Source organism: Coloeus monedula, assembly GCF_965178545.1.
Source record: "Coloeus monedula genome assembly, chromosome: 4".
NCBI classification, from domain to species: Eukaryota; Metazoa; Chordata; class Aves; order Passeriformes; family Corvidae; genus Coloeus; species Coloeus monedula.
Genome location: NC_138784.1, coordinates 20,882,892 through 20,954,512, shown reverse-complemented (window position 1 = coordinate 20,954,512; position 71,621 = coordinate 20,882,892). Strand labels below are relative to the sequence as shown.

At 45.4% G+C, this 71,621-nt stretch overlaps 2 protein-coding genes across 2 annotated transcripts; one reads left to right on the top strand and one right to left on the bottom strand.

The window, feature by feature from the left end:
* Positions 1-23,032: 23,032 nt before the first annotated feature.
* Positions 23,033-23,689, bottom strand: ASCL1 (achaete-scute family bHLH transcription factor 1; the record flags this gene model as incomplete). The annotated part of the gene is made up of 1 exon (XM_082280900.1): positions 23,033-23,689. The coding sequence occupies one exon, from the start codon at positions 23,687-23,689 to the stop codon at positions 23,033-23,035; it is 657 nt and encodes a 218-aa protein (XP_082137026.1).
* A 9,065-nt stretch (positions 23,690-32,754) lies between these two features.
* Positions 32,755-67,076, top strand: PAH (phenylalanine hydroxylase; the record flags this gene model as incomplete). Its single annotated transcript, XM_082279575.1, has 13 exons — positions 32,755-32,811; positions 38,230-38,337; positions 48,625-48,808; positions 54,224-54,312; positions 56,477-56,544; positions 58,794-58,990; positions 59,363-59,498; positions 60,439-60,508; positions 62,573-62,629; positions 63,637-63,732; positions 64,053-64,186; positions 66,337-66,452; positions 67,033-67,076. The coding sequence occupies exons 1-13, from the start codon at positions 32,770-32,772 to the stop codon at positions 67,074-67,076; spliced, it is 1,341 nt and encodes a 446-aa protein (XP_082135701.1). The 5' UTR covers positions 32,755-32,769.
* Positions 67,077-71,621: the final 4,545 nt, after the last annotated feature.

Here is a 71,621-nt window from a genome sequence, read left to right as displayed (position 1 = left end):
AATATGGGCACAGACACCTCTGCCAGTTGTAGCCCAGGAATGGAAATTGATATTTAATATTTCTGGTAAGAGAGAAACCAGTAAAATTGATGGGCAAAAGCTGTCTTGCAAATGATGAGATATATCCCATTGCTTCATTTCTGGGCAGCATTTCTTTTGCTGCTCATCACCTAGAAAACCATTCTGGATCTATTCAAGAGGCATGACCTGCTCACTCTGTCATGGTCTGCTGGTGGCAGATACCTCTTGCTGCTCATGCTCTCTCAAAAGTAGGTAACCTGTGAAGAATAACATTTAGCCCAGCAGGCTTTTCATTGGCAGCTGAATAATGCTTCCCACAGGAAGAATATAAAAATGTGGGTCTGAAATTCCATCCCTCATTGGGGTGGTGGGAGGGTTCTTTGTGGAGACCTCATCATTCACAATGTTCCTTTGCAACTCACCCCAGGTATTGGAGTTACCCAAATCACAGCTAAGCCTCTGTGGAGAAGCCCAAAGCCTTTTTCTCTGTGTCTGTCCATGTGTTTTGATGGTGTCCTATGGGGTACCAAATCCTTCCCCAGGGTCTTAGCATAGGGAATGTGACAGAGCCACTGGGGGCTATTTTGGCTCACGGGATGCCCACGGCAGCTGCTCCAGCTCTGGCCAGCTCTGGAGCACCACAGAGGCAGCTGCTTTGCACTCACTGAGGATGTGGGGATGTTGTTTCCATTGCCTCGTGCTCTTGGTTTGAACCTTTCAGTGTCTGTACACTGACCTTTGCATACTTACCCTCCTCTTACTGGAGTGAAAGGGACGAGTAGTTCTTGCCCCTTTGTTTCAGAGAGCAGTTCATTGTCCACTCTGTTTTCTAACACAAAATAAATAAGGAAATAATTTCATCATTACTTGTTAGTTTGGCTGTTTTTTAATAGGGATGTAGGGCAGCTGCACGGAGCTTTGAGAGTTTCCTTAGAAAACCCCAGGCCTTAAATACAAGAAGCAAAGTCTTGGAGAGGGTAGAGAATGACAATGTACTTTGCTCTCTGTGTTTGGCAGGACTGGCAAATGGATATGTAATGTGTTGCCTAATCACAAGGAAATCTGCCATGTGATCAGTTGTTCTTTAATTTCATCATTTTAATAATATGTCATTTTGGATTTGTGATGCTGTTGGACAACACAAATGACCAATGAGGGGGATTTGGCCTGTGTCAGTGAACAGCATCTGCTTCAGCCCCATGCCTGCAGAAATGCCTGAGGGAAAGTGGGAGTTTAACTTTGCTCCCTGCCTCAGCAGATTCATGTTTCTAGGCTGAAAATAAGTATAGGATGTAAGAGAAATCATACACAACTGAAAAATCCATTCTGATTTACAGTTTAATTCAGTTGGGTTTTGGTTTTTGTTTTTGTTAGGAACCAGTAAAAGCAAACGACTAACAAAAAAATCCCAGCCCTTCTAGGATGCCTGAATACAGAAAAGGTATTAATTTAGCTACTTCTCTGGCCCATTGCCTGGAAACCTCACACTCCAGTGTTTTCTTCTCCACCACTACCAGAACACAAAATGGGTGATTACCCTTACTTTACCGATGGAATCCGAAATACAAGGAGGCAAGCTGTAAGGTCAAATTGTAGGCCAAGGCCCCATCTACTTGGCTTTTCCAGCTTGCCTTTCACTATAACACACCTCAGTTTATGCCAACAGGACTCTCGACTTCCCCCTTTTCCCCTTCCAGCTGCAACTTTTGTCAAAGGTTAGTAATCAGGGTATGAAAGGTAAATAACGCTTTCCACCAAAGATCTCTGTCGAGATAAATGCCTCTCCATGAATCAGATTGACATCAGGAAAACAGCTGAAGACACATTCTGAGGCCTCAGCCCCACAGAATCGTTAGGAATATTACTGTCCCGACCTAATGAGCTACCACTGATCCTAAACAATGTCTAGGACAAAAGACTAGAGGGGGATTGGCTCCCCTCACCCTGCTGCCTGCAGACTTCTGACAACCCATTAAGGTTATAGCTATTCAGCCCTGTTCAGACAGCCCTTTTTTCCTTCTTTTTTTTCCCCCTAACAACTCCCAGCTAATGAGCAGACAGCGTTACTTTTATTTTGTGCAGAGAATATATGGCTAAATAGGCGTCTGTGCAAGGCTCTGGAAATTGGAATGGAGTGAGGAAAGCAAAGGGAGAGAGAGTGGAGGTCTTTTAGAAATGTCCCCATCGCCTTCAACTGTCAGGCAGATTCCTTGGCTAAGGAATCCTCTTCTCAGGGATGCGTGAGGATTTGAGGCTGAGCCTGTGGCACATTGGGCTAGCAGGGAGACAGCAGCCCGGCCCTGCTGCTTCCCTGGTTTTGCAGAAATGGGCAGGGGAGGCAAAGCTAAAAGGCATCTTGGCATGTGCCTTCGGCTCTAGATGCTCCTTGGATGCTGCCCCTGCCGTGTGCCTCCATCTACATTTACTATAAAAATTCCCGAAGGCGCCAGTCTCTCTCTCTCTCTCTCTATGCCTGCCCCCCCTTTCCCTCGTACTTTACTAAGTGATTGGAGTTGCCCTCTTCCTTTTGCGCCTTCCCACCTCCTTCAAGCTCCCTCTTCAGCGACAAGCAGCATCACTAATTGCTTTTTAGGGTCTCTTTTCTGCTTTCTGTTCAAAATTCATGGGGCATTCCCTGGCCCCATTATGCTCCTTTCTGAACCTTTTCAGCTTCTTTTACAAACTTAGCACTTTCTGTGCTTCTCTTAGCCTTTGCAAAAAAAAAAAAAAAAAAAAAAAAAGTTTGGGTTTTTTTTTTGGCAAGCAGGCCCCCTCCCTCTGAAAGCCCCCTCCCTGCCAGAAAAGCACACGCACGGGCCCACCTCCCATTGAATGGCCGGCTTTGTGCAGGGAATTTCCGGAACACAGCCCAGGGCTGGAGGCGCAGTGTGAGTGGAGGGGCTTTGGGCAAGGAGCCTCCCTTAAGCCCACCCCATTACCACGGTCACTGTTTGCCCTGGGCTCTCTAAAAGGACTATTGTTGCCTGTTGCCAGGTATTCCCTAGCAACACTTAAGCCAAGCTGCCTCCTCTATTTATGGCAGAAACTTTTCAATGGTCTCCAAAACACGTGCTTGTCAACTTCAGAGAATACCTTCAAACAGACACAGAGGGGGAAAAAATAATCCCAAGCACTTGCTTTAGTTGAAATATGTGTGTTGGGGGTGTTTTTCGATTTCTTGTCATTTACCTTGGATCAGAAACCCAAACAATTGCAATTCGAAAAAAAAAAGATCCCTCCCTATCATCTTCTCTCAGCCTCTGTCCCCTGCACTGCTGAGCCTTTCCCCTGGCAGGTGGGTGGGGGCCATTTATTAGATGGATGAGCTTTTGCTCCACTTTGAATCTTTTTGCACAAAAGATTGCTTCATTATTTTAAGACAGATTTTGATTTCTTTGTGCGCGCCAGAGCCCTTACAGGAACCACCATACTTCTTGTGCTGTCCACCAGCAAATGACCAGTTACCAAGGGGGATGTAGGGTGGGAAGGGGGTCAGTTATATACCTGTGCAGTATAGACATGGCACCCCCAACATCACCAAAGGGTTGAGGTAATCACGTGTTGTGGGTGCACTGGATTTATTTCAGGAATTGCATATTCCTATGCTTGCATTTCTGCTGTCATTTTGTCAGCTATAGACAGTCAGTGGTTCAGTCAAGTTCAAAGAGGGAACTAAGCTGCTGCATCTCAAAAAAGTTGCATGTGTATTTTGGTGATCAAATGTAGTGATATGAGAGAAAAGCTTTTTACAGCAAGTCTTGCTTGATAGAAATAGTCTTTGTTCTTTGTGTGATGTCATAGAAAAGGTTCCAGCCTAAGCTGGTGTCTTTGCCTGCTATCGTATTACTTGCAGATTGTTACTGCTACAAAGCAGTAAAGTCATTGTCACTTTTCGGAAAACCTTATCAGATAACCAAAACATGTAAGTAGGGCCAAGATTTACAAAGACTGCTGAAGCCATGTGGTACCCAACTCACTGTGAATTTCAACTGACCATGAACATCTCTGAGCTGCCCACCCATGTATCCATGATAGCAGTGGGTGCATTCCCGGTGCCATGGAGGACAACACACTGATGCAGTGCCAGCACCATGTCTGGAGTAATAATCTGAAATTTTCCCATCTGCAGACTCACACTGTGTTTACTGACATGTCCTTTAGGCTTCAGTACCTTAACGTGACATCCTGGCCCTGGGACTTTTTTCTTAGCTGTACTTTCCACACTGCTGTGGTGGCTCCAAGAGCTGAGCTTCCCAGAGCCAAGCAGGAGGCCAGCCTGAGTCAGCTGCCTGTCATGGGAGCAGCATGGAGGCCTTCAGAGCTGAAGCAAAGCCCCAGGAGTGAAATGGGACTGGTGCTTTCAGATAGCCTCAGGTCTGACTGACAGGGAAATACTGTGCTGCCATTTGCTGCTCTCTCTCCCCAGTAGATGGCCAAGATCAGAGCTGACTTTCTCATTCTGAGCAAGAATCTGAAAATATTGCATAGATGCAACTCATCCTGTATATGATTTTGGGATGTGACTCTCTGATGAGCTGTGTCAGACTTTAAGAAAGATTAGAGCATATAACTACATGGTAGCTCTCTTTGATGACCTACAACTATGGAATCTACTCATTCAATGAGAAAGTGTTCTTACTCCAAAATTACATGTGGGTTTTTTGATAACACATCTTTTCCCAGACTTGTGTGCCAGTGTCTCCACAGAGAAGTGAAAAGTAGTATACCCATCTATCTGCCCTGGTGCTTTTGCATTCCTATCTGCCATGGAATAGTTCCTGCTTTCAGCTCAACCTTCAAATCTCAGTTTTGTTTCTGTTTCATAGAAGTACTGTAATTAGAAGGTGCTAAATTTTCTCTGTTAACGTATTCCCCTGTAGAGCTTGACATTACAGTGAATGTAAATGGTTTCATGAAGTGCAAGATTAGGGCTGTTTAAATAACTGTTGTGATTTGAAATATGTGTATTATTATCTCTCAAGATGTTTTAGATTAAATTAATGAAGTTCACATCTGGAAGAGCAGATATTAACCCTTTATGTGTTTCTGATCCCCTATCTAAGTAATCTGAAGCTCAGATTTCTGGCACAGTCCATATAACACAACTGTTCTTAGCTTTGAAAAATACTATGTTTCAGCCCTTGATATTTATTCTATTAATCTCTGGATTACACTGCTTGTCTTGGAGCAAATACATCAAAACCTACCAGCTTGGTCTGTGGAACGTCTGTCCCATAGTTCCTACTAAAACCAATGAAGTACACAAGACATAATCAGGATTTCTGCCTTGCCCTGTGTTTAGTTAGCAACTATAAAGCAAAATATTTCAGAAGGCCAAGATTTTTATTTCTGGAACATACACTGTTGTCCTTCTGCATGACTAGAGGCAGTGTAGGAAAGAGGTATTTATATTCCTTTTCCAAGTCTCTCTGAAGTTCTTAGCTATTTTAGCCCTATGACCCCATTTAACCTATCTTTAGCACATAAAGGTGCTCAACTAACTTTAAAAAAGGCATGGAGAAAGGGATTCTCTATAGAAGGACTGATCACTCAATACTTTCTATTTATTTAAAAGGGTTAACTTCTAGCTCCTGCCTTTGCAAGTGGCTGACATGCATCCTAAATGTGATTCTGTAAGCTGGGCAAAAATGATGGTTCCCAAGTGAACAGAGAGATACAACTCTGGGCAAGCTGTTCTTCTGTGGACAGGCTTACCTAGAAATGTCTGTAGTCATCCCTGCTTGCCTGTCTCAAATTATACAATTTTCACTTTAAAAACAACCCGTGAAAATGGTGTTTGCAGCTGTCAGCCACTGTTTGCTAACAGCCAGTGTGATTGTCTCTTACACCCATTTTGAATAAATGATCTATTAGCTGAGAGAGTCACTGTGTGTTAGTTTGGTGACTACTCATTGATAGATATGCCAGTGCTTGAAGTGATTTTGGGTGATTCTGGGGCAGATTTTCAGCTTCTGATGAAATTCAGTTTTCTCATCTCACTGCCATGTGTAAAATTACACATTTGTCCACATTCTCGGGGGTACAAAATTTACTTTCACCGAAGGAGAAGTATGACTTAAGTCATTCTCATATCCCAAACCACGTTAGTTTGTGCCTTGCAGGCACCTGTAAAAGTCTCTAACTTCCTTAAGACTTGAATCCCAGCACTTGAACTCTGGCCCTCCAGAAATGCTGAGCCATCACTGAAGACCACAGTCTTTCCTCCTGAAACACCTGGACTATGAAAAGTTGCCATGAGCAAAGCTGGAGTGATTCTTATTTCTCTTGTGTCCATATGCAAGTCATTCTTGGAATATAAACTGTCTCTTGCATACCCAGACACCATGGTCTTCAGCCACCCAAGATCTCTGGAAATCTCTCTCCAGTTCACCTTTAAGCAGCGGTTCAGACTAAGGTAGCTAAAGAGACAGAGGGTGAGAGGTGTGAAATAAGGCTGGGCTGATCACACTGCCCAGCAGGCAGCTGGCTGTCTCACAGGAAGCACGTCCCACCTGTAACAGCTGGTTCCAGTAGAAAAGCCAAGGACATGGCTGTGGTGGAGGCTCTGTGTCCCTCTTAGTGCCATCCTATACAGAGGGTGGTGGAGGTCTGATGCCAGTGGGGACCCTTGCCTTGCTCCCATCCAAGTTATTATCCATATGGATGTGAATGTGCCAAGGAACTTTCACACATAGGAAGCAACTAAAGATGCTTTTAAATTAGCATTAATTTTTTGTTGACTTTTTCATCTTTCTCAGAATCACCTGTGGGCTCCCAAACAAAATATTTCCTCTGTAAAGGTGTGCTCTGATTCTATTTTTATTGTGAGGAAATTGCATACTTTTGTTGCTTCCTGACTCCAGTGAAGTCAAAGGAGTCCCAAACAGACTTGGAGACACCATCTACCTGAGAAGACAGTCACTGATTTTCAGAGGCATAGGCAAGGCTGGGAGCCAGAGGCCATGGCATGCTGAGAGTGGAAGGGCTCCCTGCTGCTGCCTTTGCTTCACCCCCTGACTCAGGAAAGTGTTTGTCTCGCTCAGGCCAATGATCCCACTGCAGCAGCAGGTTTTTGCCTCTCTGAGGCAGTATCTTCCAGCTACCAATGGTCTCTCTATGTCCTGCCTAACCCCTACTTTGGTGCTGATAACCACAGGCTAGAAGAGCATCACTGAAAGGCTGTTGACCCTCGTCTAGTCCAATCCTTTGCCCTGAAGGCAGTGTCAGCTACACAACCATTCATAGATTAATAGACTTATATGCACAGCAACACTATCATGGCTGTACAGCAATCTGCTCACAGCTGATTTTATTTATTTATGTACATATTTGAGGCAAAGATTAGTTTAAAACCTATAAAACAGTAGGACATCCACAGTGCATAGCTGTGGGTTGACTCTTGGCATAAGGCTGAAAGCCTACAGGGTAAATGCTGCTTTGCTTGTTTGTGGTCCTAACTGGATTTTTCTTACTCCTGTCCCCTGCAAGTAGGAAAGGAGTAGGAAACTGTGACTGCTCTGAGTCTTCAAGTTGCATATTGTATTTTTCCTATTTGTGTTATAGCATAAAAAATGTTTCTTTAAACAGGTGCTCTCTAACGCAACGGGCTCTGAGGTTTGTTGTTGCCTACAGTGGAATCAGAAAGGCCTTCTTCCCAAAGGCTTGGAGACATCTGTGTCTTCACTCTGGACACAGGCTAAACTGTGATGTATTTGCTTAAGCCTGGATGCAGAGAATCACTTGTACTTAAATCTAGGACCATGAAGGCTTTTTACAATCAGGGTCTCAGGGCATTATGTACAGGACTAGGAGATATCTTTCTTCAAGAGAACTCAATGTTATTATGAGGATTCAGTATCAGCACAGTGTTTAAACCTCCCAAGCACTTTAATAATAATAATAATAATAACAACGATAACATAGACATGGATGTACATGGGTGCAGGGACATGCTATATGCGCTTCTAGTTCGCATCTCTTCTTGCCTACAAAAAAGGCAGAAACTAAAACTAGATGAATTATTAACCTAAATGTGACTGCAACCCAGCTAATATGAGAACTCTTTTTGGTCATGGTGGAGTTATTTGAGCTTCAGCTAATAATTAATAATGGAAACACGGACATATATATCATTCTAAAATTATTTTGCTTATGATAACTTTTGTCTGAAAGACAGACTCCATTGGTAGCTGTCTTCACTTTTCCTTTTCACATTTACTTTTATTGAAAACAACCTTATAAACAGAATCTGGATTTTCCAAGATCACCCTCATCAAGGCCTATGCTTTAAAAAAAAGTTTATGAACTAGTTTTCTACGGACAGTTTTTATCTGGATACAGGTCCAGTTGCATTCTACAAATAAATCCTACAACCTGTTTCTGTATAGAAACTGAAATGGAGACAAAGCTTTCATTTCAAAATCTGCTTGGATTTTCAGATTGCATTTATGGCATGGGTTTCCAAAGATTAACTTTTTTGCTTTCAAACTGCATTAATAGCATTAGGCCTCAATTAATCAGATTCAAAATTTGGAAACAAAGAAAGTATTTTGTCTGTATAATCACTGAGAGGCCATATACCAGGATCTTTTCTTACCAGCCTTTTTAATGATTATTTCAGTCCAGATTTTTTTTTTTTTAAGGAACCGCTAAAATCTAGGCTTTGAATTTTGTAAAGGAGCCTGCTGCCCAACGCACTTCTCAGCAAGATAAGAGCAGAATGGCATTTGCAGAAATGTTTAGCTATCTCTCTAACAATCCTGCTTGGTTGTGGGCCCCTTGGTAACAGCTTGGCAAATCTGCAAAAGGAATGCGACTATATAGTTTGTGTGTGGATTGTTGAGTCATTATAGCCTCCAAATTGCACAGCAGATCATTAATCATAGGCCAAGATAGGCAATCACTGCAGAAACCTGATGAAAAGGCTCCAGAATAATGCCTGCTAAATCATGTTTAACATGCAGACCTTGCCTGTGCAGATATGGAAAGGGGGAGGTAAGGAAAAAAATTATTCCCCTTTTAGGAAAGAAAACTTCTACTTATCTTTGATTTGCATTCAGCCCTCCCTCAATAGTCCTTAAGCCTGTTATTTAATTCATTTTGGTGCCAGGTCCCATCACAAAGCGAAAACCCTAACCAGGACCTATGCAGTCTATGACCTCCAAACCCCCTGTCTTTTCTTGTCAGTTCTATGTCATTTGTGCAGTTGAACTCCACCAATTTGAAATGCTGACCTCTTCCATAGACAACCTTATTCTCCTTGAGTGAAAGAAAGGGCCAAGGCCTACAAACCACTCAAGCGAGAGATGGCAAGAAAAGAGAAAAGTGGTTGACTCGTAAATCAATTTCCACAGCCCACCCAAAACCCACACGAACAATAACGATGGTATTTTTTAAAAGTCGTGCTGTTGTGGTTTTCTTAATTGAGCTTATTCTTTTTAGAAAAAGTTTTGAGCAAAGCAAAATTGTTTGTTCAGGGTGTAAAATTAGACCAGATCCTGCTCCAAATCCACTTCAGACCAGGGTATATTTATATCAAACCTCCATTCCCACCTGTCATCTGCACAGAACAAGAGCATAGCCTCACAACAGGTCTTTGTCTGCACTGGAAGAGGTGGCAATACCTAAAGAAAGGGAAATGTTTGGGGTATGAATGTGAGCTCAGTCTGTGCAGTACCAGCATGCGGGCAGAACGATGGTACCTGTCTTTGTGCCACACAGCCTGCCCATATGGAGGTAGTTGTGCAGCTCTATCTTTGGGCCCTGCCAGCCTCACGTGTGTGTCTGTGGCCTGTCTGAAGCCCCTGGTGTCCTGTGAACAGTGGAAGAACATGCACACATAAGGGCTGCATCAAGCGAAGCACATGCACCGCGCAGTACGGACACGCGAGCGGGCACGCAGGCAAAGAAGCCAGCGAGAAACCTGCCACCACACAGTGAGGCAAATTTTTAAAGACCTGTATTACACTCCCTGGGGGTCTGATCCTGCCTGTGTTGCTCTCTCAGGAAGGTTTCCTACTCCTCAGGTGGTCTCATTGGATTCAATAGCTGTGTCTTTGAAGAGCAGATGCAGAAATTGCCTGGAGCACACCATGCCCCAGGCCCCCATCCACATTAACATCTTTCTGCTTTTCAGGGGCCTGGATCTGGCTGTGCTATTTCTTACTGCATAGTCACATCTCTTGGTTTAAGTCTGGGACATCCTTAAAGAGCATTACCCATCTTCTCAGATGGAAATAGCCCCTCTTCCCTGCCAGACTAGTGTTTCTCAGTCCTGCTCTCCCAAGATCTTCTGTCAGTTATGACTAGTTAGTCTCTGTCAGCAGAGGCAGGTCCAACCCTTAGGTTGAACACAGCAAATTAATCTTTTAAATTTTCTCAGTGACTGGGTTTAGTTTTATATCCACCCAAAGCTTAGAGTCACTTACAACATATTTATACAAACCCACGGCAGAAAAAAATCTCTGGGAGCAATTAAATACAATGTCGCTGCCTTGGCTACTCACATCCTTGGAGCCACTGAAGGTAGTATCACCATGTGCTTCTCTTTTGTTATTTTTTTCCCTCTACCTCTGGCATTGGCCCTTTCTGAACTACTCAAACCTTCCCTCCAGCCTCACTTTCTTGAAACAGAATGATGGTACTTTGTGATCTGAAAATTCTCGATACCTTACAAGCAAAATACGATGTGATGCGCTGTTATGAAGGTAGGAAAGTTACCCCATCAGAAAAGAAATACCTACAATGGCAGACTAACTCCTCCAAGGAACCTGGCCTATTGCATGGGATTTTCTCTAAATTTCTGTGAAAATGCTGGTAGGATATGATCAGTGGGAGGGGTTCCTCATCTGGGAGAACAGATGCTCCAAAGGAATCTGCCTGTGGAGCCTGCTTAGCCACCATGCCCCCATCAGGTCTGTGCCTGCTTGCTGTGGGGCTTACCAGCTCCGAGCCCTTGGGCAGAAGGGAGATTTGGAGCTGTTTATCCCACTTGACCCTCCATACAGATGACCTTCCATCATCTGGGGCCAGCTGATGCTAAGCAGTAAATTAAATTCAGTGGCATGCTGTCTCAGTTCTCAATGGTGTTTTAGTGCGAGTGTCGGAGCCCGTAGAGCAGGGCTCATTACACGCTGCTGCAGCAGCTGGAGCTGGGGGGAGTGTCAAGCTCATTACCTTTTATAATATGCCCACTGATGGAGCTAGGTGTGCTCTAGATGGATTTGTCAGAGGCCAGCACTTTTGTCTGGGGGTGAAGCATTGCGTTAATCTGACAGGCAAGTCTCCACATTATGCAAAAGGAAGAATTCAACAGGAAACAGATGCGTGGGGATAAAAATTAATCAATGTTTTTGCAACCTGCACCTCTGAATGCAGCGTCTGTAGCAGTAGAAAGAATATATCCTCTCCTTCCTCATCTCTTGTCCTCAGCAAATGAAAGCTTATCGTAAGCAGTTTGCAAAGTTTGAGTCCAGTTCAGTGAAATCCTCATGTGTTACTGAAGTTTCCAGCAATAATTTTGTTGGCTTTCTTGGTCAGGTCTGTGTACCCCATTGTCAAGCAGCCCAACAATTCAGAGATGATTTTGCTCCTGAATTTGTGAAGTAATGTGCCAAAACCTTTATCTGATTGCTCTTCTTACTATTCTTGCATACACTTCCATGCAAAGCTAACCTTCTAACACTGTTTTGTTTTGAATGCATTGCAACATGTTTCAATAGTCAATATGCATTCACCTAATTTGTTGTCCTCCAGAAAAAAATGTGACGTGCCTGTAAGGAAGAGACAATGGCAAAATTAGAGAAGAAAACTGGTGGTGGCCAGACTTCCTGGATAGATAAGGCATATCTTGGATCCAGTCATTAAAATCTAGATCTTTGGTGAAAAAATACCTCAAATGTATAATGATGAAGTCAGAAGAACAGGGCCTGCAGAGAGTCCCTTGCTGGCTACTGTCTATACACCACAGCAGTGGACAGCTGAACTGGAAAATTCGAGAATAACTCAAATAGTCATTGCAGACTGTATTCCTGGGGGCTTCGTTTCTTAAGACTTCTAAGGATAAAAACCTCTTTCTGTAATTCTCAGCTCATTAGTACTTACTGTTTGCAGCCACTGGGTTACTGATTGTGTACAATGTCCCTGCTAGAGGAGCAAGAAAGGTTTACAGAGCTAGGAGGAGGTGAGCTCAAGGGAATGCACTGACATTGTACACCTTGTCCTTCCAGTGCCCCTTGATTCACATTTCTCACATCCCTGTTAGAAGAAGTAGGCTGCTGTATCAGGTGGGAACCTTACACAGGCCCATCACTGGGGCAGACAATTTTAATTTCCTGTTTTCTTAGAAAGGGAGATGGCAAGGATACCTGTGAGTGGTCTGAATTACAACAGCAGCAGCTAGCAGGCATGCATTTAACAGTGGTGTTAATAAGGCTCATGCTCCTGGTCGTGTCTCACAGAAGTAGCTGTTCAGCCCCTGCTTCCTTTCATGCTGTGGTGTCATCTGGCACAGCTAGATCCTTGTTTGGGTTATTTAATTGCTTCTTTGCCTGCCTTACGCAAACTCCATTTGTAGCTGGGCTTTTGGGCACTCGGACCCATGACTGCAGTGCATTTAGTAAGCACTCTGCTCTGTCTGTAGGCAGTATTTCACACAGTAACCCAGTGACTTTATTCAGTTTGCTGGTCCCCAACATTATTGTCACTCTGCATCATTTACCAATACAATTTTCACAAACAAAATTAGTCATTGCAATGTAGGTGTATGGAAGCTGTCCCACTCTGGAAGGATTCATTAAAATTCCCATAATAGTCTCCTTGTCAGGACCCTTGCCTGCTGTCTGGGAAGTATTTCAACAAGTCTGTCCTACTGTTGTGTTAATTAAACATTGTTCTGTTTATGAATGCTCCATTGGTCAGTAGCAGTTCCCCACACAGAGAGAGAGGAGTAGTGGTAACTAGAAGTGAAGTGCCAAGAAGATGGGGGTTGGCCATGCAGAGAAGCCAAGGGACAACCCAGACTGAGTAAAGTGCCCCTCTTGGATCTGTCATTGTCCTCATCACCTGCCCCGGGGCTGCAGTGGTCTTCTGAGGTTAAACTTTGGAGCAGGGAAGGAGGGAAGGAGGTCTGCTCACTGCTTTCTCCAGCAGCTATTTTATTTCTGTTTGTCTGTACATTGTAATCTCCTCACAGTGATAGCCACAGGGTGTTGGAGAAGATGAAAATATATCTGAAAATACATCTGCCTTCAGAAAGAGAACAAATAGGTGAATTAAGGACAAAGCCATCATCCTCCTTTGTTTATTTCACACTCCTGCCAGCCTTCTCCACAAGATTCTTGATTTGCACTAACACATCTCTTCTGACATGTGCATGAACACAAGGAGAGGGACCTGCAGGAGCCCTGGGGTGCTGCTGACTGCTACAGAACAGTCTCCTGGGGCTGGCACTGCCAGGATGTCAGGAGTATCTGCTCAGCATTGCTCTTTCTGTACACTCCTATCTTACTCATCAGAGCCCTGCTCTGTGCTGTACATGGCACTGCTGTTTGCTAAGACCCCCTAAGACCCCCTCTCCCTGTCATGATATCTGTGACTTTCTACCACAGCCTCTTGCACTGCATCCTGACACTGCAGGTCCATTCCATCCTCCTTTCCTTGCACATGAAGAGGCAATTGCCAGCATTTTTACCCAGCATTATTTTCTACAGGCTTGCTGGTCTCAGAGGCAGAAGAAGTTGGCCACCATCCTCCCCCACAAGACCCTAAGGGGCAGAACCCAAACATTTGGTGAAGACCAGGGGGATTTGGGATTCCTGTAGGTAGTACCTGCTTATTAGATCCTTATGAAGGCTTCATCTGTGCTTTCTTCTTGCTTTTCTGGTCTCCTTCCAACCCACACTTACTCTCAATATGCTGTGCTAGTGAGAGATGTGAGAATGTCTACATGAAGATGTTTGCAAATGGATATTTACCCTGGAAGCTGGTTCAGGCATAACTCTCAAGTTGGTGCAGCCCCAGATATGAAAAGCAGGAGGCCAAAGAGGTAGAGAAGAAGGAAACAAAAAATGGAGAGCAGAAATTATAAAGTGCTGCCAGGCTCATCCATGGACATACATCTGTCTAGAACCTTAATTGGCTGCTGAATTCCAACTTCAAATCATCGAGCATGCAAAATCTGTGAGAACCACATGAAACTCTGGAGTTCATCTGAGCAGCAACACAGCCAGGAAGAGATGGAAGTGATACTCTGGCAGTACGGAAGTTGTGCCTCCTTTTTTTTTCATAGGCACTGTAAATGTCCTTGCTAAGTCAGGGCTCATAACTAGGTAGGCCCACATGGTGTGCATCAGAGTAACCTAAAATGTGCTTTGCTATGAAACTTAAGATGAAGTAAAGTATGTCCCACTGCCTGTATTTCAGACTTTTCGATCAGCTGCTCCAAATGGAGTCTGTATGGCATGGAGGAATTTATACACATACATATATGTGCAAGTAAAAGAAACTTCAAGTAAACTCTTGGGTCTTTAAACAATGCCTTTCATCTGAAAGTTTCAAAGGGCTGGTTATTAGTGGTTAAAGTGACCCTTTGCTTGTAGACCAACAGTCTGCTATTATTCCATTTATTGTCTTAAATCTACTGCTATCCCACAGAGACACAGTAGCGGATGTAGGCAGGACTGTGGGTTTTGTATCAGCTGGTTCTACCGTCATTTGCTGCTGTATCCCCTGAGATGCAAAAGCAAAGATCTCCAGTACAGGGACACTAAAGTATGTGCTTAAATGTGACTGCCATTTAAGAGGCAGGCTGCCTTCCTGCCTTGCTCACAGAAACCTCCATCACCCTCTTGCAGGCCCTTGGCAAAGCAGGGTGGGGAACCTCCCTGTGCTGTTGCCCAGGCTGTGTTTGTCCTGGATGTGACGCAGGACTTTGCGCTCCCGCACTGTCAGTCAGGTGCCTTTCAGGAGCACTGTGTTCACATCTACAAGTGCACACATGAATTATTGTTTACTCAATAACCAATCAAACAAATTCTCTCCTATTCAAAGCAAACCACAATGATAAAAGAGAGCTGATTTCCACTATTATGAGCACCGATTGATGTCTTCCCTTCTCTTGACTGTCTTTATTTCACAAACAGGTGGCTTTTTTTTTTCTTTTTATCTTTTTCATTTGGAAATGTCATCACCACTTAATTAGCAATGTGTTGTTACCTGAAAGTAAGAACAAACCTATCTTAGGCCATATGGCAGGGTTTTAATCTGCACTGTCACGGTATAATCATGTCGAAATGGCTTCCCTTTTCAGTCAAAACTGCATTTCACACTTTACTAATATGGGGCTTTTCCTTTCCTGTTCCAGAGTAATATCACCCTGCCAGTCCAGCAAGTGCAAATTAAAAGAGCTCCAAGCTGTGACCAGCAGCAGGAGGGGAGAGTGAGCAAAAGAATGATGTGACTGGTGGGGAGGGAGGAGGACCCCATCCCAAAACTGGAACCTGTGGTCTTTCTGTGACCTGCTTCTGTGAAACTAGACCAAATGAGTTTGGGCTCCATTTCAGAAGAAAGTTCCCCGCCCCTTTAGCAGAGGCCTGGATTATGCCACTGGGGCTGGTTATAGGGTGTCTTTGGGAAGTTTACCTTTCCTTCCCCAGTGCTATTGGGACTATATAGAAGCAGAAAGCAAGAAAGCTACATGTTTGTGTAAAGCAGGAGTGACCAGTGGAAAACTTTGCAACTTGGCTGCTGCAGTTGTTTACAGGGTCTAAGAGAAGATCGAAACACATTTTTTGTTGGGTGACATTTTCAAAGGAATTTTGCTCTGAAGCAACTTGCAGGTAACATATTGGGCAACATACAGATGTTTACTCTGATGTTCTAGGATATGTAACTGTCATTTTCTGGGTAGTAGGTGAAGATGAAAAACTGGCTTGAACTGTGTTTGCAGTGGGATAAAAGGAAACATGTGTTGTCTGTCCCGCAGCAAAATAAGGCAGACTATTAGCATGCACTGGCTCTTCCCACAGCACCTTGCACAAAGCAGAGTCTAGATCAGAGATCCCCTCCATCTTGCCAGTTTTCTCATGTTCGTCCAATGCTGCATATCCCCAGGCACCTGTGAGAAACTTCTTGTGGTCTCTGTTTAGCACTTGTGGATCTTGGGCTAAAATGCATTGAGTTAGGACAAAGTCACAGCCAGCAATGAATCTAGATAGCTTCAGTGCAGGATCAATGCCCTCAGTTTACCATCCCTGCATTTTTGTCCATCATACCCCTCTGTAATTAGAATAATAAGTACCAGTTAGCCAGATAGAGGGAGAAAAAGTATCTCTTGAGACTTCTCCCCTCTCCTAATGGCTGCTTGTGTTTCTCCAGGACAGAGGACTCAGAGCCAGTGAAAGTCCCCATGCTCAGCAAGGCTTTTCTTTTGTTTACATCCTTCAAGGGACATATCTGGCTCCAAAGCCACAGGAAATCCCTGCCTTCTCTGAAGGAGAGCAGCAAGTACCATTTTGCCTGGATGTGCTGTCCTGCTCCAGGGTGTGCGTGGGATGGAGGGCTGGGGCTCCTGTCCCCAAGGTTAGTTTCTTCCCCACAGGATATTTAGGAATCACACAGCTCTCTAACCATGGGCAAAGTCTGATGTCTTTCACGTTCTGTCTGAACTGTGTTGCTGTATCCCTTTACAGATATAACCCCTAGAACACCTCAGATTGGAGGGTCGGAGATACTCCTTTCCTTCAGTCACTTTGTATTTTGCCGGAATTACATTTTTTCAATCCACGTATCAATGCTACAATGCACAGCAGTAATCTCCTCCACACTTTCCCACCCAGCAGAAGGCTGAGTATAGAAGCTGCAGAGTACTGATCTGCTCCTTATCAGTTATTAACATATGCATGTATTTGCAATGAGAAAACAAAGGCAACAAGGGCAAAAGAAAAAAAAAGAATTTAAGTGATGGTCTGAGGTTTTGCTCACAGTAAGAGAAAAACCAGAGCTCTCTTGTTATTTAAATGACTGGTAAAAATCTGTGCTTTGGCCAGGAAAGTCAAAGTCTAACTGTTCACTTACAGCAATGAACATCAGTGCAGGGGAAGCTTTAAATATTTTAGTATCCTTGTCAATAGGTATTTAACTAGGGAAAAGGACTCAACCATATGGGTTGTTGATCTGGCTAGCTAAAGCTGTACATTTAAAACACATTTTCCTAAAAATTTCTAAAGAGTAAGATGACTCTGGTGCTATACATGAGCACATCTTCTCTGACATGAGGTCCTTCAGCCCAGCTGCAGGCTGGCCACACTGGACATCTGCATGGCCACAGACATGGAAACTTAGAAATGCCGTGCTGCTATTTCACCAGGTACCTCATGTGTTTTGCAGGGCTGGTGCAGGAAAATGTTGAAGGTGCAGAGGGACAGTGTGAGTGCATGTGTGTGTGTGTGTGTGTGTGTGTGTGTGTGATGGTCCTGAGAGCAAATATAATTCTGGAACATGAAACAGAAAGATGAATATCAAGTTAGAGCATCCAGCTGCAGGTCCTTTCCCCTTCTTTTTCCAGCTTTTGGATGAACTGCAAAGCTGAGGGGGACTGTTAACTGCCCGGGCCTGTCCATTTGTATCTCTCTCTTTACTTCTCTGTCCCTAACCCAAGCCCCCCACCCCCCCTCCTGCATCTCCGGAGGGTGGAGGTACGATTCGCTATGCCCGTTTTTTATTTCCAGCACGCTTGACAGGCTGGGCGAGGAAGGCGTTAATGTTTTCTGACAGGCCCCCTCTAATTGTTGGAGCTTTTCTTCTCTGCCTTTTCTGTGAAATTCTGACTTAGGCGAGCAGCATAACAAAATGCTCTGGCATTGAAATGTGCGCTTGCACTACACTGGGCTCGGGGAAACAGCATTATTCATGAAGATTTTCAGCTGTTTTTGTCTTTTAACTAACCTTTGAGTTTGATCAGAGGCTAGCCGGGCTCCCTTTCTCAAAAGGCGGTCTTGGCAACCCGACAATGGAGCCAAACTGTTTTCCCTGTTAAAGAGATAACTATGCCGTTGAGTTGGTACATGGGGGAAATTAATCTTCAGGCGCATACAAATGATAGCTTTACCTCGGTCTGCAATCGCCTGCATGGGATTATTAATAGGACGGGGGTAAGGAGCAGGAGAAATTCAGACTGGGGCAGGGAACTTTAAAAAAAAATATTCGCAACCCTAAGCCCATCATCCCTTTTGATTGTATAAAGCCTGCGATTGATTCTTCACCACTTGCCTTTTGCAGCAGGAATTAGCCCCGCATTGTGCGGCCTGACACGCTAAGAACTCGCTCGCTTGGGAGCTCGAAGTTGCTGCGCACTGGGACGGACCGGGGGGGTTGGGTGGGGGGGGGCCGCTTCTCCCCTCTCCCCTTTCCAAGAGGCGAGAAGCAGGGAGACGCAGAATCGCCCCACACTTCAAGTCGGGCTAATCCCTGAATGCACTGAGTAATACGCGCTGCATTATGGAGCGGTGAGCCAGGGCGTCCCGTGTGTGCCCCCCCCCGCCCCCGCCCGGCCGCGCCCGCCTCGCCTTGGGCAGGTGCCCGCTCCCCTCGCGTGCTGCCGGCCCCGGCCGCCGCACGGCCCGGGCAGCGCGGGGCGGCGCGGGGCGGGGAGAGCGGGCGGGCGGCAGCTGCGGCGGGCGCACGCCGCCCCCGAGCCCGGCGGGCCCCCGCCGCGCCGCCGCCGCCGGGATAAAGGCTGAGGCACGACACGCGCGGGGACAGCGCTGCCCGCTGCCTGCCCGGCCCCCGCCGCCCCCCCGCCTGCCCCTGCGAGCCCGCACACAAAAGGCAGGACCTGCGCCGCGGGGAGGGGCAGGAAAGAAAAAGGAAGAAGGAGGGGGAACAAACAAACAAACAAATTAAAAAAAAAAAAAAAAAAAAAAAAGGAAAAAAGAGAGGGGGAAAAGAAAGATTTTTAAAGCAGGGAAAGAATCCCCGGGCTCCCCAAAACCCAGTGCTAGCGGGGCTGGGTGCGGGGCGGCGCCTCTCTCTGAGGGGAAAGTGAGAGGAGGGCTGGGGGCAAGAGGAGGCTCATAGGGGTGCCCACAGGCCTTCCCGGGGACAGGGCCTGGGGGGCTTCCCCCTCCATTCTTACCTGTGCGGGAGGGGTGGAGGGCGCGGAGGCTCCGCGGGGCCGGCGCTGCTCCCGCGTGCGTAAAAAAGTTTGGGCATAATATAGCATCACAGGGGAGGCTGTGGGGAGAGGGCAGCGGCGGAGCAGGAATGGGGAGTGAGGGGAAATTCCACACCGCGGGGAGGCTCCCCCCGGCTCCGCGGGCGCGGATCTCGCGGGCCGTGGTGTGGGGAGGCGGGGGCAGCGCTGCCTGCCTCCGCGGGCCTCGCCGAGCTACCTCGCCGCGCTACCTCGCCGCTGCCCGAGGGTCTTGGCTTGGGGGAGGGCACACACCCCGGGATTGGCATGTGTTAACGGGACACTTTTCCTGCATTACGATAAATAAACACACAGGTAGATAAATTAATAAATCCGTGGCAAAGCAACCTTCATCTGCACACACATCCCCTCTCCGCTCCTCTTCCCCCCCCAGCAAATCCTGAGTAGTTCTAAAACTTATACTGCGCCCAAAGAAGTCCCTGATTTATGGAGTTTACTAATGCTAACTGAATACTGTCTGTCAGGCAGCGCTGAAAGGCTCTCCGCGCTAATACAAGAAAAGGCTTTGTGTTGCTAAGCGATTAGAGCAGATGTAATGAGATTTACCCCAATCCTGCTTTGCCCTTTCCCTATCTTGAGTAAAATTGTGTGTGTGTGTTTTCTTTCTTTTTTTCTTTCTTTTCTTTCTTTCTTTCTTTCTTTCTGGAGGGGGCTGAGGGGAAAAGGGAGGGAGGAGGTGGTGAATTTCTGAGCCTGTCTTATACATTGTAGCGAACAACAGCGTAACTTTGCCTTTAGTTTAATGAGTCTGGATATTTACTATTCAGAAGTGAGCAAAAAAGAACACCTGTCTACACAAGGAAGAGAAATTTCGCCTTTGTAACAGAATGAAACATTATCCTAATGTTATATTCATAGCTATAAATTACTCGCTACACTTTCTTTGCATACCTTATCTGTGCACTTGCAAAAGTGGGTAAATAAAAAGGGAGATGCTGTAAAGGGAGAGCGGATGGCGACATATAACGGTTATTATTTTCATAACTAAACATTAGTTCCACGAGCGGTTAAAACAATGAGTGTTTGTGCTAAAGTAATGAGGGATTTCGTGACCCCACAGTGTCCCGTCCTTCCGTCCCGTCCTCCCCCCTCTCTTCACTCCCCCCCCCGCGATTAAATCACGTATTGATCATTTCAGGGCGTGGGGGGAGGAGGCGAAGGGGCAAATGTGTGTATACTTTTAAAGCAATGCAGGAAGGACGTTGACATACACACGTATAAACATCCATGTGCGCATACGCGTCCTTGCACATATCTATCTCTATCTCTAATCTATAGTTACGCATACACACACACACAGAGGGAAGGAAAATTCTGGGCTCCTCCACCAAAGTTTTTCCCTCTTCTTTTTTAAAAATAGCTCATCCCTCACAACTCGACGGCACATTTGTAGCGGAGCAGGCTAGATTTTTTTTTTCTTTTTAACTCCGTACGACACACTGGCTCTCCCCTGTCTTTGTCGGGGTTTTTTTCTTTTTCTTTTTCTTTTTTTTTTTTCTTTTTCTTTTTCTTTTTTTTTTTTGTAAGATGCATTTTGCGCTTTGCTTTCCGCTTGGCTTGGTGCACGCAAACTGAATTTGCAAGTGATGCAGGAGCCAGGCGAAAAGAAGGCGAATTCTGGTCACGTCCTTACTAACTGACAACAAGCAGGCTAGCCAAAAAAAAAAAAAAAAAAAAAAAAAAAAAGGAAAAAAAAAAAAGCGGGGAATGGGGGGAAGAGTACAATTTCTTTTTGAGTCTTGGTAATGGGATACTTTTACAGGCAGATCACGCTATTTGGGCAGAATAACAAGTTCGGAAAGACCGATATCTCTACGCTGCCACCTATTTCTACTAGTCAATTTATTTATTTAATTTTATCTCCCTTCGCCTCGCTTCCCTTCTTTCCCGCGACGGTTTTATTTACCCAGCCACTGCCTCCGCAGAGGCAACACAGCGCCCCGTGTTTTGGGTGGCGGCGGCTGTGCCATCCCCCGTATTTTTCTGCCCCGTTGGGTCAGAGCCGCGGAGGAGGACAGGGTCACACCGCCGAAACGCGGCATGGAGCGCCCTCTTTTTTTAAGAGTTGGGCTTTGGGGAGAATTCTGTAATGTGCAGTGATTTCAGGAAGGACAATGCAAGCATTAATCATCCCCTCGCCTTTTGATTTGGATACACATTTGCAACACAGAAGGGCAAGAAAACAATGGTGATAGCGCTACATCTTTGCATATTTATATAGAGATAGATAAAGATATATATGTTACATCCATCAGATACAAACACTTCATATGCAACTTAGCTCCGGTATAACATCAATTAACATTCTGTCCTTACATTCATCGTTGTCAATAGCAGAAAGAAAAAAAAAACTGCATGCGGTAGGCAGCTGATCATTTTAATTTTAAAAAAGTTTTATTACGAAACTAGTTGGTATAAAATAGGGTTATACAGGACCTTTGTAAGTTTTTAATAAAACAGTAAGAAAAGGCAGTGGTGTCGGGTTTTTTGTTTGTTTGTTTGTTTGCTTGCTTGCTTCTCTGGTTTTTCTTTTTTTTTCCTTTTTTTTTTTTTTTTTTCCCAAAAGGCAGCATATGAAAAAAAATGGCTACCGTTTTGCGTTTGGACAATAGCTGCATAAACTTTGTTCACTTTGAACATTGTTTAATGACATTATTAATACATTAACAAAGTTTCTATAAAGTAAGACACATTGGTGCTAAAGTACATCTGGAGGAAATCCAAGTCCTTTACAAAACCACATACAAAAATGGCAGTTGTAAGGTAACGTTGACTACGAGTCTAAACATGAAGAGGTAATAAGCATTACATATTAAAAAAAGTATCAAGATATACACATTTTAAACCATTTGTACAAAACCTCTATAAATCTCTCTCTCTCTTATGTACAAAAATAGCTTAATATATCCCCAACGGGGTTAGGATAGATACAAATAGATTTTCTTATCATAAAAAAATTCACAAAAAAAAAAAAAAAAAAAAAAAAAAAAAGATTGGAAGCATTCTATGGTGGAAACGAGAGGAAAAGCTTGGATCGAGGGGAGGGAGAGGCACGGGTACATGGCGGGTAGACGGGGCTCCAGGGACTTCTTTGAGTACAGCATAGCTTAACTTCAGCATCTCCACAGACATCGGGAAACTAACTTTGTCCGCAGGTGATGAACGCCAGTCTCTGAAGGGCCGCGGTGGCGGCGAGGTGCGGAGAGGGCCGCCTTTCTGCTGAGGAGGAGGAAGAGGAAGAAGAGCTCCTCCGCCGGCCGAGGAGCGCAGCGCCCTTTCCCGCGGCCCGGGGCTCCCCCGTCGGACACCCGCTCCGCCGGGGCGCAGTCCGTGGCAGTACGACGGAGTGCAAAGGCCGGCCGGTCTCCAGGGCGGGGGGCGACCGCCCCGACCACCCCCGCGGCGCGCAGCGCTGTGCCCACTCGCCGAGAGACGTGCCCGCACCGCCCTCCGACGGCAAGGGAGCTGGAAATGCAACAGGTGGATTTTTGTCACTCTGTGTGTGATCTGGTTTTGCGTGGTTTTTTTTTGGTTTTTATTTTTTTTCCCTTTTGCAACTGTCCTGTAACAATAAAAGAAAGAGGAGATCAGAGCCGCGCCGGGACCGGTGCAGCTCCGGGCCGCAGAGCCGCTCGTAAGTACCGCGGGACACGCGGTGCCCGCCCGCGGGAGCAGCCCCAGCTGCGCCCCCTCCCCAGGGGGCTGCGACCCCGCTGCCCCGCGTCCGTCCCCCCGCTATCCCCCCGGCATCCCCCGGCCCTCGGCGGGCGCCTACCCACCTGCCGAGAGGGCGGCCGGCGTTCAGAACCAGCTGGTGAAGTCAAGAAGCTCCTGCTCCTCGGGGCTGAGTGGGTCGTAGGAGCCCTCGTCGGAGGAGTAGGAGGAGACGGGGGAGCCCGCCATGGAGTTCATGTCGTGGGAGTAACTGGGCGAGATGGTGGGCGAGAGGACGCCTGCCTGGAAGGCGGCGCTGACGGCGTCATGCTCGTCGAGCAGCTGCTGCAGGGCGCGGATGTACTCGACGGCGGAGCGGAGCGTCTCCACCTTGCTCATCTTCTTGTTGGCAGCGCCGTTGGGGACGTGCTCCCGCAGCGTGGCGAAGCCCAGGTTCACCAGCTTCACCCGGTTGCGCTCCCGCTCGTTGCGCCGCGCCACGGCGGCCGGCTGCTGCTGCGGCAGGCTGTACCCAAACCCGCTGAAGTTGAGCCTTCTCTTGCAGCGCATCAGCTCCGGCGAGGCCGAGCGCTGCCGCTTGGCCGCCCGCGGCGCCGAGGGCTTGCCGCCCGGGGAGGGCTGCCCGCCCGCCGGGCTGAGCTGCGGCGGCGGCGCCCCCGGGGGCGGCCCCGGAGGGGCGGCGGCGGCGGCGGCGGCCACCGCCGCGGCGAAGAAGCACGCCGGCTGCAGGAAGGGCGGCTGCCCGGTGGCGCTGGACATCCTGGCGGGGCTGCCGCTGGCCATGGGCGCGGGGGCGTCCTGCGAGGCGGGGGCGCCCGAGTGACGGCCGGTCCCCGTCCCCCCACCACCACCACCACAAAAAAAAGGAAAAAAAAAAAATCAAAAAGAGAAAAAGGAAAAATTTGCGACGTTCAATTTAAAATTAAAAAAAAAAAAAAAAAAAGAGCTAGGCGACAGACGGCAGGGGAAAGGGACAGCGGCGACCGACGGGAGCGGACGGCGGAGCCGGGCGGGCAGCGGGGACGGCGGGCGGCTCTGCCCGCCCCCCTCCCTCTCGCCCTCCGTGCGGCGGCCGCGGGGAGGCTCGTGGCGCTCGCGTGTGCGCAGGCTGCTTTGCAAAGCCCCTTTTGCAAAAAAGTGGCTGAGGATTGTGTCTCTTATAAGGGGCGGACGGGGCTCGCCCCCCCCCCCCCTTCTCCTACACGCACACACACACACACACACACACACACACACTCTCCCCCCGCCACCCCCCGCGCTCACACACACGCACACCCTGCACCTTGCGCCTTCCACGCTCCCCCGGCTTTACCGGCCGCGATGCGCGGAGCGCCGCCGCCTTTTCAGCGCGGGACACACACACACACACACACACACACACACACAGAGACAGACAGACAGACGGACACACGGACGGACACACACGAGCCCCCGCGCCCCCCGCCGCACACGCGCTGGCGGCCGCGCCGCCCCGCCCCCCCCGCCGCCCCCCGGCGCCGCTCCCCCGCCCCGCGCGCCGCCCCCGCCGCTCGCGGGTTTGTTGTCGCAAGTGCGTGCGCCCGGCGCGTGCCGCGCTCCCGGCCCTGAGCAAACACCCGCGCCGGGGCGCCGCGCGGGCCGGGGGCGGGGCGGGGGCGGGGCGCGTGGGCGCCGCGGGGGGGGGCGGGAGGGCGGCGCGGGGGCGGGAAAGCGTGAGGGAGAAAGGGAAAGGGGGGAGCCCTGCCCGCCCGCCGAGGGGGTGCGGACCGCGGAGGGGTGTCCGAGATGGGGTGCGGGCCGGAGCGCTGCGGCGGCGGGCTGAGGGAGAGGCAGCGGGTGACTCCCGGCGGAGCCCCAGCGTGTGCAGGGCATTCTCTACTGGCGCCACCTCAGCGGCACCTGCCGGGGTTTGGAGGGGGGCAGAGCGGCGGTGCGGGATGCGTAGGCACGGGGGCGTCCCGCGGCGTGAACAGGCAAAGCGGTGCGCCCCCGTGGGAGAAGCGCCCTTGCCGTTGCGGGACGCGGCGCGTTCAGGGGCCGCCGGGAAGGGAAACTTGGTGTGCGGGACCTCGGCTTCCCGTTGTGCCTAGAGAGCACCGGGACGCCTGGTATCGCTCCCTTCGCTCACCGAGCGCTGCCAGGCTGAGCTCCGTGAGTGTCCCAGACCCACCGCCGGGGGCTGTCGTCCCCCCCCCCCCCCCCCCCCCCGCTTCCAGCGGCCGACGCCGCGTGTGCCCGGCCCCGCACACGCCCCGCGGACGGCCTGATGGCTCTATTAGCCAGCGACAACGGCGGGTGAGCCGGGCTGGGTGATAGGAGGAGGACGGCTGAGAGCAGGGCAGGGTAAAGATTTCTCGGGAGAAGTCACCTCGAATTACCCCTCTGGAATGCTGAGCACCATGGGGTGAGCCTGTCAGGAGAGGAAAAACAAACCAGTCTTGAGCACGTCCCACGCGGACGGTCCCTGCAAGGTCCAGCATAGGGAGAGAGGAGGTTTGTCTCATAAATTATGGGTGTGCTGGGCAGAGCCGGCAGGTGTGCAGCCAGCCCGCCCTTCGCTGCCAGATCCCATTTCCCATGCCACACAGTCTGCTTGCTGGTCCCGGGGAACGCACTGATCCACTGCTCCTCCCACGGCACCCCACAATGTGGAAGTAGGTCACCAGCTTTCCAAGCAGGCAATGGCATTGGCTTGTAACTGGGGAGTCAGGATGGACCCGGCCTATGCAGGGGAAATTATTGCTCCTCCCAGGTGGAGTCTCACTTGTGGTTCAGGACCAAATGAGGAAAAGCAGCACTGAGGTGCTGAGAGTTGGAGGCTGGTGTGCCTTGGGGGTCACACTGACCCTTGGGGCTGCAGGGATGTAGGCAGCCTGGGAGACATGACCAGGCTCAGCACCGGATAATGATGATCTTGGCATTCTCTCCCTGCCCTCCTGCCTTTCACATGTCCATGTTTTTCTGAAACCTTTAACACATTTTCTTCAGCTCTGTCTCATTTCCACTTCTCTCTGCACCCTTCTACTCTGCAAACTCATATGTGTGCTCTCTAACCCACTAAAAAGAGCAGAGCCATGGTATGACAGTCTTGCCATGGTCATATTACAGCTCTAGGAAGTCCCTGGCAGGTGGCTTTAATCCCTGGTTACTCACAGCAGCTCCAAAGCATGGAAGGAGGGGACCTGCAGGGTCCATGTTCAGGTTTCGGTGGAAATTACTGCAAAAGTAAGCCCTGTGCTGTTGTTGACCTCAATTACAGCAGCCTGGAGCTGCAGGAATCACTTCTCATCTGCCACTGGATCCCTGACCCTGGCTGTGTGTGTGAGTTTAAACAGTGATAACCAGAAACATAGCACAGGAGAACCTTAATGTGCACCTGCTAACTAGTGTTTTAGTAGTTTTTTAACATGTTGGCTTTTAATGCAGGTGTGATGAAAGATGTGAAGTAGTTCTGTGTGGTAATATTTATTTGGGGCCTCTTCACTGATCACAGACCAGTTTCTGACTTTTAGCCTACTGTCTCATCACATGTGAAATCACACTTATTTTATCTGCTCTTGGGCAGGACAACCAGACCTTAGCAGGATAACGTATTTGCTTGTATTTCCTGTTTGGCCAGCTCTCCCTTTTCCAGGCAGTTCCAAGTCCTCTGGATGGTTTGTGCAACATCCCTTGTCTGATGTCAGAACTGACTGCACTGGAAGCAGTTGTTGCATCACCAGCTCCGCATTGTGACTTTGGGAAGTGCTAACAGAAATATCAAATTAATTGCAGCCCTGTAAACTATAAATATATTTAAACAGACTAATTCTTCTGGAGCAGCCCATTTCTAGAACTGGTGTAGAAACAGCACATAGGGACAGCCCTGCCCTTTTTCCTGGAAGTGGCAGTATGAGACTGGAATTTCCGGGTCCCTTCTTCTCCAGTCTCAGAGGGCTCTTAAAAAGGCAAAACCTATGAGTCCCAGAGGTCACCAAGTGTAACTCATGTAATTGTGCCTCCGTGGCCCTGTACCCATTTGGCTACCCTGGGTCAGGGTATGTGTGTGTGGGGGGGATGGATGAGGGGGGCCGAGCCTTTTCCTCCCTTGTCTCATCATGGTCCTTTTCCACTCACTGCCACCGGGGAACAAACTCACCCCTCATGTCTGAGATGATTCCAATCTCACCAGCTCCTCTGTGTGCTCACTGCGCAGGGTAAGGGCTCTGGGGCTCTGCTCACTGTGCAGAGTAAGGGACCAGATTCCTAAATAACAAATATTGTTCCAAGGTCCCCTGCCTCCATCCAGTCCTATGCACAGTCCTGCACCTGCACCTTAAAATTCTTAATTCTAATGTAATGATAAATAGCCCTTGCCCTTTTCATGTGGCACTTTTATTTTGGTCTTATTTATTTATTTATTTATTAAATCTTGAACTTTCCTTATGTTATAGTGACTTTTTTGTGTGCCTAAATTGTAGCCACACTCATAAGGTCTTTTGAAGTCCTTGCCTTTTTTAAAAAATACCTACTCTGGTATGCCTTTTTTTTTTTTTTTTTTCTTCCCACTTCTTTTCTTTTTTAAAGGCCATTTACGTTATGATTAAATGCTGTCTTGGAAAAGCAGAACGAAAGTCGTTAATCTATATAGATCTTCAAAGAATCGATACATTAGGGACTTCTGTAGGATTTGTTACACTCCATTTTGTTACAGTAGGCAGCTCGTCTGGATTTGGGCACATGTGTTTCTCTCCCTCCCCTCGCCCTCCCCCTCTCCTTTCCAGCTTCCCCCCCAAGAGTGAAAATAAAGTAAAAGGTCTTTCATGGTAAACAAAACCAGCTTATTCTCCACATAGAACACATGAATAGCTGGAAAAAAACTTACAATAAATGGTGCATTTTTTTCTCTGCTGGGTATAGCATTCAAGATCAGTCCAGTATTCAAGAAGCAGTCCATTTTTTGCTCAGCAAGAGAGTTTAGAAAAGAAGCGTGGGGTCTATTCAAGGATCTTTTCCCCCTTCACAATTGCTGGGCTTTATGAAACCTATCTTCCATGCCTTGTCAGAGTATTTCTGGGGACCAATTAGTGCTTTGTTGCAAGGCTTCTTTGCTGAATCTTTGAGCAGCAAGAAAAAGCTCTCTTGAGTCTCCCCTTATTTTGACTATTTCAGTCATTACTCAGTGTAATAATTAATATGACAACTGGACGCTGAAGTTTGTATAGAAACACCTCGGCTGCAGGAGAGAGCGTGCAGTGGGTGGTAACAAGCTACAGATCAGACCGAGAAGCCACACACACAAGGAAGGGGGGAAAAAAGAGAGGGAGAGCGAATAATGAATGAAAAGAAAGACAGAAAGAATAAAGATAAATAAATAGTTGGTGCTGCCCGAAGAAACATAATACAGACTTGGAAGGAAAAAAAAAAGAGGCACTTAGAAGGGAGTGTGGGGGGGTCAACCCCAGAGAGGTAAACTTATTTTGAAACAGTTTCCACGTGAATATAATTTTCAAAATTTGCTACTTTTAGAAGTCAGGAAAGTGATTTTCTCCTGAAAAGGCGAGATGTTCTTTTGGGTAAGTAATTTTGAAGGACCGTGTGTTTGCACTTTTGTATACTTGATAAAATTTAATGCCTCTTCCTAAGCATCCCTTTATGGAAATAAGAACTTTAGCGTTAAACTTTACTCTTGAGTAATTGTTGCCCATCCTGCCCAGAGTGGAGGAGGCTGTTTATCGGGATAGCAAGTTCGAGTTTTCTTGGTGTTGCATCGTCTACAAGAGCAATAAAGCCTGTGCCCCAATGAAGAACTAAAAATGACGTTTGACCAGGGACACTGCTGAACTCTCCTCGAAAGGCGTCTTGGGATGAACACTCATCACTTCGCAGACATTTTTTGGGCTGCCAATTAGCGCATAATAAATAATTAGAGGTTTTAAGCATATTAGATACAGCTCATGCTAATGAGCTACATCAGGTCTTGCGCTAACCTAAAGTGACAGTTTGCATTTAGGGCTTCAAAAAAACCCCCCCAAAAATCCAGAGAAAACCCCCCCCAAACCAAGCCAGCCACCGAGGCAGCTTTTCCCCCCGCGGCCCCGTCCCGCTCGCTCCTCCGCAGCTCCCGCGGGTCCCGCCGCTGCTCCCCTGCCTTCCGCGCCCGCGGAGCGGGGTCCTTCTCTGCCGGGTGGCCCCATTGTGCGGCCACGAGTTGTACGTCCGTCACAGCCCCGGGGTATAAATCAAACCGGACTGCCCCCCCGCATACCCCCATCTCCCCTTTTTGGAGAGCTGAATTTTTTTGGGTGGGGGGTAGTTTGTTCCCCTCTCCTCCGAAGCAGCGGTCCCCTGGCAGGAAGGGTAGGAGAGGGTTTGGGTGATGCCTGCGCAGGCTGGGAAGAGGATCCCCCGCTATTCCCGGGGAGGCCAGGCAGCGGGGACAGCCGGGGTGCCCCGCGCCCGCCAGCCGTCTCTGCCGCGAGGACACAGTGCCACCTCCCGGCCACCCGTGCCCCGGCGGCAAGGAGTCAGGGAAATCCACCGGGGACGGGATGGATGGGGTGCAGCCAAAAAAGCCTTGAGATCTCGGGGAGCCCGGCTCTGCAGTGAGAGGGGATATGGCTGGGCGGCTTTGCCACCACGAAGCAGAGGGAGGTGTGAGGAAATCCTGCGTGTCTGGGGTGTAAAGGAGAGCTAAAGCACCCTGAGACCTCTGGTAAATGCATTCACGATACTGATAAGCAGGATGGCCCCCTGCTGTGCACACACGCACACAAACCACCTGAAACATTCATGGAATCCTCATTTGGGAATTTTTCCCGCCAGCTTCTGTTTTCACTAGAAAATTCCTCTTCCACTGCTCACTGCTCCCTCACATTCACTGGGACATCCTGAACCAGCAGGGAAGGCAGGGAACTGCAGGCCAAGGATAGGCCCAGTGTCCTGGCACAGGAAGGGACATCCTTGCCCAGACACGAAGACTCACAGCTCCAGGGAAGCTGCCAGTCTGCAAATACCGGCTAAAGGCAAGGGCGGCAAAGAGCAGTCTGAAAAGCAGCCAAAGTCCATGGCCCCTTGAACTCGCATCGTGCTGGCCAGGAGAGCCTGCCAACTTCAGTGCGAAGAGCCCTGTGAGCTGTGGCTGAGAGCACAGCCAGAAGGGGATGCATGTGACACGTGCGTGTGTGTGTGTGTGTGTGTATACCCAAAGAAATTGTGTTTCTGAGGAAGAAGGTGTTTTTAGGCAAAGGCAAGGTGGGACATCAGTGCATATCTGCATATGGTTGAAAGGAGAGGGGCTGAACAGCGCTGCAGCAAAAGCCCAGAGCAGGACAAACAGGCTTAAAGCTCAGGTGCTCACATGGGCTGGAGAATCAGGCACATGAGGAAACTTGAAACCCAAGTGGGAAAACCTGGTTGGCAGTGTCACTGCAGGGGGATGAACTGATGCTTGGTATGCTGAACTAGTACTTCAAAGAGGACAGGGAAGCTCCAGCAATCTGGACTCCGAAATGGCCCAAGGTAACAGACACTGATGCAATTGCATATTCCTAGAGTAACGTCACTGAGCACACACACACTCACACACCCCCACACACCACTTTGCTCCAAAACAGGAGAATTTTGGAATTCCTCCTGGCAAGATGGAGCTTTGCTTTCTTCAGCCAGTGCCTTTTGCTACCAGGCAACCTCTGACAGTGCAGACTGAGTGAACTGGTGGCAATACACTGGCAATATTATTATGGTTGTATAACAATGAGGGTAAGAGAGAAACTTGCAAAATAAATACAAAAAAAAAAAAAAGCAGGGGGTAGGAGGAGGCAAAATACATAATTACAGTGATTTGGCATGAGCATTATTTTGGGTATTTGATATTTTACTTTGTCTTGCCATTACCGTTAGCGAGAGTGAACATACATAAGAAAAGGGATAGAAAAAGAGAAAAACAAAGAGCATGTAAAAGCCACAAAGAAGTAAAAGAGAGAGATAAAAGTTTAGTGAAAAGAGAAGGGATAAGGAAAGAAAGAGGAAGGCACAAACAGATGAAAGAATAGTTTATCTCACTGGAAAATACACCAGGTGACAAGGCATGGTGGGTGGGGAAAGTAAACAAGACTAGTTGCTGGAGTCTGTCTTGTCCTGCACAGGGACTATAATCAGTGTTGTCACCATCCTCATCTCACTGTTATTTTTTTCCAAGGTGGCCTTCAGTGTCCCTATCATGGATAGGGCTATGCCTTGTGCTGCACAAACACAGGATACAAAATACTGGCTACTTTAATGAAGTTACTGGCTGAGTAGTTAAACAGTAGTTTATATGCTGCTGGCAATTACCGGGGATATTTTCCCCTACCGCTCCATCTTTCCTTGCCCTGTCCTACTGCCATGTCAGCAGGGTCCAGTGTATTTAGTGTGCATCACATTTGGCTGTCTATCTTGACCTGCCAGCCCATACCACAGGCTTGCTGATCACTTCAGAAATTAACTTTCTATCCCTACATGCAGTTTCAGGATGCACAAAGAAGCAGCTCTTCTGAAAAATGTACGTATTTGCACCCAAAACTCTGAGTTACTTCAGGTGCATGTTATATAGTTGATCATTTCAGTGGGATGGATGCTGGCTCCACAGTCATGGGGTTCAACATGGATTTGGACTGAGAACCATGAAAATGGCTCCACTCAGTTTCCCCACTGTAAGGCTACTGGATTTTACATGTATGAACAATTCACAGTAAGTCTTTGCTAGTGTTCACCAATCTGAGTTTCCACGGGTGTGTGTAGTAGAGCTTCCTTCAAGGATAAAAGAACTGTAAAGACAATTTGTCTTCATCAGGAAAATATAGCAAGATCACCTGCCTTGACACAATTTTGTCTAAGACTTCATCTTCCCAAAGAGCAAGAGAGATACTTGCCTAGTTGCTTCATTTTTTCACCTGCCCTCTGATATCAGGCTACAGCTTTCCAATTTCTCTTACCCCATTTCGTGACTCTTATTAAACCAAATCTGGGCTCTTTCGTATCAGTACTTTACTAACCTTCCCTGAAATCATTTATGTGCCCCACCCTCTTCCCCTTGTGCTTTCCATGGCTGACACTATAGGCAGGCACACACACAACATCTGCAGTTCTACATCCTCCTGCCCTAGAGCTCTGACCTACTCTTGTCTGCTCCTTTCCTTCCTTTACCTTCTTCCCTTTCCCCATGTTCTGGCTCATATCCCAGTGTGTGAAACTCCTGTTTCATGCTTCCCTCGCACTGCGTGTCTCTCCAATGTCTGGTGAGTGGAGCAATGTCTCCTGCTCTCTGACCTCTTTGGAAGCAGACCCAGAGGCCCTGCTAAAGGACAAAACCCTCAGCTGTGCTTCGCCAGAGCCTTCCATGCCTGGCGTTTGACATCCAAAGAGCAGATCCTGGAGAACGTCTGATGTCTGTTCAAGGGGAGTGACCCCGAAGGGAATCCCACCTGAGGCTGAGCACGCAGCTGCAGCGGGAAGAAATGGGCAGGAGGCTGAACTGGAAACGATGTGTTGATGTGAAGAAATGAAAACAGCTGATGTTGATCAGGAGCAGGAATGCTGTTAATTCAGAGCATGCTGCTTATCCACGTTGAGTGCAGATAGAAACAATCTGCTGGAGAGTCTCTCCACGCAGGCGTGGGACTTGTAGGGGATGGCCGACGTGGAGCGGCTGGTTCGTGTGCCAGGGGTGGGTGTGGTGGGCATGCAGGGAGAACGCCCCTTTGGCATGCCGTCCAGGGGAGGGAGCTGGGGAAGGGGATGGCTTTGCCTCGCTTGCTCCACTTAAAATACCTTTGCACAGATCTCTGGCCACGGCAGTTAGGTCAGAAGGCTTTACCTGCTGTAGTGAAAGGGCCTCCCTGTGTGGGCATTGCTGCCTCTGCAACATGGACTCACAGCACTGCAAAATGAGTGGTGACCCTTTCCAGGTAAGTGATGGGATCTGTGCCTGCTTTTTGCAGAGTTGGAGGGGTGTCCTGCCTCGCTCCTGGGCTCCTGTTCTTGTCCTCCACTCTCTGAGATGCAGTGTGACCCAAGAAGGGAAGAATCAAGGTGGCCTGTCTTGATGCTTTTCAGTACCTGAACACTTTTGGCAGACCCCGTACTTGTCTGCTGTTAACTGTGCTCACAAGAGTGCAGTGAGAATGCAAAGAAACATTGCAACAGTATCCTTGCATACATGGCAAAGAGAAATAATCAGGAGCTTATTAAAGGTCTTAAATGTGTGTGATGAAAGAAATCTGTCTTGTTTTGTTAAAGGAAAACAGATGAAGTTATATTCTTTTCTGGCGGGGCTTTTTGTTAAATTTTGGGACTCTGATGTCCTCTTTTTTAATGTTTACTGATTGACTTTGAACTCTGCTTTGGGAAATACAGGAAAGTCTGAAGTTCGTGCCTTCTGAATACAGGCACTGATGTCACTGCAGGGGCAAGTGATGTAACCTAAGGCCAGCATGGTTAATTATTAGGACCGAATTCTGCACTTATGTGTCCTATGCAATGCTGCTGAAGCCAGAGACAAGCTGCATGAGATGTGCAAAAAATAGGGGCTTCTATTTTTTTAAGAGCAGAGATGCCAAGGAAGCCTCTATTCCTACTGCTTTGTGTGCTGCAGTTGAACTCCCACAACATTTCTCTAGGGGCTCACCTTGCTGCTTATCATACTTGTGTAATTGCTTGGTTCCAATGATAACTGTGGTGATCAGCATTTAAATGCCTTAAGAAATCTGACTTGGAAGCTAGTTCTATTTTCACAAGTAACTTAGAAATCTTTTAATTTGAAATTCTTTTTCCCTTTTTTTCCCCTACTATTTTGCATATCTAGTAAGTTTGAACTTTACAACACAGAGGTGAAAATTTTATGTCCCTGAAATTGCAAGGAAAACTTTCTCTGGCTTTAACAGTGTTGGAATTCACTCTGAAGGGCTTTAGCTAAATGTCTCAGCAACAGATTAGAAGGCTGACAGGATTATGTTATTGACTCCTAATACTGTCACCTGTGTCAGAAAGGCAATATCAATGTATGTGCAAAGTGGTTAACTAAAAATGTAGATTTGTGCTCAGGTAAGCCTATTCTTGCATCTACATATGACTTTCTTTGAGATTGTATTAGGTCCAGGAATGGCTTTTCATGCTCATCAACTGGTTCTTATTTTACTTCCTAGAAAAAAACCAGAGCTGGAAGAAAAATAGAGCTGAATTCATTGCACAATATATTTATAAATCACATATACATATCATAGAGACAAAATTTCAACACACAATTTTATTTTCAATGAAATGATTTCTTCAACTCTGAATCATAATCACAATAGTAACACAAGAGTCAAACTACCCCAAAGCTGCAATTCCTTCATGTATGTTGAGGAATGAGAAGTTAAAGTCCAAAATGAATGGGAAATTGAGAATGGGAAAGCTGTTTTAACAGTTAAAAGTATGCATAAGTAGTAGAAAAAGCTCAACAATAATGTTGTGTTTGTGCTGCTGTGTATCACCTCCAGTGCATGTGTTGAGGTTTGCCTGCAGTGTACTGTATTGATGCACGCTGCCCCCATATATACTGATAAGAACTGGGTATCAGGAAAGCAGTAATTTTAGTCTTCTCCCCCTTTGCAATTAAAGATGTCACCTCTCAGAGATGTGACATCACCTCTCAGGTGTGAACTGATGGTTGTTAAAAGACCTTCCAGCGAACTGAGTGCATATGCAGGTGTGCAAGAAGTTAAGCAATTACGAGGCTGTTTATGGCATTAGTGCCTGCTCCCTACTGCAATGTGTCTTTCTCTTAAGCACCAGTATAAATCAATTTGCAAGAGTGGGAAAATGACTGTGGACAGATTGAAAGCAGCTGATCTCAACAAATCAAGGCTAGAGACCAATGAGTTTGGAAAAGTTTTTTTAAGGCTTTTCCATGTAATCTCGTTGTACGAAGGGATCAATTATTATTATCAGAATTACCTTGCAGGACTTCAACTTTGCATTATATCCCCTGCAAGTATCCAAACCACAAATTCTTCATTTGTCACACACATTCAAGTCAATCTGTCATATAAGTTGGTCCTCACGGCATGACTTGGCAAGAATATTTAAAATATATAACTGCATGCCTTTTAGAGCAGTTTCATTGCAGACAGTGAAAACCGAAATCTCAATCCATTGGACAGACAGCGGTGGAGCCAGTTCTGTCCTTAAGATCAGTTTTGGCTGTGGTGGGTGAAAACAGAAGGAAAAAGCAATGCATGGACAGTATTTGAGATGACAGTTTTGGTCACACTATCATAAAATTTCAGTAGTACAGACATTTGTTTCGACTTTTGCCAGACTCCTGTCATTGTTTTCCCTTGTGGTTGCTGAGGTGTAAATGGGTTTCATTAGCCAGCTGACACATCACTTCCAGCTGCTTTTCCTCTTGGTCCTCCCCATGTAAGAGCTGGGCTGACTCCCTGGCTGGATGAGGACTCAGGAGACACAGAGATGCTGCAGGAAGTGTCACAAGTGAACAGGTGGCCATCTTCCTTCTGGTACATAAAGCCAGCACTTCTACTACAGCTCCCACTAGAGGTCCCTCATAAAGCTGGAAGTCATTTGGAAAACACTACAGCCTCTGGAAACAAAGCCAGATAGAAAAATGTGTGGCCAGTCTGTTAGCAGCAGCCTTGGAGACAACTCAAAGCATCAGCAATTATTTACTTTACAAAAGAAGGCAGCTCTTCATAGCCCTGCCTCAGAACATGTAGGCCCACCAAGAACTTTATGGCTTCAGGGCAGCTGGATTAGATCATTAATTTGTCTTCTACAAAGGCTGTCTTTACTGAGGACAATATTTGGGAACTGGGACTCTTTAAAATCTGATTTATATGTTCAATTCAGCAGTAGCCATAATGAGGACAGACTCTGAATGAAAATACAGATGTTTATAAAGAATTTTTGAATGGGTACCTTGAACATAGCTTTAGCCCAGCACTTGTTACACCAGGACCCATCTGTGTTGCAGATGTCTGTGTGATCCTTGAAATACCAACCACAGGCAATTTGTCTGAGGCCAGTAGATGGTCAAAAAATAAAACAAACAAGCAAATATGACACTAATGTGACCTCCAAAAGTTTGTGATGGTTGTGCAGCAAATTTACTCTGATATCAGAAAAATTAAGTGATTCTTGAAATCTCAGCAGCATTTACCTGCCATGCTGTCATAGGTTAGCAAGCATAGTCCCGGAAGGGATGTCCTTGCTAAGGGGTGCTTACAGTTTCCTCTGGGAACTGATAGAACCTATCAGCTGCCCAGTTTGAATATGGACAATTCTCTAAGCCACTTAAAGTTGTGAACACCTCTGTGATCCACATTTAAGAATAGGCAAACTCCCCCCCAAGCCCTCTCTCGTTTCCGGCGCTGGCACAGGTGGCTGCGGGCCCCGTGTGGGGGCCAGCGGGCCCGGCCAGGCCCTGCTTGGGCCAGGCCAGGCCGGGCCACGGCCATCCTGGAGCTGATGGGCCTGTTCCAGCCGTGGAACCCCCCCCACTGCCTTGCCGTGGGCAGCCGGAGCGGCTCGGCTCTCCCCCCTCTCCACTGCGATAAGAAAAATTCAACATTCCAGCTGCAAAGCTGCAAGGCCGAGGTGAGATTAACCCTTTTACTGCTGTGAAGAGCTGAAACCCTGAGGGAAGAGAGAGAGGAGATGCTTAAAGCTGAAATTCTGTTGTGAAGCTATGATATATCAGAGTATCCTGTTGTAATCTCATGAAGATATGGGGGGTGGAGTGTTCAACTCGTAAGCAAAAGCACCTGCGCCGAGATAGGCAGATGCTGACACAGCTGTAATTTCATGAGAAGTTTGGACAGGGAGAGATGAACCAGATGAGGACTTTTGCTCCAAACGGGAAAGGAGAAAACCTCAGTACCTAGAAATGCTCCCAGAGATAGTCCTGACGATGAAGATGATGAAGACCCTTTGCTCCCAGGGAAGGAGAAGGGCCTCTGTTTTTGTTTCTGAACGTCTCAACCTTAAAATTGTACCCCAAAAAACTTCAAGAGTGGACCCTCGAAAGCAGTTGCAGGAAAAGCTGCAAGTCGGGGGAAGGGACTCACACGCAGGCAGAGAGACTCCTCTTCCTAAATGGACTGAACGATATTTGGAAGTGGGCGACTGTCTCGTTGTGATGATGTTTTCATAGCATGAGCAAGAAGAGACTTCTCTTTCTAAATGGACTGAACAAGGTTATTATGGAAGTGGTAAACAGACTGAACATCTTAAGGGTTGTTTTTTCACATTGTCAGTGGGAGAAGGGAGGAAGGTGGGGGGAGTTCTGAAGGTGGTATAATTTTTTTTTCTTCCCTCTTTTAGAGTTGTTAATAAACTTCTTTATATTCTTTCAAGTTTGGTGCCTGCTTTGCATTTCTCCTAATTCTTATCTCACAGCAGATAAACAGTAATGAGTATTTTGGACCAAACCACTACACATGCCAAGTACCCAGATTGCTTTTAAGATCTGCTTCCACTCCAGGGCTCAGTTTCCTGTTTCTGAAGTGGCGAAATAGTTCTTCCCTGCTTAACAGGGCTTCTGTGAAAAGAAACACATGTAGAGACATGCAAAGACATTCTAGTAATGAGAACCATGAAGATAATGAAAATAAACCTTTGGGAGTACTGGAATTTGCAGAGCAGAAAATCAATGAGAGAAAGGGAACAAACAAACAAAACCACATTTTGCCCTGAGTCTACTCATGGTGGGATTTAGGGAAGATCTAAATGTTTGCTCCAACATTTTTCTTCCCCCCCCCCCCCCCCCCCCCCTTTTTATTTTCTTTGCTTGATGTTGTTATTTTGTTTTAAAATCACCTTCCATATCCTTCCTGTGAATACTACTTCTCTCCTGGGGATGCCTGGAAGGTACAAGAAGAACTGAAGGGAAACACAGATCATGGTCTGCACCTCTGCACAGAGCTCATCTACATTGCTCTGCTTAACCCTGAGTGTTGATGAAAAGGAAGCCTGAGGGAAGGAATTTGCACTATAGCTGAAACCAAAGTGGAGTAATATTTCCAGTCATCCCTGAGAGGTGAAGCAAGGCAAAGACAATATTAGGCTATTTGCATGTCCTTTTTGACTACCTTGCTCTCACAAGGGCTCTAGTTTGAGGGAAGGGATTTGTATCTCTACCATCATAAATCAGAGCAACCTGAGATCTGCTCTGCTTCTGGCAGCAGTGGTTGCCCTGATTCCCACTTAGAGCTATTTTATACCCTCTTTGCATTGCTGGTGCTGTGCAAAAGGGGAATGGAGAAAGGCAAAACTCACTAGGGTGAATGTTAATCATTTTTATTTGTGTGTTTTTTCTTTCCTTTCAGGAATCTAGGTACATTGAAGACTCCCCCAATAAAAATGGTGTGATTTCTTTGATTTTCTCTCTGAAAGAAGAAGTTGGGGCATTGGCTAAAGTCCTGCGCACATTTGAGGTAAATATTTTCCTTCAGGTCTTTACAATTTTGTATTGCAGCAACATTTTCTTGAGGTCTTTGAGATTGTGTTTGTGGTTCTATTTCATTGCTGTTGCAGGAGAAAGCAGCCTGCATTTCTTTTCTGGGCTTAAAATCCCTTAAAGTCTTGGAGCAGAAGTAGCTTTTTAAAATGAAAACCTCTATCTTTAACTCACACAAGGGTGGGAAAAATGCATTTTTCCAACTTGAGAGGGAAATACTTCATCATAACTGCTTTAGTAACAGGTAGGAGTGAGTTGGGCTGTGACGTGAGATTGACTTATAACCAAATAATTTGCCTTATAACTTGTAAGGCAAATATACCCTGCATGTGAGCCATGTGACTGACGGTGCATGTTGCATGAGGTATTTCTGCTGGGGGCACCTTACAGCTCTTGTCCACCTCAACAAATCTGATATAACAGATTCTATCAGCTCCCATCTGCAGTACTTCTACAGAGTGGGTAGAGGGTACCTACAGAACAGCATAAAAACGACACCACTTTTTTTTACACCAAAGGGACTCTGTAACTTATGCTGAGTGATTTGGAAAGCTTTTGGGGAAACAAGGAGCCATTTACCTTTCAGGACATTGTGTGCCTTTTTATTCTTGCAGAAATATTTCCCAGATGTCATGAATGTTGTTTGAAAAGCACAAAATCCTTGAAATTCAGGATGGTTGTGTTGCAACACACACAGCTGTGTTCTCTGTGCTCCCGAGCAAATACACTGTTGTATTGGTTCTGTGGCTTTTTGTTTTCATGTAATAGTTGTGCCTGAAAACAGTGACTTCTTTAGAACACTCTAAGAAGTTGTGGCCTGCATATTTTCCATTCATAAATTGAATTTACTGGGAAATGAAAGGTTGTGTGTTATTGGTAAGAAGGAAAAATAATTATGAGTTACAGGACATATTTGATTCATTAGGATAAAAGGACACTCATACCAACAACAGCAGAGCAAGCCTAAATCTGTGAACTGACCACTGTGATACAGTCCTGAAAAATGTCCATATGTCAGTGATGTGCATGTCTGTAAGCGAATTAAGGAGGCTGTTGATATTATCTCATTAAATGCATTGCTGTCTACTAACTAAAGTGCTATCAGCTCTAAAGAGAAAGTTTTGGGGGAACTAGTATAGGAAAGAGAGAAATATCCAGTTCTTTGGATGTGATTGTTCTTGCCCCAAAACAGATACTGCAACTAGACCATCTGAATCATGGTTTTACCCTGTGATCCTGAGGGCCTCTGAGGGGTTGGTTGGTTTCCCAAACTCACTTGGTTTTCCATCCCAACAAAGCCAATGCTTTCTGTGCTAATTTTCAGTCTCCTCCAGCACCAAGGCTTGACAAGAGACCTGGCATAGGTGCTCTTTTATCAGTTTTACATCTGGCATTGTAGTGGGGAGGTGAATGGGTGGGATTTAATGGTACAAGAACAGCTCCTCAGGGCTGTTAGTGAATTCCTGGTGTAAGCCAGAGCAGTCTGTGGGCAGTTCTAACTCCGTTCCAAGAGCTGCACAGAGGTGTAAGTCTTACGTACATGCACAGCTGAGATAACCTCCCCCCTTTTCCACTTGAGCCATAGCTATGGTGCCCCAGAGACACAGACTTTGTGCTCATCCACAGCATAGACAGGGAAAATATGTGATATGCAGGTGAATAGGAACAAACAGGAAGAGCCTGAGAGAATTTTTTCTTCTTTTACTCCTTCACTGCCTAATAACATCAACTGTGAGATGCTACAGGAGTTAGCTCAGACTCTCTGTGAGTGGGCTCCTTGGGCAGGGAGATACCCAGTCGTGTCCCCAGGTTTGTGTCACCAACTTGTTGCTGGCCTGTGGAAATGCAGTGGGTTTGTCTCAGAGGGGCATCACAAGAGGAGATATGAGGATGGCTGCTCTGGCTGTTATGGCCTCATGCAACTGCATGAAGTAGGAAAAGAGAAAACTGACAAACCACAGAATGGGATCAGGCTGTTCCCAGGAGCAGATATGGCACTGCAATTGTTGATCTCACGGAGGGGGTCCGCACCTTGTGCAGCTGCTGGTGCTGATGGCCACGTGTTGCATGTCTGTAAACTCTCTGCTCCTTGCTGAGGCTGGGAGCTGCTCAGACTCCTGGAATCTCTCTGGGGCACTCGTGAATGAGAATGCAGGCAGAGAGCACAGCTCAACCCTCTCCTCCCAGCTCGGATTTGGGAGTGGTTTAAGGGACGGCGCCTCCAGCACTGGCTTTGAGGATTTTGCCTCTTGTCTAGACAGTCTGTAAAACTACTCTGGGACGTGAAGGGGAGAGGAAGAGGGCTGAGTGAGCTGCAAATATGAAAGAATTGAAAATAAACCCTTTCTACCAGGGAAGCAAGCATGGATGCAAGATCCAGAGTGAGACACAGGGAACTGAGGGGATGCCTAAAGAAAGGAGAGATCTTGAGGTGCCATGAGCACACAGGATGCCTTTCTGTAGAGGAGGTGTCCATGTTGACCTGGGAAGGTTCATCCTCTCCTTGGTTTAAGAACTGAAAAAAAATTTTGTTACTCTGGCAGGATTGTTCAGCCACTCTTGAGACCCTCCCTGGTATGCGCTCCCAGGTTCACATCCTGCCCATGTCCTACTCCTGTGCTGGGGTGAAACTTGCCAGACTTTAGCCCCTATCACAGTTTGTTGTGCAAGAGCCCAAAGGAGCTCTGGTGTGCTCTAGCCTGGGTCTGCACCTCTATATCATGAGGTCTAGGACTTCTGGCTCAACAAGCATCATGGCAGATGGAACCTGTACTCACCCACGGGGCACACCAACCAGGAAAGGAATTAGTGTCCAAACACAGCCCAGATGGAAGGGGTAAGCCCCCATTATGGGAGCCAGGATGGACTGAAGGTAGGGGAGCCCCCTCCAGGTAGGGGAAGGCACAAGGCTAAGGGCTGTGAAGTGCTCATGGCACAGAATTCCATCCTCTGAGACACCAAGTTTAAGAGAATTCCAATGTGTTTTGTGGAAACAGTAATGTTTGTCCTACTCAAGCATCCTTCAGGGCTGCTCATGCAGTTGACAGAGTACTGCACGCTCTCACATTTGGTTTTTTGCTCAAAGATCCAAACTCTAGTTTTCTGTTCAGGTCCCAGTGCATACAAGTATGTGGCTACAGTGACAACTGTTGATTTTCCTATGTGGCTTGAAGGTTTTTTCCCTGAGGAATCTCCTCAATATACTCAGCTCTTTATGTCTGCTGGCTTTATGCCCAAAACCTACTTGATTGTTTCCACTTTTTTCTTATGTTTACTCAGGAAGATCCATCTGAACACCAGACCTCAGCAGGCTTCTAAGCTTTTCTGATCCCTGGCTCTTGTCTCTTCTCTCCTTGCGAATCCTCTCCTGACTGCATGAATCTGTTCCTCATGGAGTGCTCTATGCCACTGCTGGCAGTACAGCTCCTGCAGTTCTTCTTCACCTGTCCTGTGGAGAGATGTCTGTAGGGCCAGACTCACACTTTGATGTGCTGTAAAGTGATAGCAGCTCAGTCATCCTCACCAATAAGCAGATTGTTAAAACTGAATACACTTTGCTTCCACCCTAGCTGCTCTGTTTGTATATTGGGATGTGGCAGACATTTACTTTTTGCTTGTCAAACCCAATTGTTTTGCACTTGAAATTCCATTTGCCACCTCTGTCCCCGTGGCAGGCTTGAGGGTGGCTGTAGAGACAGCACAAACCCACCAGCAGGGTCTTTACACCAACTTCATTTTAATGGGATCTGTTGTACACTGAGGTACTCCTTGGTGCAGCCATGTACTGTTTATTTGTGTTGTAGAAGATGACAGCTAGGCAGCCAAAACTTGAATAAATACCTTCATCTGAAACAGAATAGCACACATGAGTAATATATCATGCTTAAAATCAGGAAGACAGAACAGTCATCATGAAATTGTGTTTCTTTTTTGATTCACTGGACACATCAAAAATGTACTGAGCAGAAGTTGAGGCCAAGAAAAGAGAAATCTTCCAGGTTTCTAATCAAAACTGAAAAAGCAAAGCTGAGCACTTTGGGTTGACCCATGTGTTACACTTGGTAGAAATACTTATTTGTCTGTAGTGATAAAAGCCTATTGAAATTGAGGTAACTTTTTTAAACAACAAAGTTCATTCTGAAAGGAAAAAAAAGTGAAGAAAAAACCCCACATTGTTCCCCCTCAAAGACTGGCTTTTCTGTGGTTAAATTCATAATTAAAAATACCAGAAATAAGAATTTCCATATACAAAAAGGATTGCCTTCAGTTTCAATTGCCGATTTTCCACATGAATTTGTGAACACATTAATCTTCTCTGAAGTTCTTTTTCCGATGGATTTACAAGTAGCAGATCATCAGATATTTTAAGTGGCAAACATTGGAATACATTACAAATTTGCTCAACCCATTCTCTGAGAGGACTGTTCTATTTTTTCTTCCCTGATGGGACTTTCTCAGATACAGAGCAGGACTTCAGTACAAGGTAAAGCCATCAGTGGGTGGGGGTCTAGCTCAAAAGCAAAAAAAAAAAAAAAAAAAAAAAAAAAAAAAAAATTGATTTGCACTGAATACTTCTGCTCCCAGAGTAAGTTACTGCTCCATGGGGGTAAATTACTGCTCCATGGAAGGATGGGATGGGAGTAAGAGGCTGTACTAAATGAAACCTGGCACTTTCAGAGTCAGCAGAGGTAACTGGGCTCTGTTTCTGTTTAGGAACTTCATTCCACAGAAAGTCCTATGTGACTGTTCTCTCTTTGTCCCCTGGGAAGGTATTGGCTCAGCGGTGGTTTGGGTTGTTTCCAAATCAGGGGAATAAAACAGTCACTTTGGCCAGGGGGTGCATTGGAAGCGTCCACAGCAATAGGTGAACAGGCCAGGCTTGCCCCTACCAAGATTGTTTTTTCATTATACTGAACATACGCACAGCTATGATCATATCATTACAGTGCTCCAAATCTCCATCCTTGGTCTTATCCCTCCTCTTCCTAGGGCCACAAGAGCAGGACTTCTACTAAACCAATGTGGATTTAAAGAGAAGAATGGCCTCTTCACAGGTGCTTGTGCAATGCCACACACTGTCACATGTTTTTGGTTTGTCTTGCTTCACGTTTTGTAGCCAGACTGTGCTGCAAGTGTCACACCAAATTTTAGGGTTGGAGGAGAAGTGTTGAATGATGGACACCAGGGGCTTCTCCAGGGCCAGCTGCCTTCTGGAGCTGTGTGCTGGCAGGGACCTGCTCTGGGACACTTTTCTTCCATGAGCTTGGAAGGAAGACCCTGACAGATGTGAAGGAGAAGATGGGGAAGCACTGTCTTTAGCTGAGAAGTAGACAGGCCCTTGGCCAGTAAAGCTGATGGTTGCCTTTGCCTTTGCTTTGGGAATCCGTGGCTGTAACTTCCTGTAACTTCCTAAGTCATCTCATCTATGAATATTAAGCACTGAGCTTATACTTGTGCTTTTGAAAGTGTCCTCCTTCAGGAAACCCTGAACTAGCTCATGGCAAGGGTTAAAAAACATCTCGCCTTTTATTTTTGGTATCAGGAAGTACAACTAAAATCCTTATTCTTGGAGATTTTACCCAGATTCTCACTAAATGTTGATTAGTGGCACCACAGTGTTGTCAAAAGTTCTTCATCTGGTAACAGTGTGGGGTCTCCTGATGAAGGCAAACTTAATGACAACAGTCATGAAAACAAGCTGCAGCTGGATTTCACAGATGTACTTAGTTTTAGAGCCACGCATAGGAGCATTTAGTAATAAGTAAACAGAAGGATGTGTATGTGTCATGGGAAGTAGTAACCCATAACAATTCCAGAAAGTATCCATCCCTACTGAAAGCTTCCCTGTGTAGCTTTGAACACACAACTTTCCTTTCCCAGTGGCCAGGTCATTAAACAGAGGGTGGCACTAAGTTCTCTTGGCAGGGATCACTGCAAGACTGCTGGTGTAGTGTAACACCAGTCTGATTACTGATGTGGGGCAGCTGCAGCATAAGTGGCGCTCAGTCAGGATGGGATAACTGGAATAACCTGGGCAAGGGGCTGGAGCTTCTTCACCGACCCTGAGAGGCAGCCAAGGCTGAGATCCAGCACTGTGAGGTAAGGCAGGGAGGAGCATGGGCAATCTGCTCCCTGTATCCACTACTGTCTGTGCTTTAAGTTGATATTTGTATTGCTACCCCCTTCTGACTTGGTTAGGACTAATTTTAGCTTGATTTTTGAGCTCCGAGAACATGTCTTGAGACTTCCTTCTCTAATGGGCAGTGATAGAGGTACTGTTAAATTGGGTATTAAAATAATGAAAGTTGAGTTCTTCTACCCCTAGGAGTGCGGGTTTTAAGAAAAAAGGCGAGAAATTGGGAGTGACTAACTTCAAGGGATCTGTCAGTACTATACTCCTGTAATTTCTATTAGTTGTTATGCCTAATGCTACCCTCAATCCTCAATGCAAAATCTGTTCAGAATTGCTAACACTTGCAAAATTTATGTTAGAAATGGCCTAGTAGACTGCTTTGAAACAGAGCAAGGTGAACAGCTACCCCTCCTCTCTGCTGACACACAATCACTGCAGCAGACACGTGGTTGTATGACAGGATGTGTCCACAGAGGAGAGACTCTACCTCTCTGTTGGTCATAAACCTGAAGAGAAGGAGCAAAGTACCAGTCTGCTCTCAAAGCTCTTTGCAGCTGCAGTGGATGATGGGGTGAATTCAGCAAAGACACATCTAATCTCAATCTACAGACTCATCTGATTCCTACCAGTTCTGAAATGGGAAGGGCAGAAGAGATCAATATTAATAGTTCAAGTGTGAATCCAGCCACAAACATATGACAGTTGAGATCTTCCAAAGGTGTTAGGCTGGGATTTAGGTTCCATAAACAAAAAATAGCTCATAAAACTGAAATAACTTTTATTAGCTGACTTTTGAAGGCATCCATTGTCAAGATTTCAAACTCTACTAGACAGAGATTGATAACTGCTCCAAATGTACAACTAAACCAAAAAAATGCCCCCATTCTCCTTTGTTAGGTAACTGTCTCCAGAAGTTGGAGTTTTAAATAAAACATCAACTATTGTGAGAAAATGGATGTAATTCCAAGCTTTGGCAACATCAAGGCTACAGAAAAGTGAACAATGTGAAACTATGAAGATTAAACACTAGATGGAGTAGTTGGACTAGAATGAAATTGTGATTTGTAAAGCAACTCTAGTAACAGAGCTGCTGTAAATATTTTGAAATCAAGGGCTTAGTAGCAAGGCACAGCACACAAGAACATATTCCTCCAGGAGTGTCAGTTCAGGGAGCTGGACATATGCTGCTGGATTCTTGCTCTAAAAAGTCACCAGAAGGGTTCTCCCTTCAGCTTCTCTGTTGTGAGGTCCTGAAGCCATGGCACAAAGAAGTAACAGGTTGGCTCTGCACGTTGCTGAGTGGCAGATATCCCTCAAATAAACAGCAAAGCAGCTTGATGCTCTGTGGGCAGCTGTTCTGCTGCTTCTCTCAGGTGTAAGAAAGGAGGTCACTCTCTCCATGAACTCCTTCCTCCATCTTCTTTTTTTCCCCCATTTTTCTCACTGTCTTAGGTTGTGATAGTTTGAGGGGTACTGATACTCCTGCTGCCTTAAGCATGCCTCATGCCCATCCTGCAGCTTATCTCTTCATTCCCAACCCCTCCATCATTCCATTCATTTTGGGGACACTGCCATCTGTGTAGCTGCTCACTGAGCCTGACTGGAGAGCTGGTACAGCAGAAAGGTCACCTGATCAAAAAACAAAGGGATGAAGTTAAGGAGCCTTCTCTTCCCGAGAAGATAAGGTGCTGGGGTGATCTTATTGTGGCCCTCCAGTACTCAGAGAGGTCCTACAAGAAAGAAAGATGGGGACAGAGTTTTTAGCAAGGCCTTTTGTGATGGTGCATGGGGTAATGGTTTTAAACTAAAAGAGCGTAGATGCAGACAAGGCATAAGGATGAAAACTTTTATGATGAGGATGATGAGACACAGCAAAGGCACAGCAGCTCCCTTGCCTGCTCTCTGTCAGGAGCTCCCAGTGCCTCACCATGCAGAGGATACAATGTGCAGTCTGTTTGGGAAACAGGCTTTGCAGGCCTAAAACAAACTGTCCTCAGCGCCAAGGACAGTGGTGGCCATTCTCTCCCGCAGACGGCTCTGCGAGGACGGCATCTCTCGAGAGCAGCAGTTGGTGAATGTGCTTTTGACCTTTTCAACTCATTGTATTGGTATCTAGCCAAACAATTTGAGTTCATCTGTAGTGTGAAGTGCTCAGGAAACAGAGGAATGACATATACATTTCCTACCAAGGAATGAACTGCCTTTTGTGGAGGAGTAAATTAGGCCTTTGCTGCTGATGGCCAGATGCCCTCCTGCACTGTGCAAGAACTGAGAGGAGCAAAGAAAACCCTAAAGAGGCTCAGAAAGAGGGATTTACAGATAAAAAAATCTTCCCTTTTTCTTCCTTGTAGGTCAAAAGTAGATCCTCACAGTGTTACTTCATGGATGAAATCCTGACCCCACTGTAGCAGGGGGTTTGACATTGACACCAGCAGGGCCAATACTTCACCCCATGTAGTTTGGGGTCTTCTTTAGCTTGAAAGAAGAAAAACAAAAGTTTCTCTAGGGTTGCTGAGCACCATGTGTCAACCCCTCTAACTCTTCTGTAGGTTATGATTCTGTGATTTTCAGGCCCAGATGTCCGCCAGGGATTTGTATATTCCTCCCAGGTGACAAAAGCCCAGACCTGGTCGTGGCATGCAGTGTCCACTGAAACCTGTTTATAAGGTTTTTCTCAAAAAGGAAAAAAAACCCAAACAAATCAAGCAGCATTTTTATATTCAAATTATAGTGCTCAAGAAAATATTTGAGTTCAGTTAACTGGGGAAGATGTTGCTGGACTTTTCTTTTGGAGACTTTCTGTTTTGTTTTTTTCCTGGTCTTTTTTGTTTTCCTGGACTTTTTGTGTTACAGTGGGGAATACTGCAACATGTGTATCAGACAACGAGGCCCATGGAAAGAAATATCTATGGACTGATTCTTGGTAGATGTTTCAGAGATGTTTATTTCTCCAGCCGTATGGCCGGGCTCTGCCGAGGAACTCCTCAGTCACGGGACCCGAGGGTCCCTGCCTGCACAGGGGAACACAAACCAACCAATGGAGAACGAGGCTGACCAGGGGCAGGGAAACCTCGTGTCTCCTCCCAGGGCCCCTCTCCCAGGACCACATAGCAGGAGAGGGAGACCCCAACATTTTCGTTTACTTTTTTTGTTGGAAAAATAGGATTTTTAGCTACTTGTTGCTTACACATCAACACAACAGCATGTCTGAGGTCGGGTTCCCACTGGCTGCAGTTGTGAGTGCTATAGTTGCCAATGATCTCTTTCTTCAGAGCTAAGAGACTGCTGATGGTCAGCAGAGATATTTGGCGAGACAGAACTTGAATTTCTGCACTAAAGAAAATAATTCTTCTCTGTGAGGGTGATTAAACTTGTGAGCAGTTGCCCAGAGAGACTGAGGAGTCTCAAAACTTGACTGGACATAGCCCTGGGCAATCTGCTCAGGCAACCTGAGCAGATTATTGTACTCGCCGCTCTACAGAGGTCCTGTTCAACCTCAGCAACTCTGTGGTTTAAATCACCCATCTTTTTATTTGCACAAACCTGGGCTGCCTTTTTTGGTGCAGATCCATGTTTCCCATTGGATCTCTGCCCAACAGCTGCTCACAGCCCTGGAAACTGTGCAGGTGGCTTTGCAGAAGCTTATCTCACAGGGTGCCCAGCTGCTTGCTTGTCCAATCTCCTTTCAAGATGCCCATCAATACAGCATTCAGTTTCCCATGAGAGGGTACTCTACAGGTGGAATGCCTACTTCCTGTGTTGATCCTGGGGAAATGTCTTTGTCAACACAGACAAGCTCTCATTATGTACTTGAGGAACTGGAGTTGCCATTTACAATACAAAGCCTGTTTACAATTTGTATCCTGCTTCCAGCTTTCTCTAAGCCTTAACTAGTGCATATTCTTTGTGATAGTGCTCTGGACAAGGGTGAATCCCACATATTTCTCATTCTTCCTTTCTGGTTGTCTCTCTGCTGTGAAGGTCCTCAAGTCCAGTGGCCACAAGAGGCGAGTGTGTACTTTTATTTGGATTGTACAGTATGGTTTGTTGACTGACACATGTATTTATCCAGTCTTTATGTCATATTCCTTCCCCCAAAAACCATGGGACCAAAATTTCTCTTTCTCGTAGGAAAAAGGCATAAACTTGACCCACATTGAGTCCCGACCTTCCCGTCTCAACAAAGATGAGTATGAATTCTTCATTAACTTGGAAGGCAAGAATGTCCCAGCACTGGACGCGATCATCAAGTCCTTGAGAAGTGATATTGGAGCAACAGTCCATGAGCTTTCACGGACAAAGAAGAAGGACACTGGTAAGGATGCGCTGACAAGGTTAACATTGATGTGGACTATTCGTGTCACATACTGAAATTACTTATTTTTCCCGTAGTGATGGAGATCCTCTTGGATCTTTATGGCTACATTTCTCTCTCTGTGCCTAATTTTCCTATACTGTAAACTTTTTCATTTGGAGATTTTCTGTCAGTGTAAACTTTTTGCCATGCTTCTGACTAGGTCTTCTGGGAAGCTAGAGGATGCTCTGCCATCCAGTTTGGTGGGAACAGGACTAACTCTCCATTACTGTAAGAAATCCCAGGGAAGTCAGTTGCAGTTCTGCCTTTGGAGGGAAAAAAGGAAAGATTTTGTGGGTTGTTCATGCTCCTAATTCTCAGAGATTTACTGGAGTTGAGGCTGCTTGGTGCAGTGGTGGCTGCCCAGCAGATAGTCTGAGACTTACTTAAATGCCTCTTCAGATAACAGATGTGATTTTAATAGGATTTCAGACTTTAAATACTTTCGGTCTGGATCTTCCTCTTCCTTCCTAGGAACAACATGAAAGGACATTAATACCTTCTTGAGATCAATCCTGGTAATCCTTTTACTGTTTCCTTTGTGTCCTACCCATGACATTACATTTGAAGATGAAAAAGAAGAAGGCAGATTCTCTTTGGAGTCAGTTTTCTCTGTTCGTGAGACAAGGGGACAAAAGGTTGATTAGGTGATTTATGATCGTGTCAGATTGAAGAGGTTCACTTTTGGGGGCTTTTTTATCTCCAGAAGAAAGCTACAGCACCTACCGGGGCTTAACATTTTTCTAGTTACTATGAAGAAGTTCATATTAAATTTTATTAAATAATAAAGTTTTCTATAAACATATGTGAGAGTCAGAGATACAGCTCTAAATATCATCCAAGAAAGTCTTGCATGTGAAATTCTGACCTCACAGAAGTCAAAACTTCTGTGGTCAGCTGTAGGATTAGGATTTCACTGCATGTTACTGTGTTGATCAAAGGAGTTTTTGAGCTAGATTATCCTGTCAGTGCTTCAAAAAGGGACTTGATCCCCTTCTGTCTGAGAGGATAACTTGTATTTGTTTGTTAGTTTCAGTAATTCAGAAATAGTATGAAATGGGAACAATTTATTGCTGAGGAGAGAGAGGAAGAGTGATATTTCTTTTTGCCCTTTCTCTTTTTTTTCTTTTTTTTTTTTATTTCAGCTCCTCTCATGAGTAATAAGGGTCCAGTCAAACTGAAATCCCCAAAGGACCATATTTTGAAAGGTCAAACAAGCCCTGCTTAGGGGATGAACTGTGGGTGGCAAATCCTGGGCAGAGGCAGCTACAAGGGCAGAGTGAGATGGGGACAGCCCGAGCTGTAGGAAGTGTGGTAAGATGCTCTCCTTTATCAGTGATGGCATTACAAATAACAGGCCTTGTGGTGCATTTTAGGCCAGCTTGTCTTTCAAACGTATCCTTCTGGCAAATCTGGTCCTAGTCCACAGATGTGCCTGTGTGAAATCGTATTCCCAAAACACAGAACAAGAGCACTGTGCCTGCAGGGAGCAAAATCTCAGACATATGGTTTATGGGGCTATTGCCACACTTGTCTCAGTGGGCAGGTAAAGGCTGGAAAGGTTTTCTTCCAGAGGAAGTCTGGGATCCCGTGGGACTTGATTCTTTTACCACTGCCTAAGATGCTCTTATTTCTTCCCTGCTAAGGATTCATTTTGCTCATGCTCTTGATTTGAGAAAGAAAAACCTTATTTTTCTGTTTCCTGTGGGAAGCACATGGTCCCATTCTTGGGGCACTGCTTTGTGGGCACTCAGAGGAAATTTCTGTATTCTGTCCCTTCTGTATAGCTCAGTGTTAAACACTGTGTATATGTGCTTTATTGGGCAAGGGATAAATGAATGGCTTTTTCTTTTTTCTTTCTCTTTTTTTTTTTTTTTTGGGGTCCCTGTAACTGCTTTTAATATCTTTTCGTAACTAAATGCAAAATTTAACTGACACATTTAAATAGTTACAAATATCAGATTTGGATCAACAGTGTAATTTTAGGTGAGAGCAGGCCAGCATAATGCTCTAAATCCAAATGTAGCTTTAGAGCTTCAGATGAGAAGGGCTGGCAGTTGCTGGGCCCAAAGCTCTTTGTGTAGATGGAAAGATGTGTTGTAAAAACACAGTGCATCTCTTAATGGCTCTTTTTGGAAACAAGATGGGTATCTTGTTTCCAAAAACTTGGAGCCCATAAATAAAAATAATTAAATATTATTCTGTTGCAGCATTAGGGAAATGCAGACAATTTATTGCATTTCTGAAACAAGCTGGGAGTTGAGGATCTGTAGGGGCCTTGTTTGCTAGACCCTGAGGCTGGCCCAGAGCATTTGAGACTGTTTAAAAAAGGGCTAAACCTGGGCCTTGAACTGCTATAAATTGCATAGACCTGTCTTTGACCCTCCTCACTATGGTCCAAATGGAGGATTCTGCAGAAGTCCCCGTTGCCCCTGCTTCGCTGCCTCTCATATAAATGGCTTATTAGCATTCTGCTCAGCATTTGACCCCACGGTAATTTGGTCACCACTTGGGTGTCCAGCACCATCCCATAAATGCTGCTGTTTCACTTACAGACAAATCAATATTTATTACTGATCAGCCCACGTTTGCTCCTCAGACCTTCACAGAGGCCCACTGTTGCAAGAGCTCGCCCTGGCAATTCATTAATGGCTGTGCAGACAGACAGCGAGTCTGGTGAATGGGCTGGAGGAGGATGTTGCAAACAAAATATGGGATAGATTCAGCCGGGGGGTAATCTGATTTGGTCTTTTCAATAGTTTCTGGGAGGCCTGGGGACAGCATCCTGGCACATCATATCTAGGCAGAAGACCCACCAGTAGCCTTTTTTCACCCTGGCCCTCGATGTGAAGGCTCTATGGACTTAGCGCAGTGTTTGCCCCAGGACTCTGCTCAGAATCTTTGGTTCCTGTTTCCATGAGAGCTGAGAAGGCTCTTTCCAGCACTTTCCAGGACCCAACTTAACACCAGTTATGCCAGTGCAAACAGCATGAAGTATCCTTGGGATTTCCCTTTCACAGCCTGCCACTTTCACCCAACTCTGCAAGCTCAGAGCTGCTCTCATTTAGCTGCTGCTGGTGTTTGGGTAGGCAGGATCAGTACTACATGCCAGGAAGACAAGTTGCTGCGCCTGTGTAGGGAAAAAAGAAGTCAGCTATCTCCACAGCCAGGACCGACACCACATCAGCCTAGAGTCAGTTTTTCCTCGAGTTTATCATGAGCTCTGCACCAAGTACTAAGGCAATCTTGAGAATAAAACGTTTAATGAAAGTAAGTCAGCGTGGAAAGTAAGTCAGCAATGATTCAAACCCTGCCCAGTGAGACCTTCCAGATTCAGGCCAGCAAAGCCCTACAGACATCACTGCTGAAATGCAGTGCAGACTTCAGCCCCCATCAGCAATTTTTCTGCACAGCCTCGACCCTTCAGGTCATGGTGCATCCTTGAGAAGAGTGGTTATTCTCTCTAACACTGACAAATCCTTTGCTGTGGGACTGCCAGGCAGCTTTCTTTCCTAGCGCCTAATACAAAACCATTCACCAGTGTGCCTCACCTCAGGTTGGTAGTGGGGAGTCTGAAGCACAGACCAGTGAAGCAATTCCCCACCATCACAGAAAACTCAGTGATACAGCCAGGAGATAAAGCCATATAGAAAATGGGCAGGATGGCTGCGTGTGCTCACCTTACACTTGGTCTAAGTAGTGACCCCTCCCTATGGATCAAACACACCTTTTTCTACTCCCCCCTATGACCAGTTTACGTGAAGGAGTTGGAGGTGCGGGAAAGTTTCTAACAGCGAGGGGGGAGAGTGTTTCTGGAGCAACTAGGAGAACCAGCGGTACATCCAGCAGCGAAGAAACCTATTTGGGGACTTTCCTGGGTCTGCTGCTGCCATCTAGTGACTTGCTCAAGTCTGGTTTTCATGGCAAAGAGAAGCGTGCGCATCCTGGAGAGGGGCGGAGCAAATCGCACTTCTGCTAGGCGGGAGAAGGGGAGGCACGGCCGCGGGTACCGCTGAGCGCCGCGGCGGGTCTCTGCATCCCGGGAAGCCCGGGCAGCCCAGGATCTTCCTGGCCAGCAGCCGCCAGCTGCCTGCTCCTCCTGGCCTGTCGGAAACTAATGTGAAGGCTCCCAGCGGGAGCGCTGCACGGAGCCAGGCTGGCGATGGGACAGCAGTCAGGGGAGCGGGCGCTCTCTCTGCGGCCAAAGTGTGCCCTGAAAGGCTGCTGCAGCGCCTCTGCGCAGGTGCCTCGCAGAAACCCAGTGCCACCAGTGCCTTCCGTGCTGTGAGGCTCAGCACAAAGCACGGCTGAATAGTTCCGGAGACAGAGAGATCCTCCGATCCCGTAGGTGGTCCATCAGGTGTGGTATGAGCCCCATCACCAAGGCACTCCAGGGAACTCGTTCAGCAGCTGCTGGCCGAGGATCGGGTTCACTTGGCACAACCCCCCCACATAAGGTGGGGAGGTATGGCCGAGCAGCAGGGCTCCCAGCTGAGCAGAGAGCCACAGAGGGGGATCAGATGTTTTCCAAGCACTGGCTGAGCAAGCAACACCCATTTGTGCAAGAAAGTGTCTCAATGAATTGCAAACTTTTACTGATACAGGCTGCCCCTGTTCAGTCCTTGTACTGAATTGCCATGAACACACTTGACTTACTCTTTTTTCTATCTCAACACATCACATCTGGATGTCCCTGTGCTTCTCCTTTGTCCTTCACCTTATGTCCTTCGGTAAAGAGAGGGTCGCATGGGCATTACACGCTGTGTAGTCAACATGGTCCTTCTCTCCTGCTGGCTGGGCCATAGACAGCGTGTATAGAATATGAGTTACAAGGCAATAGAGAACCAGGCCAGGAAAGTTAATCAAGTTAATGCATTCTTGTGTAACGACTGCAGTGATCCAATGCTAGTCTGAGGTATTAGAATGCCATTGATAGTTTTGTTTCAGAATCCTAGCTCAAGTGGGGCCACCGAGTAGGTCTTAGAAAGTTTCAGAGAGCACAAAAATTCTGTATCCTTGTTGTGGGGTTTCTTGTTGTTCCTTTGAAAGGGGTGATTCTGGCTTATTGTGAAAATTTTCTACATTTTGATAAGCCAAGAGAACAGAAGTAATAAACAGAAAATCACAAACGTTACAAGCAGTCTCTGCACCAAGGGTCAGACACTCTTGATGCTCTGTATTCTTCCAACAGTGCAAAACAACTACAAATTCAAGACATCTTGCTTGGTTTGTTCTTGTCTCCTACTACAGGGAAAAGGATTGAAAGAATTTAGCACGTGTTTCTTTATATTTATGATGAAAAGATGAAAATATCAGAACGCCCAAAACCACGTAACAAAGAAATACACCAGTCTCTATTTCTTTTCTGTTTTGCAGTGCCGTGGTTCCCAAGAAGTATCCAGGAGCTGGACAGGTTTGCCAATCAGATCCTAAGCTATGGAGCAGAATTGGATGCTGATCATCCTGTAAGAATTTTTTTTAGCATTTTTTCTATTTATTGGCACAGATGTTTCTCTCATTTACATTTGCTCTGCTTTAGTACAGATCTAGTAGACTAAATCTCACATGGTACAGGACAAGAAGGTTACCACATTTCTAGATTTAGAATCAGCCCAATCCCTGATTATGGAGTAAATCAAACCAAAGGTTGCTATCATTGAGCAAATGCCAGGAGATCTTAAAAGTTGTAGTGGTTTTCAGAGCACAGGGCCACCACAAGGACACCTCTGGTTTTCCCAAGAGACTCTGATGTAGTGATTTCAGGCTCACTTTGTGTGTCACTAACAAGAAAAAGAAGCAACATATTATAGCCCAGAGATAGAAAGTTTTTCATCCTTGATTACATACACATGATTTAGCTCAGTGTATTGTTATGTGCTTGTTAACTCTGACATGGTACTTTTGTGGTGAGACATGACAAAAGAAGAGGTTGTTGGTTCAAAAAGTGTGTGGTTTAAATGGTAGCATCAGAAAGTTTTGTTCATTGACTTAGTGATAAAAAAATTTGTTTTGCAGTTTTTCAGTTTTGTTCACATACAAGAATATTTTCTGCCTCTATTCCCTCTCCAAGCAAACAACAACTCACTTTCATTTGTCAAAACACACTGAGTTCCATGCAATGCACCAGAAATTGCTGCTATTAGTTTAATTGAGACAGGATGATTATAAATAAATTACATGCAGTGCAACAAAAATTGCTGCTATTAGTTTAATTGAGATGGGGTGATTAGTCATTCACTACCTATTGCTTAATTCGAGACGTGTTATGTACCATGTACAATGATTCATGATGTTCACTGTGGTCACATGAAAGGCAGAATGAAAGGAGGTACACTGAACCAATGGCCCCCTTGTGTGTCATGCAGGAATAGACCAAGACTGTATTTGAAAAAAAGAATCCAAAAAAAGAAAAGAAAAATATATAAAAAGAAAAATATGTATAAAGGAATGAAGCGTCTCTCCTCCAGTTCCTAGAATTAGTTAGTGAGCACTTGTGCCTTGAAAAAGAAATCCAGCTGCTGGGGTAAATAGGTGTGACAGTCCACAGAGTGCAGAACAAGAGACATTAAAGGAGCCTGTGTTTTTGTAGTTAAGTGATGCACGGAATTTAATCACAACGACCTCCATGAAAGGTTAATCTTGGACAGTGCATTTTTTTGGCCATTGGCTACATCTTTTTGATCCACACTCTTGAATTTACACTCCACTTCAGCTACCTCCTGTTCTTGGTTGTGTTTTGTGGCCTCTCAGTCCAGTTGTGCTATTCACCACTAAGGGATGCAGTGCCCAGGGAGCTGTTCCTATTTGCTTTGCAGAAGGGCATCCTAGCTTGGAAGGAGGATGTTTCTACACTCCAGGTTATGAAGGCACGCCTGGTCCTGGGGATCTTTTAGTCTAAACAGCAGGCACACTGGGGTAGAAGAATGATTATCCCAGATGAAGATTTAGAGGTTTTATTTCTTATCCTTGGTTTTATTGGTAATTAGCTGCAAAGGTCAAGCTCCCAACCACAAGGTCTATTAGACATTCTTTGTAGTCATTAATTCCCTTCAAATGGTTGAATTTGTACTACAAATAGGGGGGTTTTTGGCCTGCTAAATGGCTACTGATCCTCTAGCAGTTTGAAAATGAGCACTTTTAAGTGTGGTTCATGCTGAAAATCTGCCTAAGAAGTCTGACTGAGTTGATGAATGTGTTTCTAATGTGTTTTGATTCTGCTCCTCTAGAGCAGCCCAGCTGTGCCAGGGACAGCAGCAAGCTTCAAGGGAAACAAGAAGGGCAGGGTTATCCAAGTACTGATAATTCTGTGCTGCTCTTGCCAGGAGCACCTTGTTGTTGCTGTAAAGGAGCAAGTTTCCCTATGTTATAGGAAGGGGAAATGAGAAAACAAAAGGACTTGGGTGGCGAGGGGTGGTGAGGGACTGTGGCTGAGTGGCTGCTCCAGGGGCTCTGCAGCCCGAGAAGGAGCGGTGCCCTGTGGGAGTGGAGCCGGGCAGAACAGAGGCAGCTATCCCACTGACCTTGCTGCACTTCTTGGACTGCACCAGCCATACCTGAGGGTGCTCACTGGGAGGAAGGCTCTTCACCTTTTCCCTAATGCATGCAGCGACCGTGGCTGTTTCTCTTCAGGGGTTCAAAGATCCCGTGTACCGGGCCCGGAGGAAGGAGTTCGCGGATATCGCCTACAACTACAGACAGTGAGTACCCACTGCATGGGCAGAAAGCAAGCCCTCATCTCTTGCCCTCTCCTAGGGTGCTCATCCTGCTGGCAATCCCTGCTTTTCTACAAGCATCTGTTGGCTTTTCTCTGCCATGTGTTTAGATCTTCCTGTTCGTGCATTTATCCCCAAATCGCAGCAAAACAAAAGTAAATTGTTCCAGGCACACGTTCAGAAGAGGCATCATCTCCCTTCCCTCCCCACAACACCCCTCTCTCCCAGCTTTGTTGTCTAATTGAGCAGCAGACTGTTGCTACTACAAAGACCTGAGCATTGAATAAATCTGGTGTTCCCCATTAAACCAGGGCTGGGGGAGGAGTGCCTATCATTAACATTAAAGCAGGATCTGCATAGACTATTAAAATAATGAATAACTTATGGTTCTGATGCTAATTCAGTGTCTGATACTCTACTTTTATCATGTCCAATCCAGCTGCAATCAGCAATTTATGCTTTCATTTCCCAAGAAAAATAAATTAATAGAGATGATAAATTCAGTTAGAACAGGCTTGATTGATTGCTTTCAATGATCAGATCTGGAGGAGAAAAAATTCTGTTCTCAGAGACACTTGTGTATAGATCAGTGCTACTGGGCCTGATTCTTGCTGGGACTGATAAAAACTGTGATTGCAAAGAGAAAATTAACATATATTGTAAATTTTGTGCTACAGTTTGCACAGGATGAAAAGATAGCCCCTGAGCCAAAGAGCTAATAATGTAATCACAAAATGAGAGACAAAATTGGACTGGTTGATGAAAAGTACAGAATGTCAGGTGAAAAAAGGCAGAAGCCCAGTTTGTAGCTAGAAAATTTGGATAAGATTTTCTGTCCAGGTGTGAACAGATCTAGTGTCCATTCATAGATATCCCACAGAAGATTTACCTTTCCTGCATAATGGATAACAAATTCTAGTTTCTAGTTTGCAGAGTTTCACCAAGTCCTACAAAAAATTAAAAATATTAACTACCCCTTCCCCCTGAGATTCAAACTGAAACCAGTATATTCCAAGATGTGACTTATTAATAATCAGTCTGTTATCCAGATCCTCAGACACATTGGAAACAGTCTGTTCAGACCTGGACTGAAGTCCCAAATGCACCTTTAATGTGAAGTTCTTGGACTTCCTTTGCTTTTAGCTTGCCTCTTTCTTCTGCCTTCCTTTGCTTCTGGCCCCATTGATCCCCAGATTTTTTTTTTTGTTGTTGAAATTTGAAAAGTTTTTAAGCCATAGCTTCCCCCTGCAGCCCTGGAAGGTGGTTGAGGATTATTTAGGAGTGCTATAGGAACAAAAATCCCCCTGCAATCCTCATAATTCAACCTGATGTTTAAAGCTCCACAGATCAAGGAGAGCTAATACAGAGAGGCAGAAAATGATCATTCTCCAGAGGAGCTGCCCTGAGGCTCAAGAAAAAAATGAGGGAGTGGGAGATGGTGGGGTGTCATCAAGAGTTTCACAGTGGATCTCTGGGGCTTGGAAAACTCTAGCATTATTCCAGCAGTGATGTTAACCCTATTAAGTTACTTAAAACCCTTTGATTTTTCAAAGCTGCTGGATTCACCTATGGCCCTAACACTATTGCAAAGGAATTGGTTATTCACAGGAGGCCAAACTGTGTTGCTTGGGATTGTATAACTCCTGTTAGCTTCAGCATGAGCTAAGCATGTGGAGGCCTGAGGGTGGGATTTAACTCATAATTACTCCTTACAATTATAAAAAGTCAAACTGGCTGGAGTCTGAGTCTTTTATGGCACAGAGCACTGGAGTTTTATGGAGCTGATGGTTTCCCTGTTTTTTTTTTAAAAAAATATAATGCTCTTTAGAGCAAGAAATAAAATGGCTCCTTCATATCTAGAAGGAAAAATAAGTTGAAACCAACAGCCAGCAAGTATTTTTAGAAGAACACCTTTAGAAGACAAATAAGCACTGATTTATTTTTAGCACAATAATGCAAGGAGCTGTCTGAAGGCCATTGTCTCAGCCAAGGTCAGTAGATTCCTTTCCAGCCAGTGCCTAGGGACAAGTGAGGCTCCTTTTGCACCTGTATGTCAGCCCAAAGGCATCTCTCCTCCTGCACCAGCAGCTCCTGGCCAGTCCTAGTAAAGCTGCAATATGAAGCACAATGCAATATGCTTCAAAAATGGCAGATGGGAAAGGACAAAGAGCATGATGTTGGTGGCATAGGACATTTTCAGTTGCTGTTATTGAGGGTATCAATTTTCTGTCTAGTGGCCAACCTATTCCTCGTGTCACCTATACGGAAGAGGAAAAGAAAACCTGGGGCACTGTCTTCAGGGAGCTGAAGACTCTGTATCCAACTCATGCTTGCTATGAACACAACCACGTGTTCCCACTTCTGGAGAAGTACTGTGGCTACCGGGAGGACAATATTCCCCAGCTTGAAGATATTTCAAATTTCTTGCAGAGTAAGTTTGAAGCACCTTAAAGAACCAAATGAAATGAAAGGCCTCAGCTATCAGTGGGGGTGGTGCTTCCAGAGAAGGAAAAACAATCCCCGATTTATCAAAGGCTTCCTATAATATTTGGGCACATCACTTATCCTGTGTCCCAGGTCCTTCTCTAATGCTTCCAGGGGTATAATGGGACAGATGCTCAGATGCTGTGCTGGTGGCATACATGGGCAGAAAATTGCCTGCTGTGACACAATTAAACTCTATTTAACATAAGGAGATTCAAAACAACCAACCAACAGACTTTTCCCACTGTGAGGAGTCTGGATAAAGATAAGTCAAACACATCAGCTGTTTTTAAGACGCCGTCTTTTTGTCTCCCTTCAGGCTGCACTGGGTTCCGCCTGCGTCCTGTTGCAGGCTTGCTCTCCTCTCGGGATTTCCTGGCCGGGCTGGCGTTTCGGGTGTTCCACTCGACGCAGTACATCCGCCACGCCTCCAAGCCCATGTACACCCCAGAGCCGTAAGTACTCTGGCACGAGAAGTGTGTAAAGCTGCAGCACTCCAACAGCATGTCCAACTGGGAATAACCATGTGGGACTCTGGAGCACTCCTGGGAACAGAGCTAATGGAGAGCAGCCAAGGGACTGCTCTCTTCTGAAAACATTTACAGAGCATTTCTACTCTGTTTAGCAATCTGCATCCATTTCTGCAAGTTCTCCTGGGGCAGATGAGACAGTTTTGCTACTGAAGGCCTCTTCGTGTGGTGGCTGGGATGCAAGAGAGCAGTGTACAATGGCATTTAGCTAAGCTATTAGCACCCAAATAGTGGTATGAAATCTAGCACAGGGAGGACTCGATATATTGCAAGCAAGCTTCTGGCAGTAAGATAGGAGAAACCCAGACCATTGAACCCATCCCTTTTTCATTTCAGTTTCTCTCTGTCCCTGTCCATTGCCCTTTTCCACTTGCCATTTTTAAAAGAGATTTCTTATTCTGCTTCATATAGTTGCAATTCTTCCTTGATTTTTTGCTTTCTACTTTCCACAAAATCTTTTCCCTTTCTTTTTTCTATTTTTGATTCTTGTGATTTTCCTTCCTGCTTTTCTTTACCCTATTGTCATCATGCACAAAGCCAGCCTGTAATGTCTTCCATAGACTTTGCCTTTTTTGGATGTCTTATCCCTTTCCCCTTTCCATCTCACCAAATCACTTCTCTGTATTTGAAAAATCCAACAGGCCATGCTGAGTGATGTATGATGCAAAAACACAGAAAACCCTGGGGTTTGCAAGCACTTCCATCACAAGAATAATTTTAGAGCAAAATGTTTTCCTGTGAACCATAGCTGCTGGTAGGAGCAAATTCACTGGGCTCTTGACTATGTGCTGGCTCTAGGGCATTATTCCAGCATTGCTGGACTTTTCCTGAATCACAATTATTCACATGTAATGTTTTCCTGCAGTGATATTTGTCATGAGCTGCTAGGACACGTTCCTCTTTTTGCTGATCCCAGTTTTGCTCAGTTTTCCCAGGTAAGTTACTCAGTGGTTATATTATTTATATAATTAAACACACAGTAATTTAGAGGATGATCCAAGACCGGTGAAGGGTGGTGCAGATTAATCTTAAAGCACACTGTTTAAGAGTGGCTGAGATGATTTATTTATTGCTTGAAATCTGGACACAATTCACATAGGTGAAATCATGAAGTCCAACTCCAAACATGATCTTGTGTGAGTTGCCTGTGACAGGCCCTGTGAAGCCATCATCTTAAAACCTTTCTGCAGATGTTGATCTTTCTGAGTGAAGTCACATAGCTCATGAGTCAGATGGGTTATTACCTCACCATGATGTTCAAATGTTAGGGAAAGCGGAGATTTTGTTTTGTTTTCTATTGGAGCAACATTGGAGGCTGAGTAAAGTGAGGAACTGTCCCAGCTCTAAGCATGGGAGAAGCCTGGAGAGGAGCTTTCATTTTGGTAGTGCTAATGTCTCTGGAAAAGAAGCCAAACCTCGGTGAAGCAGTAAAATTTTGGCTGCATTGTACCAGAAAACAGGAACATACACGAAGAGAGAAAGGCATAAAGACAGAAAGACTGAAAGAGAGAAAAAAAAAGACAAGGAGAGAGAAAGAAAGAGAAAAAGAGAAAGTAAGAGAGAGAGAAAAAGGAAAAGAAAGAGAGAAAAAAAGAAGGAAAGAAAAAGAGAAAGAAAAGTGAAAAAAAGAGAAAGAAAAATAGAGAAAAAGAAAGTGAGAAAGAAAGATGAAAAGAGAAAAAGAGAAAGATGAAAAGAGAGAAAAGAGAGGAAAAGAAAGGGAGAAAGAAAAAAGAGAAAAAAGATAAGAAAGAAAGAGGGAAAAAGAACAAAAAAGAGAAAAGAAAGAGAGAAAGAAAAGAGAGAAAACGAGAACAAAAAAAGAGTGAAGGGAAAGAAAGAGAGAAAAGAACGAGAGAAGGGAAAGGGGGAAGAAGGGAACGAGAAAGAGAGAGCAACGAATGAGAGAAGGGGAATGGGGGAAGAAGGGAACGAGAGAGAGAGCAGCAAATGAGAGGTGGGGAACGGGGGAAGAACTGAATAAAAAAAAGAAAGAAAAGAAAGAAAGAAAAGAGAGAAAAGGAGAACAAAAAGAAAGAGAAAGATTGAAAAAGGGAACGAAAAAGAGAGAGAAAAGAGAGAAAGGAAAGAGAAAAAAGGGAACGAAAAAGAGAAAAGAAAGAGAGAAAGGAAAGAGTGAAAAAAGAACAAAAAAAGAGAGAAAAAGAGGAATGAGGAAGAGGGAATGAGGAAAACAAGGAAGGCAGGAAGGCTGGCTTGATGTAACATCTCAAAATTTTAAAGTCAGTTTGATCTTAGTAAGGTCTCAGTATCACATTCAGGCTTTGTCCTTTCCCAGAACTGGTTTTTCCTTCTGGACAACTTGCTACTGTACCTTGGCTTGGTAGGATTTGACATGGTGACAGCTGCTCCAATGTCTTTTCCGTGTGTGGGGGAGCCCTCTGATTTTTGCACTATGCAGTCCTCCCTAGAGCAAAGCAAGAAAGGAACCTGGTTATACGTAGTCTCGCGTGTCTGTCTTTTGAATCCAACTAGTGCATGCCTCCCAGAAAAATCTCCTTTATCTTCCAAGGTATGAATAAACTCTTTCAAATCATGCCCTGTCATTCAGAAAAAATAGCTCATTCAAGGCTCCAGGAAAACTCCTTTAATCAGGACCCATCAAAACAAAGAGAAATATATAAGGTATGTAGGTGTGATTGATTTGCCTCCTTTTACCCCTATCATTCTCTCAGATGTTCATTGTAGACTTGATCAAAAGCCTGTCAATGCAAGAGGAAAATTTTATTTGACTTCAATGGGCTTTGTACCAGGCACAAAGGATCATGCCTTGTAAATGACATTTGGACAAGACCCTTTGTTCATTTTTGGCGAGATTTCTGGTTTAAAATTGATCTTGCATGATAGGAACGTGTCCTGTAAACATTTGTGTGTGGTAGTAAGCAATGGTAACATTTCAAATGTGAGCAATGACATAAGAGGGGGCAGGAAGAATGTTTGCAATAAACAGCTTGAAGAATAGTGGTTTATTGTTACAGGAAATTGGACTGGCATCTCTGGGAGCTCCAGATGATTTCATCGAGAAACTTGCTACGGTAATTTAATAAACGAGGGCTCAATTTTCCAATGCACCCTGTGTTGCCTTAATTCTGCTGCCACTGAAGTCACTGATAGAACTCCCATAGAGCTGAATGGGATCAGAGGGAAGAGCACGATTGGAAAACCCCACCCTGAAACAGTTGCATTAAAGGAAAATAGCTTTGGCACCCCTTGTTCAAAGTGACAGTTGTGATTAAACACAGAAGCCCAAACTAGATTTCCTCCAGCACAAACATATTGGGCAAGAGAAGATTGTATGTTACTACATCCCCACAGGAAATTTCAAGAGGCAGCTTCTGTAGTTGTTTTACCTTCAAGCATCTCTTGCACTTTGCCAGGCAGATCATGTCCTCTGCAGTCAACACAGCTCACCTGGATGCTACCTCTGAGACTACTGAGACCCAGAGCTGCAAACTTCGAATAAAAATGAGGGTGTTCCTCTGAGATTAGTGCCCCAATGCCAGCTGGGGGCCACCTGGGCAAAGAATTTCACCAGCTTTGACATGTCTGATAGATGGGGTAGTTTTCCTGAACCAGGGCAGGTATCTCTCCAAAAGGACAGACCCAGGAGTCAAATTGGGCCACACACCATCTTCCTTCCCTATTGCACCAACAGCCTGTTAAGCCCCCGCTGCAGTCAGATGCCCTGTGTGAAGCAGGACTCAAACTTTTCTAAACTAATGTTCAAACTTCCCCTGGGTTGGCCAGCCAAAGTAAAGCTTTATTACTATAGTTTCATTGCCCCTGCTGACATAGATAAGCACAGTAAAACACAGCTTTGTTTGTCAGGGAACTGAACTGATTCCCAGGCACACAGAATCTAATGCTGTGCTTGTCCCAGGAAAATTTCAATCTGAAGGAACATCTATTGCATTTGTACACTTGGATTTGACACAACAACATTTTATATAGAAATGAAAACTCCAAATGTCTTCAAATAAATGGTATACACATATTACTTTTGACCAAGGAATTGTAAGTCTCTGTCTCATTTTCTTTCCAGGTTTATTGGTTTACAGTTGAGTTTGGACTGTGTAAGGAAGGAGATTCCCTCAAGGCATATGGTGCAGGGCTGCTGTCTTCATTTGGGGAGCTGCAGGTGTGTTCTAGAAAATATTTCAAATATCTTTAGAATTATTCAAATTTATTTTCTGAATGTCTTCAGCTCTTTGGTGTCGCTTCATACTTTGTGCATAGAAGTAGCATGAAATGTGGTGCTTCATTGTAGAGCTCTGATAAATGTGTAAGTGTATGGATACACAGGGAACTCACACCTGCTTCTTTCCCAATAAATCACATTATCTTTTTATACCACAGGAGCAACTCTTCCCTGTCTGAAATGGGGTGGCTCTTTATTTCTTTCACAGCACATTCAAACCCTCTTAAACTGAAATAAATTTCTTACCTTTTTGTTCATAGTATTGTTTATCAAGTAAGCCTGAGATTCAGCCTCTAGTCCTGGAGAAGACTTCCGTGCAGAAATACCCTGTAACTGAGTTCCAGCCTGTCTACTATGTTGCTGAAAGTTTTAAAGATGCAAAAGAAAAGCTGAGGTAATCCAGTCATTCCAGAGAAGAACCCATTCTTATCTGTTGCAAATACATTGGATCCCATTGCCATATGGGGTCTTGGGTTTACAATCATGTTTTGAGAGGCATTAGAAAAAATCTGCAATGCCTAAAGATGATAAACATTTTACATTTTCAGAATCTTGGGCAAAAATGAGCAATAACAGGAATATACCTTATGTGTGAAGCCAAGAATTGTGCTTAGTGTAACTAAGAGTTTCATCTCTCTAACCAAAATGCAACAAAAAAATTATCAGTTCAGTTGCAATTACACCAACATTTAAGGTTAAATCTGTCTAATTAATGCAAACCAAGTAAATTTACCATTACTAGAATTATCAGTTCTTGTAAAAAATTCTCGTGGCATCCACTCCTTTTCCTCTGAACTTATGTCCAGGTTCAGTTCTGGTTCTTGTAACAGGGATATCTCAGCCCGTGTTTGGGCTTCAGCTTGGTTTTCACCTTGACAGAATTTCTATTCCTGTTGAAACACAACACACCACACCATATTTCTGGATGTTAGTCAAGCCACTGGGAGTTAGCCTTGGTTCACACTCAACAGATTTTTCACTTGGAGATGCCGCACAGGGACTTGTCCCAGACCTGCAGTCCCTTATCTTTGTACCATTCACAGATAAACTATGTTGCATCCCAAGATATTCTGCTACCTCAGGCTTCTCAGCTCTGAGGCCTTCCTAGCTCTCTCCCCTGCTGCTTCCTTAGTTGTCATAAGCCTGCAGCTTCTCCTTGTGCCCTTTTCTCTGGGGAAATACCTGGGAAAAATGGCCTTCTCTTCTGGTCTGTGCTATTAATATCCTGCACACAGCTTCTATCTTCTCTGTATACATCTCCAACTGAGTAGCAAGTTCCTTGAGGAAGTGGAAGATGCTGCCTTACTTAGCAGCAACAGAATATTTTGGAGCTTTTTTTACTTGTTTCAGTGGCCAAATTACAAAAGTGGTTAAATTGAGATAGAGGTTTTGGGGCTTGGCCCAATGCCTGTGTTAGTGGCTTGCATCTGGACATGTGTTTGTGTGTAACAGAATACCTTTCTGAAGAATTATTCTTATACTGACCTAAAAGATCTCAGCTTAAGGCATTCATCTTCTAACAGGCATCTTACCTTCAGCTGAGATTTAGGAAAGCTATCTTCTAATGTGATCTCTCCTCTTAGAAAAACTATACCAATGCTGCTAAATTCATCATAGTCAACGTAATACTTTTTCACTGTCACACCTTGTGGCCTTTTCACACTGAATTCTGCTGGAGACAATGTCCTTAGCTGATAATAATTAGGTTTAAACTGAAGAAGCATTATGGGGGTGGTATATTCCACTGTTCTGGGTGTAGGGGATTTACCCTGCTGAGTGACAGTCTGTGTAGTGGGGCTCCATAATCAGCTCCTGCGTGCTTCCCTTCCTCTTTCAGCAATAACTTCAGTAATACAAAGCAGATATATAAGCCAGTATCCTGCTGGGGTCTACAAGGAGCCTGGAACAATAGCTCTGACCATCTCATCTCATCTCATCTCATCTCATCTCATCTCATCCAGAGTCCTTCTTTCCACAGTTCTGTGATTATGCAAATTAATATTTTTCCAAGATACCAAAATCTTAATGCTTCTGACATGGAATTAACTATTTTGCAACAGAGAATGCTGCTTCACTCCATTAACCATCTTCTAGCTCTTAAATTACCTGGAAGCTATTACAAACCATGCCTGAAGGTAGGTCTCTGCTTGCTCCTTGGCACACCAGGATGGCGTAGAGACTTGACCTTATTTTCCCAGAAACTCAGACTTGGATTAGAACTCCTACATTTTGCACTACTGAAAGGAAAATAGATTTTCAAGCTTGGCAGATCCTGGTTGCTACATAGTTGGCCTATACCAGGAGCGGTGTTGCCATGTCAATGGCTTAATTAGTGCTGTTCTGGAAAAACAGAGGTGATAAGGACAAATGCAACTTCAAGTGTGTTGCAGAACGTTACAGGTCTCAGATCACTCAGCAGGAATTTCAGTTATTTCCTCCCATAGATTTTCTTATCCCCACAATCAACAAATGCACACACCGAGAAAAGAGTTAGTGGAAAAAAAAAATTCAACTGTACATTTGTTTATGGTTTTTTTTCATCAGGAAATTTGCTCAAACAATCCCTCGTCCTTTCTCTGTTCGGTATAACCCCTACACCCAGAGGATTGAAGTCTTGGACAATGCAAAGCAGCTGAAGAACTTAGCTGACACCATCAATAGTAAGAAATTACAGATTTTTTACCTTGAATTCCTCAAAACTTGGGTCAGAAATAGGAACCACAAGGCAGATTCCATCTGGTTGCATTTAATGCTCTGAGCCTATCCAAGATAAGGCAGCACACATCTGCTTTCTCATGAAAAAATAACTTCCCAATTCTAACCAAGCTTCAACAAGCATTTTCACTTGACTGTAGCTTGTTAAATCTGAAAGACCCAGTTTTGAGGGAGATGCTAGGGAAGGTCAGATGGCCTTGAGGTGGATCCTGATGTGTGGGTCTAGCTGGTTTTGGTAAGGAAGAGAAGGAGAAACGTGGGTTTAATCACATTTTCCCCCTCACATTGGCTAGCCTGCAGAGAGCCAGCTCCTCTGATCCTGTGAGCCAGCCTTGTATGGCTGATGAAAGCAAAAGGCTGACTCTGCAGACCTGACTCCAGTAATACCCTAATAAATATGTCCAATTCAGCACTTCTCTGCCCACCCTATTCTTTAAGAAAATGGAGATAAAGGGTAAAAAATATACAGGACTGTTAGAAATGGGCTAGCTATGGAATTAACTGCTCTGATTATTTCCTTTGCAGGTGAGATTGGGATCCTTTGCAATGCCCTCCAGAAGATAAAATGAAGATTTACTGTAACTTGCTAGTGACTAGAAGCTACCATGTGCAAGTGCCAGTATTTGTCTAGCCTCAATCTTTTATCTTGCAGGGGAGTGCAGGAATGCTTATGCTATATATCTTAATTATTAGAGATTATCAATGAAACAGACATCTGCAGGTGACCCTCAACTCTTCTGGCCTTCAGACACTAATCCATTTTTTTCTCACTAATGTATAAAAATTACCTTATTTCTGGGAATCTGGGGGAAGTCTATATATATTTTGTGCCAAAGGTTAGCAGAAGGAGGAGATCTTCACCATGCAGAGCAATAATCTGCTGCACCTGTGAGGTCTGGGACCAGGGATGGGATGTCAATGATGAACAGAGTAATCCCCTTTGCCTTCTGTCACAGTCACTCTCCCCTCTGTCCCTCCCAGTTGTCCAAGGTTCCCACGGAGTCTGAAACTCTTCACTTTTCATCTTATATCCTGAAAGGGAGATCTTTCAGGGTATAGTGGGAGATTTCTCTTAATAGACATACTCAGCTACTCACTGTGGAAGGCTGATGTGTGAAGGCTACATTTTTTTGTGCATGTCCTTCCCTGAGAGTGCCTTATTCAATACTACTGTGAGGTGTCTCCTAACTTTCTGCTCTTACAACCTAGAAGGTAGAAACCAGCACCTTTGAAATGGAGAGGAAGTGCTTGTTGCAATGCAGCTGAAGACATCAGAGCCTTCCAACCCCTAACTCACCCACTATCTGTGGCTAGAGGCCCCACCAAAGCTGTGGAAGACCTGGGTCAGCTATGTCCCATCTAACTGCATTCAAACCCAAACATGTTATCTTTCAAGACAGGCCCTAAGTGATGACACCTTTTTGAATTTCCACTGCCCATTTGAGTTTTAATCTCCCTTTTTTTGGTGAAAGCAGTTTTATTTTTCCTGGAGTATATCTCAGCTGAGTCAGAAAATGGAACCAAAGGTGATTCCAGCTTAACTCAATGGCTGAGCATGGAGAGAGAAGAGTTTTGCCGTTCAGGAAGCTGTTTCTGTGTTTATCCAATAAATTTCACTCAAATCAGCTAAATGCCCTCTCAGACTGGTCTGCATTGTATAATACCTCCTGGCTGAAGGAGGGAATCAAGCACTTGAACATTGGAGCAGAAGGGAGGAAAGCAAAGCTGAACAGTATTTCCAGCCTGAAACAATTTTGCATCATGACACTAACATGACTCGGGGGTCACATTTCTGTTAGGACAGTCAGAGAGGCATTTGAAAGTCCATGAGTCTCATACCTGCTGTAGTACTGATTTCATATTTATAGTTTGAAAATCAATACTGCTTTAATGTAAGCATCATCTTTTAGGAAGATAGAAAGTGCATCTGTTTTCATTATATATATGGTAGGTAATAACATTAATCTAAGGATACCAGCTGGAACTCTTTTTAATACACATATGCAAAATGGTATCATTTTGATGCTTTGAAGTAATCCTTTTTATCTCTATCTTTTTTATTCCTTTTTTTCTCATCACAATGTCCCTCTAGATCTTTCAATCCCACTTGACATGTATTTTCAGTGAGAAAGTAGCCCATCTTTTTCTCTCTTAATATAATAGGACCCATGAGGTAACTGTGTGCTACAAAGAGACAATTTCATCCCAAGGGTAAAGTCTTTCAAACTAATCCTCAGACAGCTTTCCAAGCTCCTCTGCTTCTGGTTGTTGCTATGAATGACAGTAGTTATATGGTGATATTGAGAACCCAGGATTCATGATTTTCTTTTATGTGCAAGTGGAATAGTTAGAGAATATTGATGCCACATGTCTCATTCTCTGTCCCTTAATGCAGGTTTAAATGAGCAATAGCTCCAGCCAAAGCAGCATAGCATGGCTGCTCAGCAAGACAGAGAGGAGAAAAAGTTAAATGTTCAGCATTTTAAAAGCAGAGGAAATGTATGGAAAGTAGATTTTCTTGCAGAACAAATAGCTTGTACATAAGTACTCCAAACACTGCAAATAAATCACATTTTAAATAGTACTCCTTAATGGGTGACTTCTTATTTCCATGCTTAAAGAAAGCTACAGCTGTGTAGGAAAATGCTTTTTGCATTATCTGAACAGTGTAATTCCTACTTGTACGGTAATCACACAAGTCAACCAGAACTAGATACCCAGGTAGGATGGCATGCCCGTCTGAGGTGTTCCCCAACACACAAAAAGGCTCTCTTGCACTAGCTGATTGTCACTCATCCAGCCAAGATTATGAGACTGATACATGTGGAGATACAGCTAGAAAGCAGAAGTGAGAGCACTGCTAAACTCATGTCAGAATCAGACGCGCTAACACTGCTAGGCCGCAAACCATGGCAGGCAGTGAGGCCTATAATGAAACAGCATAAAAGGCATGCTGGGTATGTACCTGTGATAGTTAGTGCTAGCTTCTGGTTTTGCAATGTTATTAAGAAACATAGATATGGTTGTTATAGTGTTTGCTGCTTATATAACTGCTTATATAACTGCAAAAAAGGTATAAATGCTCAGCTCTGTATCAATAAAATCGGCTTATTGCATCCAAGCAATCTGCCCCGTCTCTTTCATCGCCGACTGTCTCACAACAGATACAAACAAAAAACCTTCTTAATGTGTATCATTACCTAGAAATGCACAACAAAGCCCAGCTTTCTCTGCATTTGCACACTCCATAAATCTTTGAGTGCTACTCTGACTAAGCTATCCCAAGCTAATCTTTTGAGTAGCCTTCATCTCTTCTATCCCACTATAATCACATTTCTTGGTGTCCCCACCTCCAACTCAGTTTCAGGTGATCGAAGAAGCCCTTTCATAAAGCTCTTTCCTTTACAGTGACCTTGGCTCGGGTCAATGATTGTAATGGAGGGAGGGCTTGTCAGCACTAGTGGACTTCTGTGGGTGTCTTAAGATGCCTAGATCTGACACCAGCCTTGGAGAGGGGACATTTTATTCCCCAAAGAATGCAGAAATTTTTGAAAAAGGGATTAAGCACAGGAGCAGTCCACAAGAGTGCAATGTTTTTGAACGTCCCTCTGCTGCTTCAAACCACGCCAGCAGCTGTCAGAGAATTTTGATGTTCAGATGTAACCATCTAAATTAACCTAAATAAACTAAAAATATTAATGCTGCATCCATCTCAAATGAGTGGCACTCTGCTCATACAGGGTGGAGATATCTGCAGTGGTAGCACAGTAAAAAAGGGCAGGTTGGTTGTGGTGATCAGACATGGCCTTCTTCTCCTGTGCCCAGCCTTGCCACCACTGCTGGGGAATGTGGGAGTAGGAAGAGCCTTTTCCCCTTTTAAAGCCCACTTCTTCACCCAATTAATTCAGTTGCAGCTGCCATTCACCACTTCTCAGATGCCCCCTTGCCCTCCTGGAGTCACCTGGGACACAAGCCAGGCCTGGAGGGTGCTGCAGTGGGCAACAGGGCTGCGTTCTGCATGGCAGACTGTAGCCTGTCTCATGAGCCCTGGGCCCAGGCTGGGCATGGCTGGGAGATGCCTCTTCCTAGGCTGGCACTCACCACACCCTGCAAAGCCCACTGTGCCTGAGGTCTGGAGGAGCCAACATTCCTCAGGATGCTGAGACCTGCCTCCTGGGCATGGTGCTGTGAAATTCACCATGTTTGTCTGTCAGCAATGTAGATGAGGAAATTGAGACCTTCCCAGTACTCTGTCTTGGCCCAAGGGAACCCATGGTGCTGTCACAATCCTTATAGAACAAAATTTTGTTTCTCTTCCCTGGCCAGGGAAGAGGCAAGAGCACTATAGCACTTGGGGGTGTGATCGAGCCAGGATAAGCTAAGGGGGACATAAAAAATGGCTCTATCTCCAAAGGGAGGCCAGAGGAGTGGTCTTATCTCTGGACCTGCAGGATGACCTTCACAGGGGGTCTGGCCCACTGTAACTTGGGGTATGAAGATATAGATGCTCATATCCAAAACCAGGTTTGTTGATGTCAAGTAAAAGGGAAGGGAAGATGTGCCTGCCCTGTCAGGAGCAGAGCTGAATTCCGCTGGACCTTGTCCTGCCACCCGTGAAAAAGGTGCGACCCTGTCTTTTTTTAAGAGCCTATTTCGCTGGAGATAAAATCATGAAACAAGTTCTGAGGAATGTAGCCTGGAGGAAGCACTTGTCTCTTGGAGGGGTAGGGTAGAAAAGGTTCAGGTCCTGTGAGCAGGAAAAGCTCAGAAGTACACAATGAGTTCTGACTCTGGCTGAGATGTCTCTGGCACTCCCAGAATTGTGTCTGTGCAGGGAAGACAATACTTGGATTGGGCTGTGATTTGGGAGAAGACCCCATTGGTTCACTGGGGCTGTAGACAATACTGAGAGGGCCCCAGTGAGGTGAGAGAGTGGGGACGCAGGACAGTCTCAGACACTGTGCAGGTCAGTCCAGACTGGGAGATGTAAATGAAGTTCAGGCTAATTGATTGCCTCTCCACAAAGGAATCCCCATCCAGGGCTGAACAGCTTGCAGACACCTTCAAACAGAGCAGAAGGATAGCACTTTGAAGGCACCAAGGGGAGGAGGGCC